Raw genomic sequence first — 72,089 nt, 5'->3', positions numbered from 1 at the left:
CTCCAGCCCTTCCCGAGCTAGCGCAGCCCAAGCTTCTCTACGTTCCTTTGCCATAGCCTCAGCCAGGTCCGCTTCCGCCCCTGGAGTTGGCTCCGACAGAAACGGATTAGTAGGGCTGCTTGATATGTCCTTGGGAGCAAACTCGCTCTCGGGGGCTGAGGGTACAGAAGGAGGAGGTTTAAATCCATCAGTAGAAGGAGGAGGCGATGGAGGCAAGTATACGGTAGACACACTTGGGGGTAAGGGGGCATCTCGCGGCCAGTCAATCCCGTACGTCTTATTCTTTTCATGAGCAGCAGATGCCTGTTCAGCCGCCCTCTGTTCTGCCTGATATCGTAATAACTCGTTATGTACAGCCCTCCATGGTTTTCCAAATTTCTTGGCTGACTTATCCCCATCAATTGCAGCCTCCCATAACCTATCACCCAATTTACGCCACTCAGATAATTCGTGAACAGTATGCGGGTTCTGAAAACAGCCCTGGGAGTGCCCATAAGCTAACAACCCAGGAAGATCCTTTTGTAAATCGATCTCCCTAATTTGTCTCTTTTGTAAGAGACATGTACATAAATCATATGCTGCTTGCCTCTGCATACCTGAATATCGTCAGCGCGCGCTGTTGCAGCTCTCCAAGGTCTCGGCAGCACGTTTCAGCCGGGTACGCCGATGCGAACGCCCGGGGCTCGACACAGTTTTCTTCGCTGTGTTTTAGCCGTCCTCGCTGCAAAGGACCTGACCACTCGTTGCTCCGTCGTGGATCACGTCGGGGTCACCATTTGTCGGAGAACAACGGGAGACAAGCACATCCGATGATGATCAACAAGTCTCAGTTTATTCAGAATTATCTTATGACTTATATAACAGAGTTAATTAGCTCATACATATTGCAAAAGCCAAGCTCCTTATAGGTGGCTACAGTAGAAGGCATTGTTATCTATTAAATGGATACAGTAGAAGGCTATGCATCTTTTCCCAAGACACTAGTAGCAAGTCATGTACCTTTCCCAGGACACTAGTAGCGAGTCATGTACCTTTCCCAAGACACTAGTAGCAAGTCATGTACTTTTCTCAAGACACTGGTATCTACATTATTTTCTAGTTTCTAAACCAAGGTCCTGCATTCCGTGTCTAGCTACATTTAAGCAGGTCTTGTGATCTTGTTGTCATGCCCCTTGTCACGGAGCCAGTATTCAATAATATCTTCCACATTTCCCCCGTCTTCTTTTAATAAAAACAAATTATTTTGTGTTTTATGGACCATGCGTGTAACTATATTCTGTAGATAGGCTACAAAACAGGGTAAAAACAATATAATCAACAAAACCATCAATCCTATACCTATTGCATACATAATCATGGTCTTAAGCCAGGGACCAATACCGAGAGATGATAGCCAGGTATCAAGCGGGTTAGTTACAACAGTAATATCCTTAGTGTGATTCTTAAGCCATTGCAATTGCTTGTGAATTGATTCTGAATTAGAGGAGAGATTAAAACAACACATGCCCTCAAAATCTTTACAACCATGCCCATGAGCCAATAATAAAAAATCAATAGCAGCTCTATTTTCAAGTATCTGATGTCTGAGATTTTCCATGTCCTGTGCTAGTTCACTCAATACCTGTGTTGTTACGTTTGATTGCTTAACCATCCAGCATGCTAGTGTATTTATAGTACGAAGCGCATGAGCAGCACCTACCCCTGGAACAATTGACGCAAAAAAGTTAGCCGTGGGTCCCCAGAGTTCTACTTGATCACTACAGTCGGGTGTGAGGGTTGCTACAGCTCGCTTATCACGATGTGTCTTATTAAAAAGGAATTGTGATATTACAGTAACATTTGGTGCGAAAAGAGTCAATTTTCCCAGATAACATGGACCACCACGAGCATGCCTAGGTATTCCTTGCCATGCTCGATCACCGCAAATCAAATAGGTGTTGCCAGGCAATGCCTTTGCACTGTCATTAGCCCAAATCTTTGTGTCATTTTTCCCCCCAACCATAGGTTCTATAATCGCCACACATATATGTTTCGTTCCAAAAGGGATAGCTCCTGGGTGTAAGCCATAATGCAGGATCATTGACATTTTGCTTATAATCACCCAGTTCAACACATCCTGATTCATTTGCTGAACTATTCAACATTCTGCTACCTAAAAAGCCCGATTTCTTGAGGATCCCAGGGTAATGTTTTGTTTAATGCAGCTAATAATTTGGCTGTCCATTTACTGCTGTCATCTAACCTATTGCATGTGGCAGTGGATAGCTTTGAAAAATCAGTTGTATTATATCCGGGTATTCCAACCAAACATGTACGAAAAGGATCAGTAGCAGAAGCCAATGCTAAGCAAAAGGAAGTAGTATGTGTTTTGTTAGCCCATGTTACCCATAAGTTTGGTGGAGAATTGAGATACATAGCAAAAACGGTATTATACACAAATAAGATGCAGTAGATCCAGGACCACACGATCGCAGTAATATTGGATCAGCTCTTCTTCAATCACCGTGCCTTTCTGTTGACTCCGTGGAACTTTGGGGATCAAGTACAGGTCTTGCCCATCTTGCAGGTATCCAAAGAGGTCCTGTAGGGGCAGAAACACAAAGATAGCCCCTCCCCCAAAATAAGACCTTTGCAGGTGTTTGCCGTACTCCTGTCTTAGGGTCCTTATTCCGTACCCATATGGTACTAGTATCTTGACATTCAGATGAAGAGCTAGTATGTACAACTACGGGTGGATACTTTGCATCTCCAAAAACACACAAATGGTTAATTACGAATAAGGTTTTCAACAATCTTGAATGCGGATCAGCGATCTCTGCATGATGTGCCAAATGCTGTTTTAGGGTACCATGTGCCCGTTCCACTATAGCTTGTCCTGTGGGGGAGTGAGGAATTCCCGTGACATGTCTTACTCCCCATGTCTTCAAAAATCTATCCATCCTGTGGCTAGTATAAGCGGGACCATTGTCCGTCTTTAACTGCTTTGGGACTCCCATGACAGCAAAACAACTAAGCACATGTCTTTCGACATGCAATACTTTCTCTCCAGCTTGTGCCGTTGCCCAAATAAATTTACTATATGTATCAATAGATACATGCACATATTTTAAACGTCCAAAAGAAGAGACATGAGTAACATCCATCTGCCAAAGGTCATTTGAGACAAGCCCTCTGGGATTAACTCCCACTCCTAATCCGCAACCTCCATTATGGTTACTACAGATTGGGCAAGCTCCAACAATACTACACGCCTCCGCCATGGAGATCCCAAATTCGACATGCAGGCCTTTGGCATTTTGGTGGAAAACCGAATGGGCCTCTCTGGCTAAAACAGTTTTTGCAATGGGAACAGCAGTGAAAACAGAGACCAGCCTATCCGCCCTATCATTACCCTCTCCAAGTCCAATATTCCATTTGTGACTTCGTATGTGGATTATAGAATAGGGATTTTTCTCTAAGCTTCACTGCCTTTCTGAGTTGGATAAAAAGCTCATGTAACCTCTTATTTTGGACGTCTTTGATAAATGCATCCTCGATTTGCTCAACAATGCCCGTTACATAAAGTGAATCAGTTACAATATTTAGAGGCCCCATCAAGTTCATCATGGCCCATACGACGGCAGTCAGTTCCATGGTCTGTAAAGTATCCTCCTGTCTTGCGTGTAACAATTCCTGTTTCCATGAACCGTTGTCTTGCCATGTAACGGCAGCCCGTTGCGATTTACGTCCTGCATCAGTATATGCTGTTACCGCGTCTTTTATAGGGTTCTTTTCTCTTTTCGGGCATGTCATCCAGTTCCATTGCCCGATCCATCGTAATAATGGGGACTCAAAGCTATTAGTCTCAATCACACAACCAGCACCAAGCAACGCCTCTTGCAAATGTTCACTATTCTGTAGATACCATTGTAAAGAGTCTTTTCTTTGCATGGGTAAATATATTGTGGAAGGCTGGCAGCCTTGAACTTGTAAAATTCTTTCCCGTCCTCGTTTTATCAAATCCGCCAAATTTTCCACTTGTTGTACCAAGGTTTTAGCCTGCTGTAAAGCAGGGGATACCCATTCAAGAATACCCAATTCCCCGGTTTTCTTTAATTGCATGAGAGCTCCAATCAGGTACCGATGCCCTAACCACACAGCAAGATCAATCGGAACAGTAGCATCGAGTCGATGTACATGTCCTGTAATAGCGCGTTCTACAATTTGCTGTATGAGAGTTTTCTGATAAGGGGTAACTCTAAGTTCTTTCGTAGGGTCCGTACCTAGCAATTCATTTGGTATACCCACTATGGGCCGTAGCCACTGCAAGTCTCCTAAAAATCTTTGTGCATCATTAAGAGTCCGTAGTCGCGACTGTAACTGTAATTTCTGAGGGGACACAGTTTTGTCAGTAAGCACCCATCCTAAATATTTCCATGGTGACGACTGTTGAACCTTATCTGAAGAAATTACCAGATTAGAACATTGTAACACTCGTTGGATGTGTTCAATCTGCTTGTCAGAAAAGGGGCGCAGCTTGAGCTATATCAGATTGAGATATATCAATCATGTAGATTGAGATATATCATCCATGTAATGATAAATTATAACATGTTTCCATTGTTCTCGTAAGGGCTGTAGTGCAGCAGCTACATATAATTGACACAAGGTGGGGCTATTACGCATACCCTGTGGTAATACTGTCCATTCAAATCGTTGATCTGGGCCCTCTCTGTTAAGGGAGGGTAAGGTAAAAGCAAACCGGTTTTGATCCTGAGGATGTAAATCAATTGTAAAAAAGCAATCCTTTAAATCAATAATTAGCAGAGACCAACACTCCGGAATCATGGCTGGATTAGGTAGCCCTGGCTGTAAAGCACCCGTCGGTTCCATCTGATTATTAATCTCTCTCAGATCATGTAACAATCGATATTTACCTGACTTCTTTTTTATGACAAATATTGGAGAATTCCATGGACTAGTGGACAAACGTAAATGACCTTGTTGAAATTGCTCTTTGACCAATTGATGAGCATGAAACAGACTTTCCCGTTTTAATGGCCATTGCTTAACCCATACCGGTGTGTTGGTAGTTCAGGTAATGGGAATTGGGAAAGTCCAAGCAATGGCTAATAGGCCAAAGGGTGCTCATTCGTAAGTACAACCGCCAACTGTGAGAGTATATCCCTTCCAATTAGACACTGGTGGTAGTTGGTGGTAGTTGTACCACAGAAAACACAGCAGAAACTTGACGACCCTCCAGCTTTACTTTTAACGTAGGTGTTCTCTGAGCAAATGTCATACCCCCAACTCCAGAAACCGTAGTACCTGATGGAAACAGGGGCCATCCTTGGGGCCACTGTGATGGAGTAATTATACTAGAATCTGCCCCAGTGTCCAAAAGGGCCATAAGGATCAGTTCTTGATTGTCATAACCAATCTCAACCTTGTGTCTAGGTCGATCATTTAATGTCAAGGTTAAAAGAGTCAGTCCCCCTGAAGAGCCGAATCCTTCATCACCTCGATCCTTATCAGTTAACGACGGCATTCCCTTTGTAAGTTGTTCCAATGGGATCAACTGAGCGATACGTTGTCCATTGGTTATCCGTACGGGAGGAAAAGGGGTATATAACATTATCATTATTTCTCCGGTGTAGTCAGCGTCAATAACGCCAGGTAAAACAAAGAGTCCCAGCATTGATGCCGATGACCTGCCGAGTAATAATGCCCCCACAAACTTATTTTGAATCACCACAGGACCATACACTCCAGTGGGAATTCGATGTGGCTGAGTATTTAGGAGACTAATGTCTACAGCGGATGCCAGGGGATCGAGTCCGAGACTCCCTCTTGTTGCTAGTCGGAGGCGGGAGACGCTACCTGCTGTGCAGCAGCTACTTGTGTCTGCACGCGGCTGCTCCGATTTGCGCTCCCAACGGAGTTTCCCGAACGGCGATGACAGGCTCCCGTTTTATGATTATCCGAACGACACTTGACACACCACACACCGGAGGCAGTACACTCTTTGCGAACGAACGTGGCCCAGAAGGCCACACCGAAAGCACCTTGCTCGGCCAGTCCCCGGGGACGTCTTCTGTCGAGTAACGACCGACGCTTGGAGGGGTGCAAGAGCTGCTAACACTTGAGTCTGAGATGCCTTAGCTTGTTCTTGTAACCCAACCCCCAACTGCTTTATAGCCTCTACTACTAAAGCTTGAGGTCCAGTGGGCACCTGAGCCATCCTTTCTAATGCTTCCTCTATTGTCCAATTGGCACCAAGAGTGCTCAAAATATTACGAGTAGTAGTATGACAATTTTGTAAGGCACACTGTTTTAACAAGGTTCCTCGCATATGTTCAGGAACCCCAGCTCTCTCTGTAGCTGCAGCAGCCTTGTCTATGAATGCCCCAAACGTTTCGTCCCTGCCTTGTCTTATACCCATATAAACTGGAACGCCCCCCGGTTCTTTCACTCGATCAATAGCTCTCCTTACTAGTTGCATTGCCTCTCTCAACTTATCTGGACCTATCATTGCTTGTGCTTCAGTGCGTAAAAACGGTCCAAGTCCCATAAGTTCCTCTACAGTCACTCCCTGCAACGGATCCCCAGGCTGTCTCTGAATTGCAACGGATTCATGCACTAAACTCTGCCAATGGGCATTAAACAACAATTGCTGATGCTGGGTAAATATCAATCGAATTATCCCTCGGCAGTCAGCAGGTAATAAAATTTGTGTACTCCAGATATAATCTAACATTTGTTTCGCTGGCTCGCTATGGACTCCAAATTGACTGACCGTGGCGCGCAATTGGGACAATAATTTCCAATCCAAGGCTGAAACTGTCGCTTGCACACCGCCTCCCGGAATTGCTGGAATGTGACAGGACAGGCTAGCTGTGCAGCCACTTGCAATACCTCTCCATCCCCCCGCTCCAGCCCTTCCCGAGCTAGCGCAGCCCAAGCTTCTCTACGTTCCTTTGCCATAGCCTCAGCCAGGTCCGCTTCCGCCCCTGGAGTTGGCTCCGACAGAAACGGATTAGTAGGGCTGCTTGATATGTCCTTGGGAGCAAACTCGCTCTCGGGGGCTGAGGGTACAGAAGGAGGAGGTTTAAATCCATCAGTAGAAGGAGGAGGCGATGGAGGCAAGTATACGGTAGACACACTTGGGGGTAAGGGGGCATCTCGCGGCCAGTCAATCCCGTACGTCTTATTCTTTTCATGAGCAGCAGATGCCTGTTCAGCCGCCCTCTGTTCTGCCTGATATCGTAATAACTCGTTATGTACAGCCCTCCATGGTTTTCCAAATTTCTTGGCTGACTTATCCCCATCAATTGCAGCCTCCCATAACCTATCACCCAATTTACGCCACTCAGATAATTCGTGAACAGTATGCGGGTTCTGAAAACAGCCCTGGGAGTGCCCATAAGCTAACAACCCAGGAAGATCCTTTTGTAAATCGATCTCCCTAATTTGTCTCTTTTGTAAGAGACATGTACATAAATCATATGCTGCTTGCCTCTGCATACCTGAATATCGTCAGCGCGCGCTGTTGCAGCTCTCCAAGGTCTCGGCAGCACGTTTCAGCCGGGTACGCCGATGCGAACGCCCGGGGCTCGACACAGTTTTCTTCGCTGTGTTTTAGCCGTCCTCGCTGCAAAGGACCTGACCACTCGTTGCTCCGTCGTGGATCACGTCGGGGTCACCATTTGTCGGAGAACAACGGGAGACAAGCACATCCGATGATGATCAACAAGTCTCAGTTTATTCAGAATTATCTTATGACTTATATAACAGAGTTAATTAGCTCATACATATTGCAAAAGCCAAGCTCCTTATAGGTGGCTACAGTAGAAGGCATTGTTATCTATTAAATGGATACAGTAGAAGGCTATGCATCTTTTCCCAAGACACTAGTAGCAAGTCATGTACCTTTCCCAGGACACTAGTAGCGAGTCATGTACCTTTCCCAAGACACTAGTAGCAAGTCATGTACTTTTCTCAAGACACTGGTATCTACATTATTTTCTAGTTTCTAAACCAAGGTCCTGCATTCCGTGTCTAGCTACATTTAAGCAGGTCTTGTGATCTTGTTGTCATGCCCCTTGTCACGGAGCCAGTATTCAATAATATCTTCCACATTTCCCCCGTCTTCTTTTAATAAAAACAAATTATTTTGTGTTTTATGGACCATGCGTGTAACTATATTCTGTAGATAGGCTACAAAACAGGGTAAAAACAATATAATCAACAAAACCATCAATCCTATACCTATTGCATACATAATCATGGTCTTAAGCCAGGGACCAATACCGAGAGATGATAGCCAGGTATCAAGCGGGTTAGTTACAACAGTAATATCCTTAGTGTGATTCTTAAGCCATTGCAATTGCTTGTGAATTGATTCTGAATTAGAGGAGAGATTAAAACAACACATGCCCTCAAAATCTTTACAACCATGCCCATGAGCCAATAATAAAAAATCAATAGCAGCTCTATTTTCAAGTATCTGATGTCTGAGATTTTCCATGTCCTGTGCTAGTTCACTCAATACCTGTGTTGTTACGTTTGATTGCTTAACCATCCAGCATGCTAGTGTATTTATAGTACGAAGCGCATGAGCAGCACCTACCCCTGGAACAATTGACGCAAAAAAGTTAGCCGTGGGTCCCCAGAGTTCTACTTGATCACTACAGTCGGGTGTGAGGGTTGCTACAGCTCGCTTATCACGATGTGTCTTATTAAAAAGGAATTGTGATATTACAGTAACATTTGGTGCGAAAAGAGTCAATTTTCCCAGATAACATGGACCACCACGAGCATGCCTAGGTATTCCTTGCCATGCTCGATCACCGCAAATCAAATAGGTGTTGCCAGGCAATGCCTTTGCACTGTCATTAGCCCAAATCTTTGTGTCATTTTTCCCCCCAACCATAGGTTCTATAATCGCCACACATATATGTTTCGTTCCAAAAGGGATAGCTCCTGGGTGTAAGCCATAATGCAGGATCATTGACATTTTGCTTATAATCACCCAGTTCAACACATCCTGATTCATTTGCTGAACTATTCAACATTCTGCTACCTAAAAAGCCCGATTTCTTGAGGATCCCAGGGTAATGTTTTGTTTAATGCAGCTAATAATTTGGCTGTCCATTTACTGCTGTCATCTAACCTATTGCATGTGGCAGTGGATAGCTTTGAAAAATCAGTTGTATTATATCCGGGTATTCCAACCAAACATGTACGAAAAGGATCAGTAGCAGAAGCCAATGCTAAGCAAAAGGAAGTAGTATGCGTTTTGTTAGCCCATGTTACCCATAAGTTTGGTGGAGAATTGAGATACATAGCAAAAACGGTATTATACACAAATAAGATGCAGTAGATCCAGGACCACACGATCGCAGTAATATTGGATCAGCTCTTCTTCAATCACCGTGCCTTTCTGTTGACTCCGTGGAACTTTGGGGATCAAGTACAGGTCTTGCCCATCTTGCAGGTATCCAAAGAGGTCCTGTAGGGGCAGAAACACAAAGATAGCCCCTCCCCCAAAATAAGACCTTTGCAGGTGTTTGCCGTACTCCTGTCTTAGGGTCCTTATTCCGTACCCATATGGTACTAGTATCTTGACATTCAGATGAAGAGCTAGTATGTACAACTACGGGTGGATACTTTGCATCTCCAAAAACACACAAATGGTTAATTACGAATAAGGTTTTCAACAATCTTGAATGCGGATCAGCGATCTCTGCATGATGTGCCAAATGCTGTTTTAGGGTACCATGTGCCCGTTCCACTATAGCTTGTCCTGTGGGGGAGTGAGGAATTCCCGTGACATGTCTTACTCCCCATGTCTTCAAAAATCTATCCATCCTGTGGCTAGTATAAGCGGGACCATTGTCCGTCTTTAACTGCTTTGGGACTCCCATGACAGCAAAACAACTAAGCACATGTCTTTCGACATGCAATACTTTCTCTCCAGCTTGTGCCGTTGCCCAAATAAATTTACTATATGTATCAATAGATACATGCACATATTTTAAACGTCCAAAAGAAGAGACATGAGTAACATCCATCTGCCAAAGGTCATTTGAGACAAGCCCTCTGGGATTAACTCCCACTCCTAATCCGCAACCTCCATTATGGTTACTACAGATTGGGCAAGCTCCAACAATACTACACGCCTCCGCCATGGAGATCCCAAATTCGACATGCAGGCCTTTGGCATTTTGGTGGAAAACCGAATGGGCCTCTCTGGCTAAAACAGTTTTTGCAATGGGAACAGCAGTGAAAACAGAGACCAGCCTATCCGCCCTATCATTACCCTCTCCAAGTCCAATATTCCATTTGTGACTTCGTATGTGGATTATAGAATAGGGATTTTTCTCTAAGCTTCACTGCCTTTCTGAGTTGGATAAAAAGCTCATGTAACCTCTTATTTTGGACGTCTTTGATAAATGCATCCTCGATTTGCTCAACAATGCCCGTTACATAAAGTGAATCAGTTACAATATTTAGAGGCCCCATCAAGTTCATCATGGCCCATACGACGGCAGTCAGTTCCATGGTCTGTAAAGTATCCTCCTGTCTTGCGTGTAACAATTCCTGTTTCCATGAACCGTTGTCTTGCCATGTAACGGCAGCCCGTTGCGATTTACGTCCTGCATCAGTATATGCTGTTACCGCGTCTTTTATAGGGTTCTTTTCTCTTTTCGGGCATGTCATCCAGTTCCATTGCCCGATCCATCGTAATAATGGGGACTCAAAGCTATTAGTCTCAATCACACAACCAGCACCAAGCAACGCCTCTTGCAAATGTTCACTATTCTGTAGATACCATTGTAAAGAGTCTTTTCTTTGCATGGGTAAATATATTGTGGAAGGCTGGCAGCCTTGAACTTGTAAAATTCTTTCCCGTCCTCGTTTTATCAAATCCGCCAAAATTTCCACTTGTTGTACCAAGGTTTTAGCCTGCTGTAAAGCAGGGGATACCCATTCAAGAATACCCAATTCCCCGGTTTTCTTTAATTGCATGAGAGCTCCAATCAGGTACCGATGCCCTAACCACACAGCAAGATCAATCGGAACAGTAGCATCGAGTCGATGTACATGTCCTGTAATAGCGCGTTCTACAATTTGCTGTATGAGAGTTTTCTGATAAGGGGTAACTCTAAGTTCTTTCGTAGGGTCCGTACCTAGCAATTCATTTGGTATACCCACTATGGGCCGTAGCCACTGCAAGTCTCCTAAAAATCTTTGTGCATCATTAAGAGTCCGTAGTCGCGACTGCAACTGTAATTTCTGAGGGGACACAGTTTTGTCAGTAAGCACCCATCCTAAATATTTCCATGGTGACGACTGTTGAACCTTATCTGAAGAAATTACCAGATTAGAACATTGTAACACTCGTTGGATGTGTTCAATCTGCTTGTCAGAAAAGGGGCGCAGCTTGAGCTATATCAGATTGAGATATATCAATCATGTAGATTGAGATATATCATCCATGTAATGATAAATTATAACATGTTTCCATTGTTCTCGTAAGGGCTGTAGTGCAGCAGCTACATATAATTGACACAAGGTGGGGCTATTACGCATACCCTGTGGTAATACTGTCCATTCAAATCGTTGATCTGGGCCCTCTCTGTTAAGGGAGGGTAAGGTAAAAGCAAACCGGTTTTGATCCTGAGGATGTAAATCAATTGTAAAAAAGCAATCCTTTAAATCAATAATTAGCAGAGACCAACACTCTGGAATCATGGCTGGATTAGGTAGCCCTGGCTGTAAAGCACCCGTCGGTTCCATCTGATTATTAATCTCTCTCAGATCATGTAACAATCGATATTTACCTGACTTCTTTTTTATGACAAATATTGGAGAATTCCATGGACTAGTGGACAAACGTAAATGACCTTGTTGAAATTGCTCTTTGACCAATTGATGAGCATGAAACAGACTTTCCCGTTTTAATGGCCATTGCTTAACCCATACCGGTGTGTTGGTAGTTCAGGTAATGGGAATTGGGAAAGTCCAAGCAATGGCTAATAGGCCAAAGGGTGCTCATTCGTAAGTACAACCGCCAACTGTGAGAGTATATCCCTTCCAATTAGACACTGGTGGTAGTTGGTGGTAGTTGTACCACAGAAAACACAGCAGAAACTTGACGACCCTCCAGTTTTACTTTTAACGTAGGTGTTCTCTGAGCAAATGTCATACCCCCAACTCCAGAAACCGTAGTACCTGATGGAAACAGGGGCCATCCTTGGGGCCACTGTGATGGAGTAATTATACTAGAATCTGCCCCAGTGTCCAAAAGGGCCATAAGGATCAGTTCTTGATTGTCATAACCAATCTCAACCTTGTGTCTAGGTCGATCATTTAATGTCAAGGTTAAAAGAGTCAGTCCCCCTGAAGAGCCGAATCCTTCATCACCTCGATCCTTATCAGTTAACGACGGCATTCCCTTTGTAAGTTGTTCCAATGGGATCAACTGAGCGATACGTTGTCCATTGGTTATCCGTATGGGAGGAAAAGGGGTATATAACATTATCATTATTTCTCCGGTGTAGTCAGCGTCAATAACGCCAGGTAAAACAAAGAGTCCCAGCATTGATGCCGATGACCTGCCGAGTAATAATGCCCCCACAAACTTATTTTGAATCACCACAGGACCATACACTCCAGTGGGAATTCGATGTGGCTGAGTATTTAGGAGACTAATGTCTACAGCGGATGCCAGGTCAAGTCCGAGACTCCCTCTTGTTGCTAGTCGGAGGCGGGAGACGCTACCTGCTGTGCAGCAGCTACTTGTGTCTGCACGCGGCTGCTCCGATTTGCGCTCCCAACGGAGTTTCCCGAACGGCGATGACAGGCTCCCGTTTTATGATTATCCGAACGACACTTGACACACCACACACCGGAGGCAGTACACTCTTTGCGAACGAACGTGGCCCAGAAGGCCACACCGAAAGCACCTTGCTCGGCCAGTCCCCGGGGACGTCTTCTGTCGAGTAACGACCGACGCTTGGAGGGGTGCAAGAGCTGCTAACACTTGAGTCTGAGATGCCTTAGCTTGTTCTTGTAACCCAACCCCCAACTGCTTTATAGCCTCTACTACTAAAGCTTGAGGTCCAGTGGGCACCTGAGCCATCCTTTCTAATGCTTCCTCTATTGTCCAATTGGCACCAAGAGTGCTCAAAATATTACGAGTAGTAGTATGACAATTTTGTAAGGCACACTGTTTTAACAAGGTTCCTCGCATATGTTCAGGAACCCCAGCTCTCTCTGTAGCTGCAGCAGCCTTGTCTATGAATGCCCCAAACGTTTCGTCCCTGCCTTGTCTTATACCCATATAAACTGGAACGCCCCCCGGTTCTTTCACTCGATCAATAGCTCTCCTTACTAGTTGCATTGCCTCTCTCAACTTATCTGGACCTATCATTGCTTGTGCTTCAGTGCGTAAAAACGGTCCAAGTCCCATAAGTTCCTCTACAGTCACTCCCTGCAACGGATCCCCAGGCTGTCTCTGAATTGCAACGGATTCATGCACTAAACTCTGCCAATGGGCATTAAACAACAATTGCTGATGCTGGGTAAATATCAATCGAATTATCCCTCGGCAGTCAGCAGGTAATAAAATTTGTGTACTCCAGATATAATCTAACATTTGTTTCGCTGGCTCGCTATGGACTCCAAATTGACTGACCGTGGCGCGCAATTGGGACAATAATTTCCAATCCAAGGCTGAAACTGTCACTTGAACACCGCCTCCCGGAATTGCTGGAATGTGACAGGACAGGCTAGCTGTGCAGCCACTTGCAATACCTCTCCATCCCCCCGCTCCAGCCCTTCCTGAGCTAGCGCAGCCCAAGCTTCTCTACGTTCCTTTGCCATAGCCTCAGCCAGGTCCGCTTCCGCCCCTGGAGTTGGCTCCGACAGAAACGGATTAGTAGGGCTGCTTGATATGTCCTTGGGAGCAAACTCGCTCTCGGGGGCTGAGGGTACAGAAGGAGGAGGTTTAAATCCATCAGTAGAAGGAGGAGGCGATGGAGGCAAGTATACGGTAGACACACTTGGGGGTAAGGGGGCATCTCGCGGCCAGTCAATCCCGTACGTCTTATTCTTTTCATGAGCAGCAGATGCCTGTTCAGCCGCCCTCTGTTCTGCCTGATATCGTAATAACTCGTTATGTACAGCCCTCCATGGTTTTCCAAATTTCTTGGCTGACTTATCCCCATCAATTGCAGCCTCCCATAACCTATCACCCAATTTACGCCACTCAGATAATTCGTGAACAGTATGCGGGTTCTGAAAACAGCCCTGGGAGTGCCCATAAGCTAACAACCCAGGAAGATCCTTTTGTAAATCGATCTCCCTAATTTGTCTCTTTTGTAAGAGACATGTACATAAATCATATGCTGCTTGCCTCTGCATACCTGAATATCGTCAGCGCGCGCTGTTGCAGCTCTCCAAGGTCTCGGCAGCACGTTTCAGCCGGGTACGCCGATGCGAACGCCCGGGGCTCGACACAGTTTTCTTCGCTGTGTTTTAGCCGTCCTCGCTGCAAAGGACCTGACCACTCGTTGCTCCGTCGTGGATCACGTCGGGGTCACCATTTGTCGGAGAACAACGGGAGACAAGCACATCCGATGATGATCAACAAGTCTCAGTTTATTCAGAATTATCTTATGACTTATATAACAGAGTTAATAAGCTCATACATATTGCAAAAGCCAAGCTCCTTATAGGTGGCTACAGTAGAAGGCATTGTTATCTATTAAATGGATACAGTAGAAGGCTATGCATCTTTTCCCAAGACACTAGTAGCAAGTCATGTACCTTTCCCAGGACACTAGTAGCGAGTCATGTACCTTTCCCAAGACACTAGTAGCAAGTCATGTACTTTTCTCAAGACACTGGTATCTACATTATTTTCTAGTTTCTAAACCAAGGTCCTGCATTCCGTGTCTAGCTACATTTAAGCAGGTCTTGTGATCTTGTTGTCATGCCCCTTGTCACGGAGCCAGTATTCAATAATATCTTCCACATTTCCCCCGTCTTCTTTTAATAAAAACAAATTATTTTGTGTTTTATGGACCATGCGTGTAACTATATTCTGTAGATAGGCTACAAAACAGGGTAAAAACAATATAATCAACAAAACCATCAATCCTATACCTATTGCATACATAATCATGGTCTTAAGCCAGGGACCAATACCGAGAGATGATAGCCAGGTATCAAGCGGGTTAGTTACAACAGTAATATCCTTAGTGTGATTCTTAAGCCATTGCAATTGCTTGTGAATTGATTCTGAATTAGAGGAGAGATTAAAACAACACATGCCCTCAAAATCTTTACAACCATGCCCATGAGCCAATAATAAAAAATCAATAGCAGCTCTATTTTCAAGTATCTGATGTCTGAGATTTTCCATGTCCTGTGCTAGTTCACTCAATACCTGTGTTGTTACGTTTGATTGCTTAACCATCCAGCATGCTAGTGTATTTATAGTACGAAGCGCATGAGCAGCACCTACCCCTGGAACAATTGACGCAAAAAAGTTAGCCGTGGGTCCCCAGAGTTCTACTTGATCACTACAGTCGGGTGTGAGGGTTGCTACAGCTCGCTTATCACGATGTGTCTTATTAAAAAGGAATTGTGATATTACAGTAACATTTGGTGCGAAAAGAGTCAATTTTCCCAGATAACATGGACCACCACGAGCATGCCTAGGTATTCCTTGCCATGCTCGATCACCGCAAATCAAATAGGTGTTGCCAGGCAATGCCTTTGCACTGTCATTAGCCCAAATCTTTGTGTCATTTTTCCCCCCAACCATAGGTTCTATAATCGCCACACATATATGTTTCGTTCCAAAAGGGATAGCTCCTGGGTGTAAGCCATAATGCAGGATCATTGACATTTTGCTTATAATCACCCAGTTCAACACATCCTGATTCATTTGCTGAACTATTCAACATTCTGCTACCTAAAAAGCCCGATTTCTTGAGGATCCCAGGGTAATGTTTTGTTTAATGCAGCTAATAATTTGGCTGTCCATTTACTGCTGTCATCTAACCTATTGCATGTGGCAGTGGATAGCTTTGAAAAATCAGTTGTATTATATCCGGGTATTCCAACCAAACATGTACGAAAAGGATCAGTAGCAGAAGCCAATGCTAAGCAAAAGGAAGTAGTATGCGTTTTGTTAGCCCATGTTACCCATAAGTTTGGTGGAGAATTGAGATACATAGCAAAAACGGTATTATACACAAATAAGATGCAGTAGATCCAGGACCACACGATCGCAGTAATATTGGATCAGCTCTTCTTCAATCACCGTGCCTTTCTGTTGACTCCGTGGAACTTTGGGGATCAAGTACAGGTCTTGCCCATCTTGCAGGTATCCAAAGAGGTCCTGTAGGGGCAGAAACACAAAGATAGCCCCTCCCCCAAAATAAGACCTTTGCAGGTGTTTGCCGTACTCCTGTCTTAGGGTCCTTATTCCGTACCCATATGGTACTAGTATCTTGACATTCAGATGAAGAGCTAGTATGTACAACTACGGGTGGATACTTTGCATCTCCAAAAACACACAAATGGTTAATTACGAATAAGGTTTTCAACAATCTTGAATGCGGATCAGCGATCTCTGCATGATGTGCCAAATGCTGTTTTAGGGTACCATGTGCCCGTTCCACTATAGCTTGTCCTGTGGGGGAGTGAGGAATTCCCGTGACATGTCTTACTCCCCATGTCTTCAAAAATCTATCCATCCTGTGGCTAGTATAAGCGGGACCATTGTCCGTCTTTAACTGCTTTGGGACTCCCATGACAGCAAAACAACTAAGCACATGTCTTTTGACATGCAATACTTTCTCTCCAGCTTGTGCCGTTGCCCAAATAAATTTACTATATGTATCAATAGATACATGCACATATTTTAAACGTCCAAAAGAAGAGACATGAGTAACATCCATCTGCCAAAGGTCATTTGAGACAAGCCCTCTGGGATTAACTCCCACTCCTAATCCGCAACCTCCATTATGGTTACTACAGATTGGGCAAGCTCCAACAATACTACACGCCTCCGCCATGGAGATCCCAAATTCGACATGCAGGCCTTTGGCATTTTGGTGGAAAACCGAATGGGCCTCTCTGGCTAAAACAGTTTTTGCAATGGGAACAGCAGTGAAAACAGAGACCAGCCTATCCGCCCTATCATTACCCTCTCCAAGTCCAATATTCCATTTGTGACTTCGTATGTGGATTATAGAATAGGGATTTTTCTCTAAGCTTCACTGCCTTTCTGAGTTGGATAAAAAGCTCATGTAACCTCTTATTTTGGACGTCTTTGATAAATGCATCCTCGATTTGCTCAACAATGCCCGTTACATAAAGTGAATCAGTTACAATATTTAGAGGCCCCATCAAGTTCATCATGGCCCATACGACGGCAGTCAGTTCCATGGTCTGTAAAGTATCCTCCTGTCTTGCGTGTAACAATTCCTGTTTCCATGAACCGTTGTCTTGCCATGTAACGGCAGCCCGTTGCGATTTACGTCCTGCATCAGTATATGCTGTTACCGCGTCTTTTATAGGGTTCTTTTCTCTTTTCGGGCATGTCATCCAGTTCCATTGCCCGATCCATCGTAATAATGGGGACTCAAAGCTATTAGTCTCAATCACACAACCAGCACCAAGCAACGCCTCTTGCAAATGTTCACTATTCTGTAGATACCATTGTAAAGAGTCTTTTCTTTGCATGGGTAAATATATTGTGGAAGGCTGGCAGCCTTGAACTTGTAAAATTCTTTCCCGTCCTCGTTTTATCAAATCCGCCAAAATTTCCACTTGTTGTACCAAGGTTTTAGCCTGCTGTAAAGCAGGGGATACCCATTCAAGAATACCCAATTCCCCGGTTTTCTTTAATTGCATGAGAGCTCCAATCAGGTACCGATGCCCTAACCACACAGCAAGATCAATCGGAACAGTAGCATCGAGTCGATGTACATGTCCTGTAATAGCGCGTTCTACAATTTGCTGTATGAGAGTTTTCTGATAAGGGGTAACTCTAAGTTCTTTCGTAGGGTCCGTACCTAGCAATTCATTTGGTATACCCACTATGGGCCGTAGCCACTGCAAGTCTCCTAAAAATCTTTGTGCATCATTAAGAGTCCGTAGTCGCGACTGCAACTGTAATTTCTGAGGGGACACAGTTTTGTCAGTAAGCACCCATCCTAAATATTTCCATGGTGACGACTGTTGAACCTTATCTGAAGAAATTACCAGATTAGAACATTGTAACACTCGTTGGATGTGTTCAATCTGCTTGTCAGAAAAGGGGCGCAGCTTGAGCTATATCAGATTGAGATATATCAATCATGTAGATTGAGATATATCATCCATGTAATGATAAATTATAACATGTTTCCATTGTTCTCGTAAGGGCTGTAGTGCAGCAGCTACATATAATTGACACAAGGTGGGGCTATTACGCATACCCTGTGGTAATACTGTCCATTCAAATCGTTGATCTGGGCCCTCTCTGTTAAGGGAGGGTAAGGTAAAAGCAAACCGGTTTTGATCCTGAGGATGTAAATCAATTGTAAAAAAGCAATCCTTTAAATCAATAATTAGCAGAGACCAACACTCTGGAATCATGGCTGGATTAGGTAGCCCTGGCTGTAAAGCACCCGTCGGTTCCATCTGATTATTAATCTCTCTCAGATCATGTAACAATCGATATTTACCTGACTTCTTTTTTATGACAAATATTGGAGAATTCCATGGACTAGTGGACAAACGTAAATGACCTTGTTGAAATTGCTCTTTGACCAATTGATGAGCATGAAACAGACTTTCCCGTTTTAATGGCCATTGCTTAACCCATACCGGTGTGTTGGTAGTTCAGGTAATGGGAATTGGGAAAGTCCAAGCAATGGCTAATAGGCCAAAGGGTGCTCATTCGTAAGTACAACCGCCAACTGTGAGAGTATATCCCTTCCAATTAGACACTGGTGGTAGTTGGTGGTAGTTGTACCACAGAAAACACAGCAGAAACTTGACGACCCTCCAGTTTTACTTTTAACGTAGGTGTTCTCTGAGCAAATGTCATACCCCCAACTCCAGAAACCGTAGTACCTGATGGAAACAGGGGCCATCCTTGGGGCCACTGTGATGGAGTAATTATACTAGAATCTGCCCCAGTGTCCAAAAGGGCCATAAGGATCAGTTCTTGATTGTCATAACCAATCTCAACCTTGTGTCTAGGTCGATCATTTAATGTCAAGGTTAAAAGAGTCAGTCCCCCTGAAGAGCCGAATCCTTCATCACCTCGATCCTTATCAGTTAACGACGGCGTTCCCTTTGTAAGTTGTTCCAATGGGATCAACTGAGCGATACGTTGTCCATTGGTTATCCGTATGGGAGGAAAAGGGGTATATAACATTATCATTATTTCTCCGGTGTAGTCAGCGTCAATAACGCCAGGTAAAACAAAGAGTCCCAGCATTGATGCCGATGACCTGCCGAGTAATAATGCCCCCACAAACTTATTTTGAATCACCACAGGACCATACACTCCAGTGGGAATTCGATGTGGCTGAGTATTTAGGAGACTAATGTCTACAGCGGATGCCAGGTCAAGTCCGAGACTCCCTCTTGTTGCTAGTCGGAGGCGGGAGACGCTACCTGCTGTGCAGCAGCTACTTGTGTCTGCACGCGGCTGCTCCGATTTGCGCTCCCAACGGAGTTTCCCGAACGGCGATGACAGGCTCCCGTTTTATGATTATCCGAACGACACTTGACACACCACACACCGGAGGCAGTACACTCTTTGCGAACGAACGTGGCCCAGAAGGCCACACCGAAAGCACCTTGCTCGGCCAGTCCCCGGGGACGTCTTCTGTCGAGTAACGACCGACGCTTGGAGGGGTGCAAGAGCTGCTAACACTTGAGTCTGAGATGCCTTAGCTTGTTCTTGTAACCCAACCCCCAACTGCTTTATAGCCTCTACTACTAAAGCTTGAGGTCCAGTGGGCACCTGAGCCATCCTTTCTAATGCTTCCTCTATTGTCCAATTGGCACCAAGAGTGCTCAAAATATTACGAGTAGTAGTATTACAATTTTGTAAGGCACACTGTTTTAACAAGGTTCCTCGCATATGTTCAGGAACCCCAGCTCTCTCTGTAGCTGCAGCAGCCTTGTCTATGAATGCCCCAAACGTTTCGTCCCTGCCTTGTCTTATACCCATATAAACTGGAACGCCCCCCGGTTCTTTCACTCGATCAATAGCTCTCCTTACTAGTTGCATTGCCTCTCTCAACTTATCTGGACCTATCATTGCTTGTGCTTCAGTGCGTAAAAACGGTCCAAGTCCCATAAGTTCCTCTACAGTCACTCCCTGCAACGGATCCCCAGGCTGTCTCTGAATTGCAACGGATTCATGCACTAAACTCTGCCAATGGGCATTAAACAACAATTGCTGATGCTGGGTAAATATCAATCGAATTATCCCTCGGCAGTCAGCAGGTAATAAAATTTGTGTACTCCAGATATAATCTAACATTTGTTTCGCTGGCTCGCTATGGACTCCAAATTGACTGACCGTGGCGCGCAATTGGGACAATAATTTCCAATCCAAGGCTGAAACTGTCGCTTGCACACCGCCTCCCGGAATTGCTGGAATGTGACAGGACAGGCTAGCTGTGCAGCCACTTGCAATACCTCTCCATCCCCCCGCTCCAGCCCTTCCCGAGCTAGCGCAGCCCAAGCTTCTCTACGTTCCTTTGCCATAGCCTCAGCCAGGTCCGCTTCCGCCCCTGGAGTTGGCTCCGACAGAAACGGATTAGTAGGGCTGCTTGATATGTCCTTGGGAGCAAACTCGCTCTCGGGGGCTGAGGGTACAGAAGGAGGAGGTTTAAATCCATCAGTAGAAGGAGGAGGCGATGGAGGCAAGTATACGGTAGACACACTTGGGGGTAAGGGGGCATCTCGCGGCCAGTCAATCCCGTACGTCTTATTCTTTTCATGAGCAGCAGATGCCTGTTCAGCCGCCCTCTGTTCTGCCTGATATCGTAATAACTCGTTATGTACAGCCCTCCATGGTTTTCCAAATTTCTTGGCTGACTTATCCCCATCAATTGCAGCCTCCCATAACCTATCACCCAATTTACGCCACTCAGATAATTCGTGAACAGTATGCGGGTTCTGAAAACAGCCCTGGGAGTGCCCATAAGCTAACAACCCAGGAAGATCCTTTTGTAAATCGATCTCCCTAATTTGTCTCTTTTGTAAGAGACATGTACATAAATCATATGCTGCTTGCCTCTGCATACCTGAATATCGTCAGCGCGCGCTGTTGCAGCTCTCCAAGGTCTCGGCAGCACGTTTCAGCCGGGTACGCCGATGCGAACGCCCGGGGCTCGACACAGTTTTCTTCGCTGTGTTTTAGCCGTCCTCGCTGCAAAGGACCTGACCACTCGTTGCTCCGTCGTGGATCACGTCGGGGTCACCATTTGTCGGAGAACAACGGGAGACAAGCACATCCGATGATGATCAACAAGTCTCAGTTTATTCAGAATTATCTTATGACTTATATAACAGAGTTAATTAGCTCATACATATTGCAAAAGCCAAGCTCCTTATAGGTGGCTACAGTAGAAGGCATTGTTATCTATTAAATGGATACAGTAGAAGGCTATGCATCTTTTCCCAAGACACTAGTAGCAAGTCATGTACCTTTCCCAGGACACTAGTAGCGAGTCATGTACCTTTCCCAAGACACTAGTAGCAAGTCATGTACTTTTCTCAAGACACTGGTATCTACATTATTTTCTAGTTTCTAAACCAAGGTCCTGCATTCCGTGTCTAGCTACATTTAAGCAGGTCTTGTGATCTTGTTGTCATGCCCCTTGTCACGGAGCCAGTATTCAATAATATCTTCCACATTTCCCCCGTCTTCTTTTAATAAAAACAAATTATTTTGTGTTTTATGGACCATGCGTGTAACTATATTCTGTAGATAGGCTACAAAACAGGGTAAAAACAATATAATCAACAAAACCATCAATCCTATACCTATTGCATACATAATCATGGTCTTAAGCCAGGGACCAATACCGAGAGATGATAGCCAGGTATCAAGCGGGTTAGTTACAACAGTAATATCCTTAGTGTGATTCTTAAGCCATTGCAATTGCTTGTGAATTGATTCTGAATTAGAGGAGAGATTAAAACAACACATGCCCTCAAAATCTTTACAACCATGCCCATGAGCCAATAATAAAAAATCAATAGCAGCTCTATTTTCAAGTATCTGATGTCTGAGATTTTCCATGTCCTGTGCTAGTTCACTCAATATCTGTGTTGTTACGTTTGATTGCTTAACCATCCAGCATGCTAGTGTATTTATAGTACGAAGCGCATGAGCAGCACCTACCCCTGGAACAATTGACGCAAAAAAGTTAGCCGTGGGTCCCCAGAGTTCTACTTGATCACTACAGTCGGGTGTGAGGGTTGCTACAGCTCGCTTATCACGATGTGTCTTATTAAAAAGGAATTGTGATATTACAGTAACATTTGGTGCGAAAAGAGTCAATTTTCCCAGATAACATGGACCACCACGAGCATGCCTAGGTATTCCTTGCCATGCTCGATCACCGCAAATCAAATAGGTGTTGCCAGGCAATGCCTTTGCACTGTCATTAGCCCAAATCTTTGTGTCATTTTTCCCCCCAACCATAGGTTCTATAATCGCCACACATATATGTTTCGTTCCAAAAGGGATAGCTCCTGGGTGTAAGCCATAATGCAGGATCATTGACATTTTGCTTATAATCACCCAGTTCAACACATCCTGATTCATTTGCTGAACTATTCAACATTCTGCTACCTAAAAAGCCCGATTTCTTGAGGATCCCAGGGTAATGTTTTGTTTAATGCAGCTAATAATTTGGCTGTCCATTTACTGCTGTCATCTAACCTATTGCATGTGGCAGTGGATAGCTTTGAAAAATCAGTTGTATTATATCCGGGTATTCCAACCAAACATGTACGAAAAGGATCAGTAGCAGAAGCCAATGCTAAGCAAAAGGAAGTAGTATGTGTTTTGTTAGCCCATGTTACCCATAAGTTTGGTGGAGAATTGAGATACATAGCAAAAACGGTATTATACACAAATAAGATGCAGTAGATCCAGGACCACACGATCGCAGTAATATTGGATCAGCTCTTCTTCAATCACCGTGCCTTTCTGTTGACTCCGTGGAACTTTGGGGATCAAGTACAGGTCTTGCCCATCTTGCAGGTATCCAAAGAGGTCCTGTAGGGGCAGAAACACAAAGATAGCCCCTCCCCCAAAATAAGACCTTTGCAGGTGTTTGCCGTACTCCTGTCTTAGGGTCCTTATTCCGTACCCATATGGTACTAGTATCTTGACATTCAGATGAAGAGCTAGTATGTACAACTACGGGTGGATACTTTGCATCTCCAAAAACACACAAATGGTTAATTACGAATAAGGTTTTCAACAATCTTGAATGCGGATCAGCGATCTCTGCATGATGTGCCAAATGCTGTTTTAGGGTACCATGTGCCCGTTCCACTATAGCTTGTCCTGTGGGGGAGTGAGGAATTCCCGTGACATGTCTTACTCCCCATGTCTTCAAAAATCTATCCATCCTGTGGCTAGTATAAGCGGGACCATTGTCCGTCTTTAACTGCTTTGGGACTCCCATGACAGCAAAACAACTAAGCACATGTCTTTCGACATGCAATACTTTCTCTCCAGCTTGTGCCGTTGCCCAAATAAATTTACTATATGTATCAATAGATACATGCACATATTTTAAACGTCCAAAAGAAGAGACATGAGTAACATCCATCTGCCAAAGGTCATTTGAGACAAGCCCTCTGGGATTAACTCCCACTCCTAATCCGCAACCTCCATTATGGTTACTACAGATTGGGCAAGCTCCAACAATACTACACGCCTCCGCCATGGAGATCCCAAATTCGACATGCAGGCCTTTGGCATTTTGGTGGAAAACCGAATGGGCCTCTCTGGCTAAAACAGTTTTTGCAATGGGAACAGCAGTGAAAACAGAGACCAGCCTATCCGCCCTATCATTACCCTCTCCAAGTCCAATATTCCATTTGTGACTTCGTATGTGGATTATAGAATAGGGATTTTTCTCTAAGCTTCACTGCCTTTCTGAGTTGGATAAAAAGCTCATGTAACCTCTTATTTTGGATGTCTTTGATAAATGCATCCTCGATTTGCTCAACAATGCCCGTTACATAAAGTGAATCAGTTACAATATTTAGAGGCCCCATCAAGTTCATCATGGCCCATACGACGGCAGTCAGTTCCATGGTCTGTAAAGTATCCTCCTGTCTTGCGTGTAACAATTCCTGTTTCCATGAACCGTTGTCTTGCCATGTAACGGCAGCCCGTTGCGATTTACGTCCTGCATCAGTATATGCTGTTACCGCGTCTTTTATAGGGTTCTTTTCTCTTTTCGGGCATGTCATCCAGTTCCATTGCCCGATCCATCGTAATAATGGGGACTCAAAGCTATTAGTCTCAATCACACAACCAGCACCAAGCAACGCCTCTTGCAAATGTTCACTATTCTGTAGATACCATTGTAAAGAGTCTTTTCTTTGCATGGGTAAATATATTGTGGAAGGCTGGCAGCCTTGAACTTGTAAAATTCTTTCCCGTCCTCGTTTTATCAAATCCGCCAAAATTTCCACTTGTTGTACCAAGGTTTTAGCCTGCTGTAAAGCAGGGGATACCCATTCAAGAATACCCAATTCCCCGGTTTTCTTTAATTGCATGAGAGCTCCAATCAGGTACCGATGCCCTAACCACACAGCAAGATCAATCGGAACAGTAGCATCGAGTCGATGTACATGTCCTGTAATAGCGCGTTCTACAATTTGCTGTATGAGAGTTTTCTGATAAGGGGTAACTCTAAGTTCTTTCGTAGGGTCCGTACCTAGCAATTCATTTGGTATACCCACTATGGGCCGTAGCCACTGCAAGTCTCCTAAAAATCTTTGTGCATCATTAAGAGTCCGTAGTCGCGACTGTAACTGTAATTTCTGAGGGGACACAGTTTTGTCAGTAAGCACCCATCCTAAATATTTCCATGGTGACGACTGTTGAACCTTATCTGAAGAAATTACCAGATTAGAACATTGTAACACTCGTTGGATGTGTTCAATCTGCTTGTCAGAAAAGGGGCGCAGCTTGAGCTATATCAGATTGAGATATATCAATCATGTAGATTGAGATATATCATCCATGTAATGATAAATTATAACATGTTTCCATTGTTCTCGTAAGGGCTGTAGTGCAGCAGCTACATATAATTGACACAAGGTGGGGCTATTACGCATACCCTGTGGTAATACTGTCCATTCAAATCGTTGATCTGGGCCCTCTCTGTTAAGGGAGGGTAAGGTAAAAGCAAACCGGTTTTGATCCTGAGGATGTAAATCAATTGTAAAAAAGCAATCCTTTAAATCAATAATTAGCAGAGACCAACACTCTGGAATCATGGCTGGATTAGGTAGCCCTGGCTGTAAAGCACCCGTCGGTTCCATCTGATTATTAATCTCTCTCAGATCATGTAACAATCGATATTTACCTGACTTCTTTTTTATGACAAATATTGGAGAATTCCATGGACTAGTGGACAAACGTAAATGACCTTGTTGAAATTGCTCTTTGACCAATTGATGAGCATGAAACAGACTTTCCCGTTTTAATGGCCATTGCTTAACCCATACCGGTGTGTTGGTAGTTCAGGTAATGGGAATTGGGAAAGTCCAAGCAATGGCTAATAGGCCAAAGGGTGCTCATTCGTAAGTACAACCGCCAACTGTGAGAGTATATCCCTTCCAATTAGACACTGGTGGTAGTTGGTGGTAGTTGTACCACAGAAAACACAGCAGAAACTTGACGACCCTCCAGCTTTACTTTTAACGTAGGTGTTCTCTGAGCAAATGTCATACCCCCAACTCCAGAAACCGTAGTACCTGATGGAAACAGGGGCCATCCTTGGGGCCACTGTGATGGAGTAATTATACTAGAATCTGCCCCAGTGTCCAAAAGGGCCATAAGGATCAGTTCTTGATTGTCATAACCAATCTCAACCTTGTGTCTAGGTCGATCATTTAATGTCAAGGTTAAAAGAGTCAGTCCCCCTGAAGAGCCGAATCCTTCATCACCTCGATCCTTATCAGTTAACGACGGCATTCCCTTTGTAAGTTGTTCCAATGGGATCAACTGAGCGATACGTTGTCCATTGGTTATCCGTACGGGAGGAAAAGGGGTATATAACATTATCATTATTTCTCCGGTGTAGTCAGCGTCAATAACGCCAGGTAAAACAAAGAGTCCCAGCATTGATGCCGATGACCTGCCGAGTAATAATGCCCCCACAAACTTATTTTGAATCACCACAGGACCATACACTCCAGTGGGAATTCGATGTGGCTGAGTATTTAGGAGACTAATGTCTACAGCGGATGCCAGGTCAAGTCCGAGACTCCCTCTTGTTGCTAGTCGGAGGCGGGAGACGCTACCTGCTGTGCAGCAGCTACTTGTGTCTGCACGCGGCTGCTCCGATTTGCGCTCCCAACGGAGTTTCCCGAACGGCGATGACAGGCTCCCGTTTTATGATTATCCGAACGACACTTGACACACCACACACCGGAGGCAGTACACTCTTTGCGAACGAACGTGGCCCAGAAGGCCACACCGAAAGCACCTTGCTCGGCCAGTCCCCGGGGACGTCTTCTGTCGAGTAACGACCGACGCTTGGAGGGGTGCAAGAGCTGCTAACACTTGAGTCTGAGATGCCTTAGCTTGTTCTTGTAACCCAACCCCCAACTGCTTTATAGCCTCTACTACTAAAGCTTGAGGTCCAGTGGGCACCTGAGCCATCCTTTCTAATGCTTCCTCTATTGTCCAATTGGCACCAAGAGTGCTCAAAATATTACGAGTAGTAGTATTACAATTTTGTAAGGCACACTGTTTTAACAAGGTTCCTCGCATATGTTCAGGAACCCCAGCTCTCTCTGTAGCTGCAGCAGCCTTGTCTATGAATGCCCCAAACGTTTCGTCCCTGCCTTGTCTTATACCCATATAAACTGGAACGCCCCCCGGTTCTTTCACTCGATCAATAGCTCTCCTTACTAGTTGCATTGCCTCTCTCAACTTATCTGGACCTATCATTGCTTGTGCTTCAGTGCGTAAAAACGGTCCAAGTCCCATAAGTTCCTCTACAGTCACTCCCTGCAACGGATCCCCAGGCTGTCTCTGAATTGCAACGGATTCATGCACTAAACTCTGCCAATGGGCATTAAACAACAATTGCTGATGCTGGGTAAATATCAATCGAATTATCCCTCGGCAGTCAGCAGGTAATAAAATTTGTGTACTCCAGATATAATCTAACATTTGTTTCGCTGGCTCGCTATGGACTCCAAATTGACTGACCGTGGCGCGCAATTGGGACAATAATTTCCAATCCAAGGCTGAAACTGTCGCTTGCACACCGCCTCCCGGAATTGCTGGAATGTGACAGGACAGGCTAGCTGTGCAGCCACTTGCAATACCTCTCCATCCCCCCGCTCCAGCCCTTCCCGAGCTAGCGCAGCCCAAGCTTCTCTACGTTCCTTTGCCATAGCCTCAGCCAGGTCCGCTTCCGCCCCTGGAGTTGGCTCCGACAGAAACGGATTAGTAGGGCTGCTTGATATGTCCTTGGGAGCAAACTCGCTCTCGGGGGCTGAGGGTACAGAAGGAGGAGGTTTAAATCCATCAGTAGAAGGAGGAGGCGATGGAGGCAAGTATACGGTAGACACACTTGGGGGTAAGGGGGCATCTCGCGGCCAGTCAATCCCGTACGTCTTATTCTTTTCATGAGCAGCAGATGCCTGTTCAGCCACCCTCTGTTCTGCCTGATATCGTAATAACTCGTTATGTACAGCCCTCCATGGTTTTCCAAATTTCTTGGCTGACTTATCCCCATCAATTGCAGCCTCCCATAACCTATCACCCAATTTACGCCACTCAGATAATTCGTGAACAGTATGCGGGTTCTGAAAACAGCCCTGGGAGTGCCCATAAGCTAACAACCCAGGAAGATCCTTTTGTAAATCGATCTCCCTAATTTGTCTCTTTTGTAAGAGACATGTACATAAATCATATGCTGCTTGCCTCTGCATACCTGAATATCGTCAGCGCGCGCTGTTGCAGCTCTCCAAGGTCTCGGCAGCACGTTTCAGCCGGGTACGCCGATGCGAACGCCCGGGGCTCGACACAGTTTTCTTCGCTGTGTTTTAGCCGTCCTCGCTGCAAAGGACCTGACCACTCGTTGCTCCGTCGTGGATCACGTCGGGGTCACCATTTGTCGGAGAACAACGGGAGACAAGCACATCCGATGATGATCAACAAGTCTCAGTTTATTCAGAATTATCTTATGACTTATATAACAGAGTTAATTAGCTCATACATATTGCAAAAGCCAAGCTCCTTATAGGTGGCTACAGTAGAAGGCATTGTTATCTATTAAATGGATACAGTAGAAGGCTATGCATCTTTTCCCAAGACACTAGTAGCAAGTCATGTACCTTTCCCAGGACACTAGTAGCGAGTCATGTACCTTTCCCAAGACACTAGTAGCAAGTCATGTACTTTTCTCAAGACACTGGTATCTACATTATTTTCTAGTTTCTAAACCAAGGTCCTGCATTCCGTGTCTAGCTACATTTAAGCAGGTCTTGTGATCTTGTTGTCATGCCCCTTGTCACGGAGCCAGTATTCAATAATATCTTCCACATTTCCCCCGTCTTCTTTTAATAAAAACAAATTATTTTGTGTTTTATGGACCATGCGTGTAACTATATTCTGTAGATAGGCTACAAAACAGGGTAAAAACAATATAATCAACAAAACCATCAATCCTATACCTATTGCATACATAATCATGGTCTTAAGCCAGGGACCAATACCGAGAGATGATAGCCAGGTATCAAGCGGGTTAGTTACAACAGTAATATCCTTAGTGTGATTCTTAAGCCATTGCAATTGCTTGTGAATTGATTCTGAATTAGAGGAGAGATTAAAACAACACATGCCCTCAAAATCTTTACAACCATGCCCATGAGCCAATAATAAAAAATCAATAGCAGCTCTATTTTCAAGTATCTGATGTCTGAGATTTTCCATGTCCTGTGCTAGTTCACTCAATACCTGTGTTGTTACGTTTGATTGCTTAACCATCCAGCATGCTAGTGTATTTATAGTACGAAGCGCATGAGCAGCACCTACCCCTGGAACAATTGACGCAAAAAAGTTAGCCGTGGGTCCCCAGAGTTCTACTTGATCACTACAGTCGGGTGTGAGGGTTGCTACAGCTCGCTTATCACGATGTGTCTTATTAAAAAGGAATTGTGATATTACAGTAACATTTGGTGCGAAAAGAGTCAATTTTCCCAGATAACATGGACCACCACGAGCATGCCTAGGTATTCCTTGCCATGCTCGATCACCGCAAATCAAATAGGTGTTGCCAGGCAATGCCTTTGCACTGTCATTAGCCCAAATCTTTGTGTCATTTTTCCCCCCAACCATAGGTTCTATAATCGCCACACATATATGTTTCGTTCCAAAAGGGATAGCTCCTGGGTGTAAGCCATAATGCAGGATCATTGACATTTTGCTTATAATCACCCAGTTCAACACATCCTGATTCATTTGCTGAACTATTCAACATTCTGCTACCTAAAAAGCCCGATTTCTTGAGGATCCCAGGGTAATGTTTTGTTTAATGCAGCTAATAATTTGGCTGTCCATTTACTGCTGTCATCTAACCTATTGCATGTGGCAGTGGATAGCTTTGAAAAATCAGTTGTATTATATCCGGGTATTCCAACCAAACATGTACGAAAAGGATCAGTAGCAGAAGCCAATGCTAAGCAAAAGGAAGTAGTATGTGTTTTGTTAGCCCATGTTACCCATAAGTTTGGTGGAGAATTGAGATACATAGCAAAAACGGTATTATACACAAATAAGATGCAGTAGATCCAGGACCACACGATCGCAGTAATATTGGATCAGCTCTTCTTCAATCACCGTGCCTTTCTGTTGACTCCGTGGAACTTTGGGGATCAAGTACAGGTCTTGCCCATCTTGCAGGTATCCAAAGAGGTCCTGTAGGGGCAGAAACACAAAGATAGCCCCTCCCCCAAAATAAGACCTTTGCAGGTGTTTGCCGTACTCCTGTCTTAGGGTCCTTATACCGTACCCCTATGGTACTAGTATCTTGACATTCAGATGAAGAGCTAGTATGTACAACTACGGGTGGATACTTTGCATCTCCAAAAACACACAAATGGTTAATTACGAATAAGGTTTTCAACAATCTTGAATGCGGATCAGCGATCTCTGCATGATGTGCCAAATGCTGTTTTAGGGTACCATGTGCCCGTTCCACTATAGCTTGTCCTGTGGGGGAGTGAGGAATTCCCGTGACATGTCTTACTCCCCATGTCTTCAAAAATCTATCCATCCTGTGGCTAGTATAAGCGGGACCATTGTCCGTCTTTAACTGCTTTGGGACTCCCATGACAGCAAAACAACTAAGCACATGTCTTTCGACATGCAATACTTTCTCTCCAGCTTGTGCCGTTGCCCAAATAAATTTACTATATGTATCAATAGATACATGCACATATTTTAAACGTCCAAAAGAAGAGACATGAGTAACATCCATCTGCCAAAGGTCATTTGAGACAAGCCCTCTGGGATTAACTCCCACTCCTAATCCGCAACCTCCATTATGGTTACTACAGATTGGGCAAGCTCCAACAATACTACACGCCTCCGCCATGGAGATCCCAAATTCGACATGCAGGCCTTTGGCATTTTGGTGGAAAACCGAATGGGCCTCTCTGGCTAAAACAGTTTTTGCAATGGGAACAGCAGTGAAAACAGAGACCAGCCTATCCGCCCTATCATTACCCTCTCCAAGTCCAATATTCCATTTGTGACTTCGTATGTGGATTATAGAATAGGGATTTTTCTCTAAGCTTCACTGCCTTTCTGAGTTGGATAAAAAGCTCATGTAACCTCTTATTTTGGATGTCTTTGATAAATGCATCCTCGATTTGCTCAACAATGCCCGTTACATAAAGTGAATCAGTTACAATATTTAGAGGCCCCATCAAGTTCATCATGGCCCATACGACGGCAGTCAGTTCCATGGTCTGTAAAGTATCCTCCTGTCTTGCGTGTAACAATTCCTGTTTCCATGAACCGTTGTCTTGCCATGTAACGGCAGCCCGTTGCGATTTACGTCCTGCATCAGTATATGCTGTTACCGCGTCTTTTATAGGGTTCTTTTCTCTTTTCGGGCATGTCATCCAGTTCCATTGCCCGATCCATCGTAATAATGGGGACTCAAAGCTATTAGTCTCAATCACACAACCAGCACCAAGCAACGCCTCTTGCAAATGTTCACTATTCTGTAGATACCATTGTAAAGAGTCTTTTCTTTGCATGGGTAAATATATTGTGGAAGGCTGGCAGCCTTGAACTTGTAAAATTCTTTCCCGTCCTCGTTTTATCAAATCCGCCAAAATTTCCACTTGTTGTACCAAGGTTTTAGCCTGCTGTAAAGCAGGGGATACCCATTCAAGAATACCCAATTCCCCGGTTTTCTTTAATTGCATGAGAGCTCCAATCAGGTACCGATGCCCTAACCACACAGCAAGATCAATCGGAACAGTAGCATCGAGTCGATGTACATGTCCTGTAATAGCGCGTTCTACAATTTGCTGTATGAGAGTTTTCTGATAAGGGGTAACTCTAAGTTCTTTCGTAGGGTCCGTACCTAGCAATTCATTTGGTATACCCACTATGGGCCGTAGCCACTGCAAGTCTCCTAAAAATCTTTGTGCATCATTAAGAGTCCGTAGTCGCGACTGTAACTGTAATTTCTGAGGGGACACAGTTTTGTCAGTAAGCACCCATCCTAAATATTTCCATGGTGACGACTGTTGAACCTTATCTGAAGAAATTACCAGATTAGAACATTGTAACACTCGTTGGATGTGTTCAATCTGCTTGTCAGAAAAGGGGCGCAGCTTGAGCTATATCAGATTGAGATATATCAATCATGTAGATTGAGATATATCATCCATGTAATGATAAATTATAACATGTTTCCATTGTTCTCGTAAGGGCTGTAGTGCAGCAGCTACATATAATTGACACAAGGTGGGGCTATTACGCATACCCTGTGGTAATACTGTCCATTCAAATCGTTGATCTGGGCCCTCTCTGTTAAGGGAGGGTAAGGTAAAAGCAAACCGGTTTTGATCCTGAGGATGTAAATCAATTGTAAAAAAGCAATCCTTTAAATCAATAATTAGCAGAGACCAACACTCTGGAATCATGGCTGGATTAGGTAGCCCTGGCTGTAAAGCACCCGTCGGTTCCATCTGATTATTAATCTCTCTCAGATCATGTAACAATCGATATTTACCTGACTTCTTTTTTATGACAAATATTGGAGAATTCCATGGACTAGTGGACAAACGTAAATGACCTTGTTGAAATTGCTCTTTGACCAATTGATGAGCATGAAACAGACTTTCCCGTTTTAATGGCCATTGCTTAACCCATACCGGTGTGTTGGTAGTTCAGGTAATGGGAATTGGGAAAGTCCAAGCAATGGCTAATAGGCCAAAGGGTGCTCATTCGTAAGTACAACCGCCAACTGTGAGAGTATATCCCTTCCAATTAGACACTGGTGGTAGTTGGTGGTAGTTGTACCACAGAAAACACAGCAGAAACTTGACGACCCTCCAGCTTTACTTTTAACGTAGGTGTTCTCTGAGCAAATGTCATACCCCCAACTCCAGAAACCGTAGTACCTGATGGAAACAGGGGCCATCCTTGGGGCCACTGTGATGGAGTAATTATACTAGAATCTGCCCCAGTGTCCAAAAGGGCCATAAGGATCAGTTCTTGATTGTCATAACCAATCTCAACCTTGTGTCTAGGTCGATCATTTAATGTCAAGGTTAAAAGAGTCAGTCCCCCTGAAGAGCCGAATCCTTCATCACCTCGATCCTTATCAGTTAACGACGGCATTCCCTTTGTAAGTTGTTCCAATGGGATCAACTGAGCGATACGTTGTCCATTGGTTATCCGTACGGGAGGAAAAGGGGTATATAACATTATCATTATTTCTCCGGTGTAGTCAGCGTCAATAACGCCAGGTAAAACAAAGAGTCCCAGCATTGATGCCGATGACCTGCCGAGTAATAATGCCCCCACAAACTTATTTTGAATCACCACAGGACCATACACTCCAGTGGGAATTCGATGTGGCTGAGTATTTAGGAGACTAATGTCTACAGCGGATGCCAGGTCAAGTCCGAGACTCCCTCTTGTTGCTAGTCGGAGGCGGGAGACGCTACCTGCTGTGCAGCAGCTACTTGTGTCTGCACGCGGCTGCTCCGATTTGCGCTCCCAACGGAGTTTCCCGAACGGCGATGACAGGCTCCCGTTTTATGATTATCCGAACGACACTTGACACACCACACACCGGAGGCAGTACACTCTTTGCGAACGAACGTGGCCCAGAAGGCCACACCGAAAGCACCTTGCTCGGCCAGTCCCCGGGGACGTCTTCTGTCGAGTAACGACCGACGCTTGGAGGGGTGCAAGAGCTGCTAACACTTGAGTCTGAGATGCCTTAGCTTGTTCTTGTAACCCAACCCCCAACTGCTTTATAGCCTCTACTACTAAAGCTTGAGGTCCAGTGGGCACCTGAGCCATCCTTTCTAATGCTTCCTCTATTGTCCAATTGGCACCAAGAGTGCTCAAAATATTACGAGTAGTAGTATTACAATTTTGTAAGGCACACTGTTTTAACAAGGTTCCTCGCATATGTTCAGGAACCCCAGCTCTCTCTGTAGCTGCAGCAGCCTTGTCTATGAATGCCCCAAACGTTTCGTCCCTGCCTTGTCTTATACCCATATAAACTGGAACGCCCCCCGGTTCTTTCACTCGATCAATAGCTCTCCTTACTAGTTGCATTGCCTCTCTCAACTTATCTGGACCTATCATTGCTTGTGCTTCAGTGCGTAAAAACGGTCCAAGTCCCATAAGTTCCTCTACAGTCACTCCCTGCAACGGATCCCCAGGCTGTCTCTGAATTGCAACGGATTCATGCACTAAACTCTGCCAATGGGCATTAAACAACAATTGCTGATGCTGGGTAAATATCAATCGAATTATCCCTCGGCAGTCAGCAGGTAATAAAATTTGTGTACTCCAGATATAATCTAACATTTGTTTCGCTGGCTCGCTATGGACTCCAAATTGACTGACCGTGGCGCGCAATTGGGACAATAATTTCCAATCCAAGGCTGAAACTGTCGCTTGCACACCGCCTCCCGGAATTGCTGGAATGTGACAGGACAGGCTAGCTGTGCAGCCACTTGCAATACCTCTCCATCCCCCCGCTCCAGCCCTTCCCGAGCTAGCGCAGCCCAAGCTTCTCTACGTTCCTTTGCCATAGCCTCAGCCAGGTCCGCTTCCGCCCCTGGAGTTGGCTCCGACAGAAACGGATTAGTAGGGCTGCTTGATATGTCCTTGGGAGCAAACTCGCTCTCGGGGGCTGAGGGTACAGAAGGAGGAGGTTTAAATCCATCAGTAGAAGGAGGAGGCGATGGAGGCAAGTATACGGTAGACACACTTGGGGGTAAGGGGGCATCTCGCGGCCAGTCAATCCCGTACGTCTTATTCTTTTCATGAGCAGCAGATGCCTGTTCAGCCGCCCTCTGTTCTGCCTGATATCGTAATAACTCGTTATGTACAGCCCTCCATGGTTTTCCAAATTTCTTGGCTGACTTATCCCCATCAATTGCAGCCTCCCATAACCTATCACCCAATTTACGCCACTCAGATAATTCGTGAACAGTATGCGGGTTCTGAAAACAGCCCTGGGAGTGCCCATAAGCTAACAACCCAGGAAGATCCTTTTGTAAATCGATCTCCCTAATTTGTCTCTTTTGTAAGAGACATGTACATAAATCATATGCTGCTTGCCTCTGCATACCTGAATATCGTCAGCGCGCGCTGTTGCAGCTCTCCAAGGTCTCGGCAGCACGTTTCAGCCGGGTACGCCGATGCGAACGCCCGGGGCTCGACACAGTTTTCTTCGCTGTGTTTTAGCCGTCCTCGCTGCAAAGGACCTGACCACTCGTTGCTCCGTCGTGGATCACGTCGGGGTCACCATTTGTCGGAGAACAACGGGAGACAAGCACATCCGATGATGATCAACAAGTCTCAGTTTATTCAGAATTATCTTATGACTTATATAACAGAGTTAATTAGCTCATACATATTGCAAAAGCCAAGCTCCTTATAGGTGGCTACAGTAGAAGGCATTGTTATCTATTAAATGGATACAGTAGAAGGCTATGCATCTTTTCCCAAGACACTAGTAGCAAGTCATGTACCTTTCCCAGGACACTAGTAGCGAGTCATGTACCTTTCCCAAGACACTAGTAGCAAGTCATGTACTTTTCTCAAGACACTGGTATCTACATTATTTTCTAGTTTCTAAACCAAGGTCCTGCATTCCGTGTCTAGCTACATTTAAGCAGGTCTTGTGATCTTGTTGTCATGCCCCTTGTCACGGAGCCAGTATTCAATAATATCTTCCACATTTCCCCCGTCTTCTTTTAATAAAAACAAATTATTTTGTGTTTTATGGACCATGCGTGTAACTATATTCTGTAGATAGGCTACAAAACAGGGTAAAAACAATATAATCAACAAAACCATCAATCCTATACCTATTGCATACATAATCATGGTCTTAAGCCAGGGACCAATACCGAGAGATGATAGCCAGGTATCAAGCGGGTTAGTTACAACAGTAATATCCTTAGTGTGATTCTTAAGCCATTGCAATTGCTTGTGAATTGATTCTGAATTAGAGGAGAGATTAAAACAACACATGCCCTCAAAATCTTTACAACCATGCCCATGAGCCAATAATAAAAAATCAATAGCAGCTCTATTTTCAAGTATCTGATGTCTGAGATTTTCCATGTCCTGTGCTAGTTCACTCAATACCTGTGTTGTTACGTTTGATTGCTTAACCATCCAGCATGCTAGTGTATTTATAGTACGAAGCGCATGAGCAGCACCTACCCCTGGAACAATTGACGCAAAAAAGTTAGCCGTGGGTCCCCAGAGTTCTACTTGATCACTACAGTCGGGTGTGAGGGTTGCTACAGCTCGCTTATCACGATGTGTCTTATTAAAAAGGAATTGTGATATTACAGTAACATTTGGTGCGAAAAGAGTCAATTTTCCCAGATAACATGGACCACCACGAGCATGCCTAGGTATTCCTTGCCATGCTCGATCACCGCAAATCAAATAGGTGTTGCCAGGCAATGCCTTTGCACTGTCATTAGCCCAAATCTTTGTGTCATTTTTCCCCCCAACCATAGGTTCTATAATCGCCACACATATATGTTTCGTTCCAAAAGGGATAGCTCCTGGGTGTAAGCCATAATGCAGGATCATTGACATTTTGCTTATAATCACCCAGTTCAACACATCCTGATTCATTTGCTGAACTATTCAACATTCTGCTACCTAAAAAGCCCGATTTCTTGAGGATCCCAGGGTAATGTTTTGTTTAATGCAGCTAATAATTTGGCTGTCCATTTACTGCTGTCATCTAACCTATTGCATGTGGCAGTGGATAGCTTTGAAAAATCAGTTGTATTATATCCGGGTATTCCAACCAAACATGTACGAAAAGGATCAGTAGCAGAAGCCAATGCTAAGCAAAAGGAAGTAGTATGTGTTTTGTTAGCCCATGTTACCCATAAGTTTGGTGGAGAATTGAGATACATAGCAAAAACGGTATTATACACAAATAAGATGCAGTAGATCCAGGACCACACGATCGCAGTAATATTGGATCAGCTCTTCTTCAATCACCGTGCCTTTCTGTTGACTCCGTGGAACTTTGGGGATCAAGTACAGGTCTTGCCCATCTTGCAGGTATCCAAAGAGGTCCTGTAGGGGCAGAAACACAAAGATAGCCCCTCCCCCAAAATAAGACCTTTGCAGGTGTTTGCCGTACTCCTGTCTTAGGGTCCTTATACCGTACCCCTATGGTACTAGTATCTTGACATTCAGATGAAGAGCTAGTATGTACAACTACGGGTGGATACTTTGCATCTCCAAAAACACACAAATGGTTAATTACGAATAAGGTTTTCAACAATCTTGAATGCGGATCAGCGATCTCTGCATGATGTGCCAAATGCTGTTTTAGGGTACCATGTGCCCGTTCCACTATAGCTTGTCCTGTGGGGGAGTGAGGAATTCCCGTGACATGTCTTACTCCCCATGTCTTCAAAAATCTATCCATCCTGTGGCTAGTATAAGCGGGACCATTGTCCGTCTTTAACTGCTTTGGGACTCCCATGACAGCAAAACAACTAAGCACATGTCTTTCGACATGCAATACTTTCTCTCCAGCTTGTGCCGTTGCCCAAATAAATTTACTATATGTATCAATAGATACATGCACATATTTTAAACGTCCAAAAGAAGAGACATGAGTAACATCCATCTGCCAAAGGTCATTTGAGACAAGCCCTCTGGGATTAACTCCCACTCCTAATCCGCAACCTCCATTATGGTTACTACAGATTGGGCAAGCTCCAACAATACTACACGCCTCTGCCATGGAGATCCCAAATTCGACATGCAGGCCTTTGGCATTTTGGTGGAAAACCGAATGGGCCTCTCTGGCTAAAACAGTTTTTGCAATGGGAACAGCAGTGAAAACAGAGACCAGCCTATCCGCCCTATCATTACCCTCTCCAAGTCCAATATTCCATTTGTGACTTCGTATGTGGATTATAGAATAGGGATTTTTCTCTAAGCTTCACTGCCTTTCTGAGTTGGATAAAAAGCTCATGTAACCTCTTATTTTGGATGTCTTTGATAAATGCATCCTCGATTTGCTCAACAATGCCCGTTACATAAAGTGAATCAGTTACAATATTTAGAGGCCCCATCAAGTTCATCATGGCCCATACGACGGCAGTCAGTTCCATGGTCTGTAAAGTATCCTCCTGTCTTGCGTGTAACAATTCCTGTTTCCATGAACCGTTGTCTTGCCATGTAACGGCAGCCCGTTGCGATTTACGTCCTGCATCAGTATATGCTGTTACCGCGTCTTTTATAGGGTTCTTTTCTCTTTTCGGGCATGTCATCCAGTTCCATTGCCCGATCCATCGTAATAATGGGGACTCAAAGCTATTAGTCTCAATCACACAACCAGCACCAAGCAACGCCTCTTGCAAATGTTCACTATTCTGTAGATACCATTGTAAAGAGTCTTTTCTTTGCATGGGTAAATATATTGTGGAAGGCTGGCAGCCTTGAACTTGTAAAATTCTTTCCCGTCCTCGTTTTATCAAATCCGCCAAAATTTCCACTTGTTGTACCAAGGTTTTAGCCTGCTGTAAAGCAGGGGATACCCATTCAAGAATACCCAATTCCCCGGTTTTCTTTAATTGCATGAGAGCTCCAATCAGGTACCGATGCCCTAACCACACAGCAAGATCAATCGGAACAGTAGCATCGAGTCGATGTACATGTCCTGTAATAGCGCGTTCTACAATTTGCTGTATGAGAGTTTTCTGATAAGGGGTAACTCTAAGTTCTTTCGTAGGGTCCGTACCTAGCAATTCATTTGGTATACCCACTATGGGCCGTAGCCACTGCAAGTCTCCTAAAAATCTTTGTGCATCATTAAGAGTCCGTAGTCGCGACTGTAACTGTAATTTCTGAGGGGACACAGTTTTGTCAGTAAGCACCCATCCTAAATATTTCCATGGTGACGACTGTTGAACCTTATCTGAAGAAATTACCAGATTAGAACATTGTAACACTCGTTGGATGTGTTCAATCTGCTTGTCAGAAAAGGGGCGCAGCTTGAGCTATATCAGATTGAGATATATCAATCATGTAGATTGAGATATATCATCCATGTAATGATAAATTATAACATGTTTCCATTGTTCTCGTAAGGGCTGTAGTGCAGCAGCTACATATAATTGACACAAGGTGGGGCTATTACGCATACCCTGTGGTAATACTGTCCATTCAAATCGTTGATCTGGGCCCTCTCTGTTAAGGGAGGGTAAGGTAAAAGCAAACCGGTTTTGATCCTGAGGATGTAAATCAATTGTAAAAAAGCAATCCTTTAAATCAATAATTAGCAGAGACCAACACTCTGGAATCATGGCTGGATTAGGTAGCCCTGGCTGTAAAGCACCCGTCGGTTCCATCTGATTATTAATCTCTCTCAGATCATGTAACAATCGATATTTACCTGACTTCTTTTTTATGACAAATATTGGAGAATTCCATGGACTAGTGGACAAACGTAAATGACCTTGTTGAAATTGCTCTTTGACCAATTGATGAGCATGAAACAGACTTTCCCGTTTTAATGGCCATTGCTTAACCCATACCGGTGTGTTGGTAGTTCAGGTAATGGGAATTGGGAAAGTCCAAGCAATGGCTAATAGGCCAAAGGGTGCTCATTCGTAAGTACAACCGCCAACTGTGAGAGTATATCCCTTCCAATTAGACACTGGTGGTAGTTGGTGGTAGTTGTACCACAGAAAACACAGCAGAAACTTGACGACCCTCCAGCTTTACTTTTAACGTAGGTGTTCTCTGAGCAAATGTCATACCCCCAACTCCAGAAACCGTAGTACCTGATGGAAACAGGGGCCATCCTTGGGGCCACTGTGATGGAGTAATTATACTAGAATCTGCCCCAGTGTCCAAAAGGGCCATAAGGATCAGTTCTTGATTGTCATAACCAATCTCAACCTTGTGTCTAGGTCGATCATTTAATGTCAAGGTTAAAAGAGTCAGTCCCCCTGAAGAGCCGAATCCTTCATCACCTCGATCCTTATCAGTTAACGACGGCATTCCCTTTGTAAGTTGTTCCAATGGGATCAACTGAGCGATACGTTGTCCATTGGTTATCCGTACGGGAGGAAAAGGGGTATATAACATTATCATTATTTCTCCGGTGTAGTCAGCGTCAATAACGCCAGGTAAAACAAAGAGTCCCAGCATTGATGCCGATGACCTGCCGAGTAATAATGCCCCCACAAACTTATTTTGAATCACCACAGGACCATACACTCCAGTGGGAATTCGATGTGGCTGAGTATTTAGGAGACTAATGTCTACAGCGGATGCCAGGTCAAGTCCGAGACTCCCTCTTGTTGCTAGTCGGAGGCGGGAGACGCTACCTGCTGTGCAGCAGCTACTTGTGTCTGCACGCGGCTGCTCCGATTTGCGCTCCCAACGGAGTTTCCCGAACGGCGATGACAGGCTCCCGTTTTATGATTATCCGAACGACACTTGACACACCACACACCGGAGGCAGTACACTCTTTGCGAACGAACGTGGCCCAGAAGGCCACACCGAAAGCACCTTGCTCGGCCAGTCCCCGGGGACGTCTTCTGTCGAGTAACGACCGACGCTTGGAGGGGTGCAAGAGCTGCTAACACTTGAGTCTGAGATGCCTTAGCTTGTTCTTGTAACCCAACCCCCAACTGCTTTATAGCCTCTACTACTAAAGCTTGAGGTCCAGTGGGCACCTGAGCCATCCTTTCTAATGCTTCCTCTATTGTCCAATTGGCACCAAGAGTGCTCAAAATATTACGAGTAGTAGTATTACAATTTTGTAAGGCACACTGTTTTAACAAGGTTCCTCGCATATGTTCAGGAACCCCAGCTCTCTCTGTAGCTGCAGCAGCCTTGTCTATGAATGCCCCAAACGTTTCGTCCCTGCCTTGTCTTATACCCATATAAACTGGAACGCCCCCCGGTTCTTTCACTCGATCAATAGCTCTCCTTACTAGTTGCATTGCCTCTCTCAACTTATCTGGACCTATCATTGCTTGTGCTTCAGTGCGTAAAAACGGTCCAAGTCCCATAAGTTCCTCTACAGTCACTCCCTGCAACGGATCCCCAGGCTGTCTCTGAATTGCAACGGATTCATGCACTAAACTCTGCCAATGGGCATTAAACAACAATTGCTGATGCTGGGTAAATATCAATCGAATTATCCCTCGGCAGTCAGCAGGTAATAAAATTTGTGTACTCCAGATATAATCTAACATTTGTTTCGCTGGCTCGCTATGGACTCCAAATTGACTGACCGTGGCGCGCAATTGGGACAATAATTTCCAATCCAAGGCTGAAACTGTCGCTTGCACACCGCCTCCCGGAATTGCTGGAATGTGACAGGACAGGCTAGCTGTGCAGCCACTTGCAATACCTCTCCATCCCCCCGCTCCAGCCCTTCCCGAGCTAGCGCAGCCCAAGCTTCTCTACGTTCCTTTGCCATAGCCTCAGCCAGGTCCGCTTCCGCCCCTGGAGTTGGCTCCGACAGAAACGGATTAGTAGGGCTGCTTGATATGTCCTTGGGAGCAAACTCGCTCTCGGGGGCTGAGGGTACAGAAGGAGGAGGTTTAAATCCATCAGTAGAAGGAGGAGGCGATGGAGGCAAGTATACGGTAGACACACTTGGGGGTAAGGGGGCATCTCGCGGCCAGTCAATCCCGTACGTCTTATTCTTTTCATGAGCAGCAGATGCCTGTTCAGCCGCCCTCTGTTCTGCCTGATATCGTAATAACTCGTTATGTACAGCCCTCCATGGTTTTCCAAATTTCTTGGCTGACTTATCCCCATCAATTGCAGCCTCCCATAACCTATCACCCAATTTACGCCACTCAGATAATTCGTGAACAGTATGCGGGTTCTGAAAACAGCCCTGGGAGTGCCCATAAGCTAACAACCCAGGAAGATCCTTTTGTAAATCGATCTCCCTAATTTGTCTCTTTTGTAAGAGACATGTACATAAATCATATGCTGCTTGCCTCTGCATACCTGAATATCGTCAGCGCGCGCTGTTGCAGCTCTCCAAGGTCTCGGCAGCACGTTTCAGCCGGGTACGCCGATGCGAACGCCCGGGGCTCGACACAGTTTTCTTCGCTGTGTTTTAGCCGTCCTCGCTGCAAAGGACCTGACCACTCGTTGCTCCGTCGTGGATCACGTCGGGGTCACCATTTGTCGGAGAACAACGGGAGACAAGCACATCCGATGATGATCAACAAGTCTCAGTTTATTCAGAATTATCTTATGACTTATATAACAGAGTTAATTAGCTCATACATATTGCAAAAGCCAAGCTCCTTATAGGTGGCTACAGTAGAAGGCATTGTTATCTATTAAATGGATACAGTAGAAGGCTATGCATCTTTTCCCAAGACACTAGTAGCAAGTCATGTACCTTTCCCAGGACACTAGTAGCGAGTCATGTACCTTTCCCAAGACACTAGTAGCAAGTCATGTACTTTTCTCAAGACACTGGTATCTACATTATTTTCTAGTTTCTAAACCAAGGTCCTGCATTCCGTGTCTAGCTACATTTAAGCAGGTCTTGTGATCTTGTTGTCATGCCCCTTGTCACGGAGCCAGTATTCAATAATATCTTCCACATTTCCCCCGTCTTCTTTTAATAAAAACAAATTATTTTGTGTTTTATGGACCATGCGTGTAACTATATTCTGTAGATAGGCTACAAAACAGGGTAAAAACAATATAATCAACAAAACCATCAATCCTATACCTATTGCATACATAATCATGGTCTTAAGCCAGGGACCAATACCGAGAGATGATAGCCAGGTATCAAGCGGGTTAGTTACAACAGTAATATCCTTAGTGTGATTCTTAAGCCATTGCAATTGCTTGTGAATTGATTCTGAATTAGAGGAGAGATTAAAACAACACATGCCCTCAAAATCTTTACAACCATGCCCATGAGCCAATAATAAAAAATCAATAGCAGCTCTATTTTCAAGTATCTGATGTCTGAGATTTTCCATGTCCTGTGCTAGTTCACTCAATACCTGTGTTGTTACGTTTGATTGCTTAACCATCCAGCATGCTAGTGTATTTATAGTACGAAGCGCATGAGCAGCACCTACCCCTGGAACAATTGACGCAAAAAAGTTAGCCGTGGGTCCCCAGAGTTCTACTTGATCACTACAGTCGGGTGTGAGGGTTGCTACAGCTCGCTTATCACGATGTGTCTTATTAAAAAGGAATTGTGATATTACAGTAACATTTGGTGCGAAAAGAGTCAATTTTCCCAGATAACATGGACCACCACGAGCATGCCTAGGTATTCCTTGCCATGCTCGATCACCGCAAATCAAATAGGTGTTGCCAGGCAATGCCTTTGCACTGTCATTAGCCCAAATCTTTGTGTCATTTTTCCCCCCAACCATAGGTTCTATAATCGCCACACATATATGTTTCGTTCCAAAAGGGATAGCTCCTGGGTGTAAGCCATAATGCAGGATCATTGACATTTTGCTTATAATCACCCAGTTCAACACATCCTGATTCATTTGCTGAACTATTCAACATTCTGCTACCTAAAAAGCCCGATTTCTTGAGGATCCCAGGGTAATGTTTTGTTTAATGCAGCTAATAATTTGGCTGTCCATTTACTGCTGTCATCTAACCTATTGCATGTGGCAGTGGATAGCTTTGAAAAATCAGTTGTATTATATCCGGGTATTCCAACCAAACATGTACGAAAAGGATCAGTAGCAGAAGCCAATGCTAAGCAAAAGGAAGTAGTATGCATTTTGTTAGCCCATGTTACCCATAAGTTTGGTGGAGAATTGAGATACATAGCAAAAACGGTATTATACACAAATAAGATGCAGTAGATCCAGGACCACACGATCGCAGTAATATTGGATCAGCTCTTCTTCAATCACCGTGCCTTTCTGTTGACTCCGTGGAACTTTGGGGATCAAGTACAGGTCTTGCCCATCTTGCAGGTATCCAAAGAGGTCCTGTAGGGGCAGAAACACAAAGATAGCCCCTCCCCCAAAATAAGACCTTTGCAGGTGTTTGCCGTACTCCTGTCTTAGGGTCCTTATTCCGTACCCATATGGTACTAGTATCTTGACATTCAGATGAAGAGCTAGTATGTACAACTACGGGTGGATACTTTGCATCTCCAAAAACACACAAATGGTTAATTACGAATAAGGTTTTCAACAATCTTGAATGCGGATCAGCGATCTCTGCATGATGTGCCAAATGCTGTTTTAGGGTACCATGTGCCCGTTCCACTATAGCTTGTCCTGTGGGGGAGTGAGGAATTCCCGTGACATGTCTTACTCCCCATGTCTTCAAAAATCTATCCATCCTGTGGCTAGTATAAGCGGGACCATTGTCCGTCTTTAACTGCTTTGGGACTCCCATGACAGCAAAACAACTAAGCACATGTCTTTCGACATGCAATACTTTCTCTCCAGCTTGTGCCGTTGCCCAAATAAATTTACTATATGTATCAATAGATACATGCACATATTTTAAACGTCCAAAAGAAGAGACATGAGTAACATCCATCTGCCAAAGGTCATTTGAGACAAGCCCTCTGGGATTAACTCCCACTCCTAATCCGCAACCTCCATTATGGTTACTACAGATTGGGCAAGCTCCAACAATACTACACGCCTCCGCCATGGAGATCCCAAATTCGACATGCAGGCCTTTGGCATTTTGGTGGAAAACCAAATGGGCCTCTCTGGCTAAAACAGTTTTTGCAATGGGAACAGCAGTGAAAACAGAGACCAGCCTATCCACCCTATCATTACCCTCTCCAAGTCCAATATTCCATTTGTGACTTCGTTTGTGGATTATAGAATAGGGATTTTTCTCTAAGCTTCACTGCCTTTCTGAGTTGGATAAAAAGCTCATGTAACCTCTTATTTTGGACGTCTTTGATAAATGCATCCTCGATTTGCTCAACAATGCCCGTTACATAAAGTGAATCAGTTACAATATTTAGAGGCCCCATCAAGTTCATCATGGCCCATACGACGGCAGTCAGTTCCATGGTCTGTAAAGTATCCTCCTGTCTTGCGTGTAACAATTCCTGTTTCCATGAACCGTTGTCTTGCCATGTAACGGCAGCCCGTTGCGATTTACGTCCTGCATCAGTATATGCTGTTACCGCGTCTTTTATAGGGTTCTTTTCTCTTTTCGGGCATGTCATCCAGTTCCATTGCCCGATCCATCGTAATAATGGGGACTCAAAGCTATTAGTCTCAATCACACAACCAGCACCAAGCAACGCCTCTTGCAAATGTTCACTGTTCTGTAGATACCATTGTAAAGAGTCTTTTCTTTGCATGGGTAAATATATTGTGGAAGGCTGGCAGCCTTGAACTTGTAAAATTCTTTCCCGTCCTCGTTTTATCAAATCCGCCAAAATTTCCACTTGTTGTACCAAGGTTTTAGCCTGCTGTAAAGCAGGGGATACCCATTCAAGAATACCCAATTCCCCGGTTTTCTTTAATTGCATGAGAGCTCCAATCAGGTACCGATGCCCTAACCACACAGCAAGATCAATCGGAACAGTAGCATCGAGTCGATGTACATGTCCTGTAATAGCGCGTTCTACAATTTGCTGTATGAGAGTTTTCTGATAAGGGGTAACTCTAAGTTCTTTCGTAGGGTCCGTACCTAGCAATTCATTTGGTATACCCACTATGGGCCGTAGCCACTGCAAGTCTCCTAAAAATCTTTGTGCATCATTAAGAGTCCGTAGTCGCGACTGTAACTGTAATTTCTGAGGGGACACAGTTTTGTCAGTAAGCACCCATCCTAAATATTTCCATGGTGACGACTGTTGAACCTTATCTGAAGAAATTACCAGATTAGAACATTGTAACACTCGTTGGATGTGTTCAATCTGCTTGTCAGAAAAGGGGCGCAGCTTGAGCTATATCAGATTGAGATATATCAATCATGTAGATTGAGATATATCATCCATGTAATGATAAATTATAACATGTTTCCATTGTTCTCGTAAGGGCTGTAGTGCAGCAGCTACATATAATTGACACAAGGTGGGGCTATTACGCATACCCTGTGGTAATACTGTCCATTCAAATCGTTGATCTGGGCCCTCTCTGTTAAGGGAGGGTAAGGTAAAAGCAAACCGGTTTTGATCCTGAGGATGTAAATCAATTGTAAAAAAGCAATCCTTTAAATCAATAATTAGCAGAGACCAACACTCCGGAATCATGGCTGGATTAGGTAGCCCTGGCTGTAAAGCACCCGTCGGTTCCATCTGATTATTAATCTCTCTCAGATCATGTAACAATCGATATTTACCTGACTTCTTTTTTATGACAAATATTGGAGAATTCCATGGACTAGTGGACAAACGTAAATGACCTTGTTGAAATTGCTCTTTGACCAATTGATGAGCATGAAACAGACTTTCCCGTTTTAATGGCCATTGCTTAACCCATACCGGTGTGTTGGTAGTTCAGGTAATGGGAATTGGGAAAGTCCAAGCAATGGCTAATAGGCCAAAGGGTGCTCATTCGTAAGTACAACCGCCAACTGTGAGAGTATATCCCTTCCAATTAGACACTGGTGGTAGTTGGTGGTAGTTGTACCACAGAAAACACAGCAGAAACTTGACGACCCTCCAGCTTTACTTTTAACGTAGGTGTTCTCTGAGCAAATGTCATACCCCCAACTCCAGAAACCGTAGTACCTGATGGAAACAGGGGCCATCCTTGGGGCCACTGTGATGGAGTAATTATACTAGAATCTGCCCCAGTGTCCAAAAGGGCCATAAGGATCAGTTCTTGATTGTCATAACCAATCTCAACCTTGTGTCTAGGTCGATCATTTAATGTCAAGGTTAAAAGAGTCAGTCCCCCTGAAGAGCCGAATCCTTCATCACCTCGATCCTTATCAGTTAACGACGGCATTCCCTTTGTAAGTTGTTCCAATGGGATCAACTGAGCGATACGTTGTCCATTGGTTATCCGTACGGGAGGAAAAGGGGTATATAACATTATCATTATTTCTCCGGTGTAGTCAGCGTCAATAACGCCAGGTAAAACAAAGAGTCCCAGCATTGATGCCGATGACCTGCCGAGTAATAATGCCCCCACAAACTTATTTTGAATCACCACAGGACCATACACTCCAGTGGGAATTCGATGTGGCTGAGTATTTAGGAGACTAATGTCTACAGCGGATGCCAGGTCAAGTCCGAGACTCCCTCTTGTTGCTAGTCGGAGGCGGGAGACGCTACCTGCTGTGCAGCAGCTACTTGTGTCTGCACGCGGCTGCTCCGATTTGCGCTCCCAACGGAGTTTCCCGAACGGCGATGACAGGCTCCCGTTTTATGATTATCCGAACGACACTTGACACACCACACACCGGAGGCAGTACACTCTTTGCGAACGAACGTGGCCCAGAAGGCCACACCGAAAGCACCTTGCTCGGCCAGTCCCCGGGGACGTCTTCTGTCGAGTAACGACCGACGCTTGGAGGGGTGCAAGAGCTGCTAACACTTGAGTCTGAGATGCCTTAGCTTGTTCTTGTAACCCAACCCCCAACTGCTTTATAGCCTCTACTACTAAAGCTTGAGGTCCAGTGGGCACCTGAGCCATCCTTTCTAATGCTTCCTCTATTGTCCAATTGGCACCAAGAGTGCTCAAAATATTACGAGTAGTAGTATTACAATTTTGTAAGGCACACTGTTTTAACAAGGTTCCTCGCATATGTTCAGGAACCCCAGCTCTCTCTGTAGCTGCAGCAGCCTTGTCTATGAATGCCCCAAACGTTTCGTCCCTGCCTTGTCTTATACCCATATAAACTGGAACGCCCCCCGGTTCTTTCACTCGATCAATAGCTCTCCTTACTAGTTGCATTGCCTCTCTCAACTTATCTGGACCTATCATTGCTTGTGCTTCAGTGCGTAAAAACGGTCCAAGTCCCATAAGTTCCTCTACAGTCACTCCCTGCAACGGATCCCCAGGCTGTCTCTGAATTGCAACGGATTCATGCACTAAACTCTGCCAATGGGCATTAAACAACAATTGCTGATGCTGGGTAAATATCAATCGAATTATCCCTCGGCAGTCAGCAGGTAATAAAATTTGTGTACTCCAGATATAATCTAACATTTGTTTCGCTGGCTCGCTATGGACTCCAAATTGACTGACCGTGGCGCGCAATTGGGACAATAATTTCCAATCCAAGGCTGAAACTGTCGCTTGCACACCGCCTCCCGGAATTGCTGGAATGTGACAGGACAGGCTAGCTGTGCAGCCACTTGCAATACCTCTCCATCCCCCCGCTCCAGCCCTTCCCGAGCTAGCGCAGCCCAAGCTTCTCTACGTTCCTTTGCCATAGCCTCAGCCAGGTCCGCTTCCGCCCCTGGAGTTGGCTCCGACAGAAACGGATTAGTAGGGCTGCTTGATATGTCCTTGGGAGCAAACTCGCTCTCGGGGGCTGAGGGTACAGAAGGAGGAGGTTTAAATCCATCAGTAGAAGGAGGAGGCGATGGAGGCAAGTATACGGTAGACACACTTGGGGGTAAGGGGGCATCTCGCGGCCAGTCAATCCCGTACGTCTTATTCTTTTCATGAGCAGCAGATGCCTGTTCAGCCGCCCTCTGTTCTGCCTGATATCGTAATAACTCGTTATGTACAGCCCTCCATGGTTTTCCAAATTTCTTGGCTGACTTATCCCCATCAATTGCAGCCTCCCATAACCTATCACCCAATTTACGCCACTCAGATAATTCGTGAACAGTATGCGGGTTCTGAAAACAGCCCTGGGAGTGCCCATAAGCTAACAACCCAGGAAGATCCTTTTGTAAATCGATCTCCCTAATTTGTCTCTTTTGTAAGAGACATGTACATAAATCATATGCTGCTTGCCTCTGCATACCTGAATATCGTCAGCGCGCGCTGTTGCAGCTCTCCAAGGTCTCGGCAGCACGTTTCAGCCGGGTACGCCGATGCGAACGCCCGGGGCTCGACACAGTTTTCTTCGCTGTGTTTTAGCCGTCCTCGCTGCAAAGGACCTGACCACTCGTTGCTCCGTCGTGGATCACGTCGGGGTCACCATTTGTCGGAGAACAACGGGAGACAAGCACATCCGATGATGATCAACAAGTCTCAGTTTATTCAGAATTATCTTATGACTTATATAACAGAGTTAATTAGCTCATACATATTGCAAAAGCCAAGCTCCTTATAGGTGGCTACAGTAGAAGGCATTGTTATCTATTAAATGGATACAGTAGAAGGCTATGCATCTTTTCCCAAGACACTAGTAGCAAGTCATGTACCTTTCCCAGGACACTAGTAGCGAGTCATGTACCTTTCCCAAGACACTAGTAGCAAGTCATGTACTTTTCTCAAGACACTGGTATCTACATTATTTTCTAGTTTCTAAACCAAGGTCCTGCATTCCGTGTCTAGCTACATTTAAGCAGGTCTTGTGATCTTGTTGTCATGCCCCTTGTCACGGAGCCAGTATTCAATAATATCTTCCACATTTCCCCCGTCTTCTTTTAATAAAAACAAATTATTTTGTGTTTTATGGACCATGCGTGTAACTATATTCTGTAGATAGGCTACAAAACAGGGTAAAAACAATATAATCAACAAAACCATCAATCCTATACCTATTGCATACATAATCATGGTCTTAAGCCAGGGACCAATACCGAGAGATGATAGCCAGGTATCAAGCGGGTTAGTTACAACAGTAATATCCTTAGTGTGATTCTTAAGCCATTGCAATTGCTTGTGAATTGATTCTGAATTAGAGGAGAGATTAAAACAACACATGCCCTCAAAATCTTTACAACCATGCCCATGAGCCAATAATAAAAAATCAATAGCAGCTCTATTTTCAAGTATCTGATGTCTGAGATTTTCCATGTCCTGTGCTAGTTCACTCAATACCTGTGTTGTTACGTTTGATTGCTTAACCATCCAGCATGCTAGTGTATTTATAGTACGAAGCGCATGAGCAGCACCTACCCCTGGAACAATTGACGCAAAAAAGTTAGCCGTGGGTCCCCAGAGTTCTACTTGATCACTACAGTCGGGTGTGAGGGTTGCTACAGCTCGCTTATCACGATGTGTCTTATTAAAAAGGAATTGTGATATTACAGTAACATTTGGTGCGAAAAGAGTCAATTTTCCCAGATAACATGGACCACCACGAGCATGCCTAGGTATTCCTTGCCATGCTCGATCACCGCAAATCAAATAGGTGTTGCCAGGCAATGCCTTTGCACTGTCATTAGCCCAAATCTTTGTGTCATTTTTCCCCCCAACCATAGGTTCTATAATCGCCACACATATATGTTTCGTTCCAAAAGGGATAGCTCCTGGGTGTAAGCCATAATGCAGGATCATTGACATTTTGCTTATAATCACCCAGTTCAACACATCCTGATTCATTTGCTGAACTATTCAACATTCTGCTACCTAAAAAGCCCGATTTCTTGAGGATCCCAGGGTAATGTTTTGTTTAATGCAGCTAATAATTTGGCTGTCCATTTACTGCTGTCATCTAACCTATTGCATGTGGCAGTGGATAGCTTTGAAAAATCAGTTGTATTATATCCGGGTATTCCAACCAAACATGTACGAAAAGGATCAGTAGCAGAAGCCAATGCTAAGCAAAAGGAAGTAGTATGTGTTTTGTTAGCCCATGTTACCCATAAGTTTGGTGGAGAATTGAGATACATAGCAAAAACGGTATTATACACAAATAAGATGCAGTAGATCCAGGACCACACGATCGCAGTAATATTGGATCAGCTCTTCTTCAATCACCGTGCCTTTCTGTTGACTCCGTGGAACTTTGGGGATCAAGTACAGGTCTTGCCCATCTTGCAGGTATCCAAAGAGGTCCTGTAGGGGCAGAAACACAAAGATAGCCCCTCCCCCAAAATAAGACCTTTGCAGGTGTTTGCCGTACTCCTGTCTTAGGGTCCTTATTCCGTACCCATATGGTACTAGTATCTTGACATTCAGATGAAGAGCTAGTATGTACAACTACGGGTGGATACTTTGCATCTCCAAAAACACACAAATGGTTAATTACGAATAAGGTTTTCAACAATCTTGAATGCGGATCAGCGATCTCTGCATGATGTGCCAAATGCTGTTTTAGGGTACCATGTGCCCGTTCCACTATAGCTTGTCCTGTGGGGGAGTGAGGAATTCCCGTGACATGTCTTACTCCCCATGTCTTCAAAAATCTATCCATCCTGTGGCTAGTATAAGCGGGACCATTGTCCGTCTTTAACTGCTTTGGGACTCCCATGACAGCAAAACAACTAAGCACATGTCTTTCGACATGCAATACTTTCTCTCCAGCTTGTGCCGTTGCCCAAATAAATTTACTATATGTATCAATAGATACATGCACATATTTTAAACGTCCAAAAGAAGAGACATGAGTAACATCCATCTGCCAAAGGTCATTTGAGACAAGCCCTCTGGGATTAACTCCCACTCCTAATCCGCAACCTCCATTATGGTTACTACAGATTGGGCAAGCTCCAACAATACTACACGCCTCCGCCATGGAGATCCCAAATTCGACATGCAGGCCTTTGGCATTTTGGTGGAAAACCGAATGGGCCTCTCTGGCTAAAACAGTTTTTGCAATGGGAACAGCAGTGAAAACAGAGACCAGCCTATCCGCCCTATCATTACCCTCTCCAAGTCCAATATTCCATTTGTGACTTCGTATGTGGATTATAGAATAGGGATTTTTCTCTAAGCTTCACTGCCTTTCTGAGTTGGATAAAAAGCTCATGTAACCTCTTATTTTGGACGTCTTTGATAAATGCATCCTCGATTTGCTCAACAATGCCCGTTACATAAAGTGAATCAGTTACAATATTTAGAGGCCCCATCAAGTTCATCATGGCCCATACGACGGCAGTCAGTTCCATGGTCTGTAAAGTATCCTCCTGTCTTGCGTGTAACAATTCCTGTTTCCATGAACCGTTGTCTTGCCATGTAACGGCAGCCCGTTGCGATTTACGTCCTGCATCAGTATATGCTGTTACCGCGTCTTTTATAGGGTTCTTTTCTCTTTTCGGGCATGTCATCCAGTTCCATTGCCCGATCCATCGTAATAATGGGGACTCAAAGCTATTAGTCTCAATCACACAACCAGCACCAAGCAACGCCTCTTGCAAATGTTCACTGTTCTGTAGATACCATTGTAAAGAGTCTTTTCTTTGCATGGGTAAATATATTGTGGAAGGCTGGCAGCCTTGAACTTGTAAAATTCTTTCCCGTCCTCGTTTTATCAAATCCGCCAAAATTTCCACTTGTTGTACCAAGGTTTTAGCCTGCTGTAAAGCAGGGGATACCCATTCAAGAATACCCAATTCCCCGGTTTTCTTTAATTGCATGAGAGCTCCAATCAGGTACCGATGCCCTAACCACACAGCAAGATCAATCGGAACAGTAGCATCGAGTCGATGTACATGTCCTGTAATAGCGCGTTCTACAATTTGCTGTATGAGAGTTTTCTGATAAGGGGTAACTCTAAGTTCTTTCGTAGGGTCCGTACCTAGCAATTCATTTGGTATACCCACTATGGGCCGTAGCCACTGCAAGTCTCCTAAAAATCTTTGTGCATCATTAAGAGTCCGTAGTTGCGACTGTAACTGTAATTTCTGAGGGGACACAGTTTTGTCAGTAAGCACCCATCCTAAATATTTCCATGGTGACGACTGTTGAACCTTATCTGAAGAAATTACCAGATTAGAACATTGTAACACTCGTTGGATGTGTTCAATCTGCTTGTCAGAAAAGGGGCGCAGCTTGAGCTATATCAGATTGAGATATATCAATCATGTAGATTGAGATATATCATCCATGTAATGATAAATTATAACATGTTTCCATTGTTCTCGTAAGGGCTGTAGTGCAGCAGCTACATATAATTGACACAAGGTGGGGCTATTACGCATACCCTGTGGTAATACTGTCCATTCAAATCGTTGATCTGGGCCCTCTCTGTTAAGGGAGGGTAAGGTAAAAGCAAACCGGTTTTGATCCTGAGGATGTAAATCAATTGTAAAAAAGCAATCCTTTAAATCAATAATTAGCAGAGACCAACACTCTGGAATCATGGCTGGATTAGGTAGCCCTGGCTGTAAAGCACCCGTCGGTTCCATCTGATTATTAATCTCTCTCAGATCATGTAACAATCGATATTTACCTGACTTCTTTTTTATGACAAATATTGGAGAATTCCATGGACTAGTGGACAAACGTAAATGACCTTGTTGAAATTGCTCTTTGACCAATTGATGAGCATGAAACAGACTTTCCCGTTTTAATGGCCATTGCTTAACCCATACCGGTGTGTTGGTAGTTCAGGTAATGGGAATTGGGAAAGTCCAAGCAATGGCTAATAGGCCAAAGGGTGCTCATTCGTAAGTACAACCGCCAACTGTGAGAGTATATCCCTTCCAATTAGACACTGGTGGTAGTTGGTGGTAGTTGTACCACAGAAAACACAGCAGAAACTTGACGACCCTCCAGTTTTACTTTTAACGTAGGTGTTCTCTGAGCAAATGTCATACCCCCAACTCCAGAAACCGTAGTACCTGATGGAAACAGGGGCCATCCTTGGGGCCACTGTGATGGAGTAATTATACTAGAATCTGCCCCAGTGTCCAAAAGGGCCATAAGGATCAGTTCTTGATTGTCATAACCAATCTCAACCTTGTGTCTAGGTCGATCATTTAATGTCAAGGTTAAAAGAGTCAGTCCCCCTGAAGAGCCGAATCCTTCATCACCTCGATCCTTATCAGTTAACGACGGCGTTCCCTTTGTAAGTTGTTCCAATGGGATCAACTGAGCGATACGTTGTCCATTGGTTATCCGTATGGGAGGAAAAGGGGTATATAACATTATCATTATTTCTCCGGTGTAGTCAGCGTCAATAACGCCAGGTAAAACAAAGAGTCCCAGCATTGATGCCGATGACCTGCCGAGTAATAATGCCCCCACAAACTTATTTTGAATCACCACAGGACCATACACTCCAGTGGGAATTCGATGTGGCTGAGTATTTAGGAGACTAATGTCTACAGCGGATGCCAGGTCAAGTCCGAGACTCCCTCTTGTTGCTAGTCGGAGGCGGGAGACGCTACCTGCTGTGCAGCAGCTACTTGTGTCTGCACGCGGCTGCTCCGATTTGCGCTCCCAACGGAGTTTCCCGAACGGCGATGACAGGCTCCCGTTTTATGATTATCCGAACGACACTTGACACACCACACACCGGAGGCAGTACACTCTTTGCGAACGAACGTGGCCCAGAAGGCCACACCGAAAGCACCTTGCTCGGCCAGTCCCCGGGGACGTCTTCTGTCGAGTAACGACCGACGCTTGGAGGGGTGCAAGAGCTGCTAACACTTGAGTCTGAGATGCCTTAGCTTGTTCTTGTAACCCAACCCCCAACTGCTTTATAGCCTCTACTACTAAAGCTTGAGGTCCAGTGGGCACCTGAGCCATCCTTTCTAATGCTTCCTCTATTGTCCAATTGGCACCAAGAGTGCTCAAAATATTACGAGTAGTAGTATGACAATTTTGTAAGGCACACTGTTTTAACAAGGTTCCTCGCATATGTTCAGGAACCCCAGCTCTCTCTGTAGCTGCAGCAGCCTTGTCTATGAATGCCCCAAACGTTTCGTCCCTGCCTTGTCTTATACCCATATAAACTGGAACGCCCCCCGGTTCTTTCACTCGATCAATAGCTCTCCTTACTAGTTGCATTGCCTCTCTCAACTTATCTGGACCTATCATTGCTTGTGCTTCAGTGCGTAAAAACGGTCCAAGTCCCATAAGTTCCTCTACAGTCACTCCCTGCAACGGATCCCCAGGCTGTCTCTGAATTGCAACGGATTCATGCACTAAACTCTGCCAATGGGCATTAAACAACAATTGCTGATGCTGGGTAAATATCAATCGAATTATCCCTCGGCAGTCAGCAGGTAATAAAATTTGTGTACTCCAGATATAATCTAACATTTGTTTCGCTGGCTCGCTATGGACTCCAAATTGACTGACCGTGGCGCGCAATTGGGACAATAATTTCCAATCCAAGGCTGAAACTGTCGCTTGCACACCGCCTCCCGGAATTGCTGGAATGTGACAGGACAGGCTAGCTGTGCAGCCACTTGCAATACCTCTCCATCCCCCCGCTCCAGCCCTTCCCGAGCTAGCGCAGCCCAAGCTTCTCTACGTTCCTTTGCCATAGCCTCAGCCAGGTCCGCTTCCGCCCCTGGAGTTGGCTCCGACAGAAACGGATTAGTAGGGCTGCTTGATGTGTCCTTGGGAGCAAACTCGCTCTCGGGGGCTGAGGGTACAGAAGGAGGAGGTTTAAATCCATCAGTAGAAGGAGGAGGCGATGGAGGCAAGTATACGGTAGACACACTTGGGGGTAAGGGGGCATCTCGCGGCCAGTCAATCCCGTACGTCTTATTCTTTTCATGAGCAGCAGATGCCTGTTCAGCCGCCCTCTGTTCTGCCTGATATCGTAATAACTCGTTATGTACAGCCCTCCATGGTTTTCCAAATTTCTTGGCTGACTTATCCCCATCAATTGCAGCCTCCCATAACCTATCACCCAATTTACGCCACTCAGATAATTCGTGAACAGTATGCGGGTTCTGAAAACAGCCCTGGGAGTGCCCATAAGCTAACAACCCAGGAAGATCCTTTTGTAAATCGATCTCCCTAATTTGTCTCTTTTGTAAGAGACATGTACATAAATCATATGCTGCTTGCCTCTGCATACCTGAATATCGTCAGCGCGCGCTGTTGCAGCTCTCCAAGGTCTCGGCAGCACGTTTCAGCCGGGTACGCCGATGCGAACGCCCGGGGCTCGACACAGTTTTCTTCGCTGTGTTTTAGCCGTCCTCGCTGCAAAGGACCTGACCACTCGTTGCTCCGTCGTGGATCACGTCGGGGTCACCATTTGTCGGAGAACAACGGGAGACAAGCACATCCGATGATGATCAACAAGTCTCAGTTTATTCAGAATTATCTTATGACTTATATAACAGAGTTAATTAGCTCATACATATTGCAAAAGCCAAGCTCCTTATAGGTGGCTACAGTAGAAGGCATTGTTATCTATTAAATGGATACAGTAGAAGGCTATGCATCTTTTCCCAAGACACTAGTAGCAAGTCATGTACCTTTCCCAGGACACTAGTAGCGAGTCATGTACCTTTCCCAAGACACTAGTAGCAAGTCATGTACTTTTCTCAAGACACTGGTATCTACATTATTTTCTAGTTTCTAAACCAAGGTCCTGCATTCCGTGTCTAGCTACATTTAAGCAGGTCTTGTGATCTTGTTGTCATGCCCCTTGTCACGGAGCCAGTATTCAATAATATCTTCCACATTTCCCCCGTCTTCTTTTAATAAAAACAAATTATTTTGTGTTTTATGGACCATGCGTGTAACTATATTCTGTAGATAGGCTACAAAACAGGGTAAAAACAATATAATCAACAAAACCATCAATCCTATACCTATTGCATACATAATCATGGTCTTAAGCCAGGGACCAATACCGAGAGATGATAGCCAGGTATCAAGCGGGTTAGTTACAACAGTAATATCCTTAGTGTGATTCTTAAGCCATTGCAATTGCTTGTGAATTGATTCTGAATTAGAGGAGAGATTAAAACAACACATGCCCTCAAAATCTTTACAACCATGCCCATGAGCCAATAATAAAAAATCAATAGCAGCTCTATTTTCAAGTATCTGATGTCTGAGATTTTCCATGTCCTGTGCTAGTTCACTCAATACCTGTGTTGTTACGTTTGATTGCTTAACCATCCAGCATGCTAGTGTATTTATAGTACGAAGCGCATGAGCAGCACCTACCCCTGGAACAATTGACGCAAAAAAGTTAGCCGTGGGTCCCCAGAGTTCTACTTGATCACTACAGTCGGGTGTGAGGGTTGCTACAGCTCGCTTATCACGATGTGTCTTATTAAAAAGGAATTGTGATATTACAGTAACATTTGGTGCGAAAAGAGTCAATTTTCCCAGATAACATGGACCACCACGAGCATGCCTAGGTATTCCTTGCCATGCTCGATCACCGCAAATCAAATAGGTGTTGCCAGGCAATGCCTTTGCACTGTCATTAGCCCAAATCTTTGTGTCATTTTTCCCCCCAACCATAGGTTCTATAATCGCCACACATATATGTTTCGTTCCAAAAGGGATAGCTCCTGGGTGTAAGCCATAATGCAGGATCATTGACATTTTGCTTATAATCACCCAGCTCAACACATCCTGATTCATTTGCTGAACTATTCAACATTCTGCTACCTAAAAAGCCCGATTTCTTGAGGATCCCAGGGTAATGTTTTGTTTAATGCAGCTAATAATTTGGCTGTCCATTTACTGCTGTCATCTAACCTATTGCATGTGGCAGTGGATAGCTTTGAAAAATCAGTTGTATTATATCCGGGTATTCCAACCAAACATGTACGAAAAGGATCAGTAGCAGAAGCCAATGCTAAGCAAAAGGAAGTAGTATGTGTTTTGTTAGCCCATGTTACCCATAAGTTTGGTGGAGAATTGAGATACATAGCAAAAACGGTATTATACACAAATAAGATGCAGTAGATCCAGGACCACACGATCGCAGTAATATTGGATCAGCTCTTCTTCAATCACCGTGCCTTTCTGTTGACTCCGTGGAACTTTGGGGATCAAGTACAGGTCTTGCCCATCTTGCAGGTATCCAAAGAGGTCCTGTAGGGGCAGAAACACAAAGATAGCCCCTCCCCCAAAATAAGACCTTTGCAGGTGTTTGCCGTACTCCTGTCTTAGGGTCCTTATTCCGTACCCATATGGTACTAGTATCTTGACATTCAGATGAAGAGCTAGTATGTACAACTACGGGTGGATACTTTGCATCTCCAAAAACACACAAATGGTTAATTACGAATAAGGTTTTCAACAATCTTGAATGCGGATCAGCGATCTCTGCATGATGTGCCAAATGCTGTTTTAGGGTACCATGTGCCCGTTCCACTATAGCTTGTCCTGTGGGGGAGTGAGGAATTCCCGTGACATGTCTTACTCCCCATGTCTTCAAAAATCTATCCATCCTGTGGCTAGTATAAGCGGGACCATTGTCCGTCTTTAACTGCTTTGGGACTCCCATGACAGCAAAACAACTAAGCACATGTCTTTCGACATGCAATACTTTCTCTCCAGCTTGTGCCGTTGCCCAAATAAATTTACTATATGTATCAATAGATACATGCACATATTTTAAACGTCCAAAAGAAGAGACATGAGTAACATCCATCTGCCAAAGGTCATTTGAGACAAGCCCTCTGGGATTAACTCCCACTCCTAATCCGCAACCTCCATTATGGTTACTACAGATTGGGCAAGCTCCAACAATACTACACGCCTCCGCCATGGAGATCCCAAATTCGACATGCAGGCCTTTGGCATTTTGGTGGAAAACCAAATGGGCCTCTCTGGCTAAAACAGTTTTTGCAATGGGAACAGCAGTGAAAACAGAGACCAGCCTATCCACCCTATCATTACCCTCTCCAAGTCCAATATTCCATTTATGACTTCGTATGTGGATTATAGAATAGGGATTTTTCTCTAAGCTTCACTGCCTTTCTGAGTTGGATAAAAAGCTCATGTAACCTCTTATTTTGGACGTCTTTGATAAATGCATCCTCGATTTGCTCAACAATGCCCGTTACATAAAGTGAATCAGTTACAATATTTAGAGGCCCCATCAAGTTCATCATGGCCCATACGACGGCAGTCAGTTCCATGGTCTGTAAAGTATCCTCCTGTCTTGCGTGTAACAATTCCTGTTTCCATGAACCGTTGTCTTGCCATGTAACGGCAGCCCGTTGCGATTTACGTCCTGAATCAGTATATGCTGTTACCGCGTCTTTTATAGGGTTCTTTTCTCTTTTCGGGCATGTCATCCAGTTCCATTGCCCGATCCATCGTAATAATGGGGACTCAAAGCTATTAGTCTCAATCACACAACCAGCACCAAGCAACGCCTCTTGCAAATGTTCACTGTTCTGTAGATACCATTGTAAAGAGTCTTTTCTTTGCATGGGTAAATATATTGTGGAAGGCTGGCAGCCTTGAACTTGTAAAATTCTTTCCCGTCCTCGTTTTATCAAATCCGCCAAAATTTCCACTTGTTGTACCAAGGTTTTAGCCTGCTGTAAAGCAGGGGATACCCATTCAAGAATACCCAATTCCCCGGTTTTCTTTAATTGCATGAGAGCTCCAATCAGGTACCGATGCCCTAACCACACAGCAAGATCAATCGGAACAGTAGCATCGAGTCGATGTACATGTCCTGTAATAGCGCGTTCTACAATTTGCTGTATGAGAGTTTTCTGATAAGGGGTAACTCTAAGTTCTTTCGTAGGGTCCGTACCTAGCAATTCATTTGGTATACCCACTATGGGCCGTAGCCACTGCAAGTCTCCTAAAAATCTTTGTGCATCATTAAGAGTCCGTAGTCGCGACTGCAACTGTAATTTCTGAGGGGACACAGTTTTGTCAGTAAGCACCCATCCTAAATATTTCCATGGTGACGACTGTTGAACCTTATCTGAAGAAATTACCAGATTAGAACATTGTAACACTTGTTGGATGTGTTCAATCTGCTTGTCAGAAAAGGGGCGCAGCTTGAGCTATATCAGATTGAGATATATCAATCATGTAGATTGAGATATATCATCCATGTAATGATAAATTATAACATGTTTCCATTGTTCTCGTAAGGGCTGTAGTGCAGCAGCTACATATAATTGACACAAGGTGGGGCTATTACGCATACCCTGTGGTAATACTGTCCATTCAAATCGTTGATCTGGGCCCTCTCTGTTAAGGGAGGGTAAGGTAAAAGCAAACCGGTTTTGATCCTGAGGATGTAAATCAATTGTAAAAAAGCAATCCTTTAAATCAATAATTAGCAGAGACCAACACTCTGGAATCATGGCTGGATTAGGTAGCCCTGGCTGTAAAGCACCCGTCGGTTCCATCTGATTATTAATCTCTCTCAGATCATGTAACAATCGATATTTACCTGACTTCTTTTTTATGACAAATATTGGAGAATTCCATGGACTAGTGGACAAACGTAAATGACCTTGTTGAAATTGCTCTTTGACCAATTGATGAGCATGAAACAGACTTTCCCGTTTTAATGGCCATTGCTTAACCCATACCGGTGTGTTGGTAGTTCAGGTAATGGGAATTGGGAAAGTCCAAGCAATGGCTAATAGGCCAAAGGGTGCTCATTCGTAAGTACAACCGCCAACTGTGAGAGTATATCCCTTCCAATTAGACACTGGTGGTAGTTGGTGGTAGTTGTACCACAGAAAACACAGCAGAAACTTGACGACCCTCCAGCTTTACTTTTAACGTAGGTGTTCTCTGAGCAAATGTCATACCCCCAACTCCAGAAACCGTAGTACCTGATGGAAACAGGGGCCATCCTTGGGGCCACTGTGATGGAGTAATTATACTAGAATCTGCCCCAGTGTCCAAAAGGGCCATAAGGATCAGTTCTTGATTGTCATAACCAATCTCAACCTTGTGTCTAGGTCGATCATTTAATGTCAAGGTTAAAAGAGTCAGTCCCCCTGAAGAGCCGAATCCTTCATCACCTCGATCCTTATCAGTTAACGACGGCATTCCCTTTGTAAGTTGTTCCAATGGGATCAACTGAGCGATACGTTGTCCATTGGTTATCCGTATGGGAGGAAAAGGGGTATATAACATTATCATTATTTCTCCGGTGTAGTCAGCGTCAATAACGCCAGGTAAAACAAAGAGTCCCAGCATTGATGCCGATGACCTGCCGAGTAATAATGCCCCCACAAACTTATTTTGAATCACCACAGGACCATACACTCCAGTGGGAATTCGATGTGGCTGAGTATTTAGGAGACTAATGTCTACAGCGGATGCCAGGTCAAGTCCGAGACTCCCTCTTGTTGCTAGTCGGAGGCGGGAGACGCTACCTGCTGTGCAGCAGCTACTTGTGTCTGCACGCGGCTGCTCCGATTTGCGCTCCCAACGGAGTTTCCCGAACGGCGATGACAGGCTCCCGTTTTATGATTATCCGAACGACACTTGACACACCACACACCGGAGGCAGTACACTCTTTGCGAACGAACGTGGCCCAGAAGGCCACACCGAAAGCACCTTGCTCGGCCAGTCCCCGGGGACGTCTTCTGTCGAGTAACGACCGACGCTTGGAGGGGTGCAAGAGCTGCTAACACTTGAGTCTGAGATGCCTTAGCTTGTTCTTGTAACCCAACCCCCAACTGCTTTATAGCCTCTACTACTAAAGCTTGAGGTCCAGTGGGCACCTGAGCCATCCTTTCTAATGCTTCCTCTATTGTCCAATTGGCACCAAGAGTGCTCAAAATATTACGAGTAGTAGTATGACAATTTTGTAAGGCACACTGTTTTAACAAGGTTCCTCGCATATGTTCAGGAACCCCAGCTCTCTCTGTAGCTGCAGCAGCCTTGTCTATGAATGCCCCAAACGTTTCGTCCCTGCCTTGTCTTATACCCATATAAACTGGAACGCCCCCCGGTTCTTTCACTCGATCAATAGCTCTCCTTACTAGTTGCATTGCCTCTCTCAACTTATCTGGACCTATCATTGCTTGTGCTTCAGTGCGTAAAAACGGTCCAAGTCCCATAAGTTCCTCTACAGTCACTCCCTGCAACGGATCCCCAGGCTGTCTCTGAATTGCAACGGATTCATGCACTAAACTCTGCCAATGGGCATTAAACAACAATTGCTGATGCTGGGTAAATATCAATCGAATTATCCCTCGGCAGTCAGCAGGTAATAAAATTTGTGTACTCCAGATATAATCTAACATTTGTTTCGCTGGCTCGCTATGGACTCCAAATTGACTGACCGTGGTGCGCAATTGGGACAATAATTTCCAATCCAAGGCTGAAACTGTCGCTTGCACACCGCCTCCCGGAATTGCTGGAATGTGACAGGACAGGCTAGCTGTGCAGCCACTTGCAATACCTCTCCATCCCCCCGCTCCAGCCCTTCCCGAGCTAGCGCAGCCCAAGCTTCTCTACGTTCCTTTGCCATAGCCTCAGCCAGGTCCGCTTCCGCCCCTGGAGTTGGCTCCGACAGAAACGGATTAGTAGGGCTGCTTGATATGTCCTTGGGAGCAAACTCGCTCTCGGGGGCTGAGGGTACAGAAGGAGGAGGTTTAAATCCATCAGTAGAAGGAGGAGGCGATGGAGGCAAGTATACGGTAGACACACTTGGGGGTAAGGGGGCATCTCGCGGCCAGTCAATCCCGTACGTCTTATTCTTTTCATGAGCAGCAGATGCCTGTTCAGCCGCCCTCTGTTCTGCCTGATATCGTAATAACTCGTTATGTACAGCCCTCCATGGTTTTCCAAATTTCTTGGCTGACTTATCCCCATCAATTGCAGCCTCCCATAACCTATCACCCAATTTACGCCACTCAGATAATTCGTGAACAGTATGCGGGTTCTGAAAACAGCCCTGGGAGTGCCCATAAGCTAACAACCCAGGAAGATCCTTTTGTAAATCGATCTCCCTAATTTGTCTCTTTTGTAAGAGACATGTACATAAATCATATGCTGCTTGCCTCTGCATACCTGAATATCGTCAGCGCGCGCTGTTGCAGCTCTCCAAGGTCTCGGCAGCACGTTTCAGCCGGGTACGCCGATGCGAACGCCCGGGGCTCGACACAGTTTTCTTCGCTGTGTTTTAGCCGTCCTCGCTGCAAAGGACCTGACCACTCGTTGCTCCGTCGTGGATCACGTCGGGGTCACCATTTGTCGGAGAACAACGGGAGACAAGCACATCCGATGATGATCAACAAGTCTCAGTTTATTCAGAATTATCTTATGACTTATATAACAGAGTTAATAAGCTCATACATATTGCAAAAGCCAAGCTCCTTATAGGTGGCTACAGTAGAAGGCATTGTTATCTATTAAATGGATACAGTAGAAGGCTATGCATCTTTTCCCAAGACACTAGTAGCAAGTCATGTACCTTTCCCAGGACACTAGTAGCGAGTCATGTACCTTTCCCAAGACACTAGTAGCAAGTCATGTACTTTTCTCAAGACACTGGTATCTACATTATTTTCTAGTTTCTAAACCAAGGTCCTGCATTCCGTGTCTAGCTACATTTAAGCAGGTCTTGTGATCTTGTTGTCATGCCCCTTGTCACGGAGCCAGTATTCAATAATATCTTCCACATTTCCCCCGTCTTCTTTTAATAAAAACAAATTATTTTGTGTTTTATGGACCATGCGTGTAACTATATTCTGTAGATAGGCTACAAAACAGGGTAAAAACAATATAATCAACAAAACCATCAATCCTATACCTATTGCATACATAATCATGGTCTTAAGCCAGGGACCAATACCGAGAGATGATAGCCAGGTATCAAGCGGGTTAGTTGCAACAGTAATATCCTTAGTGTGATTCTTAAGCCATTGCAATTGCTTGTGAATTGATTCTGAATTAGAGGAGAGATTAAAACAACACATGCCCTCAAAATCTTTACAACCATGCCCATGAGCCAATAATAAAAAATCAATAGCAGCTCTATTTTCAAGTATCTGATGTCTGAGATTTTCCATGTCCTGTGCTAGTTCACTCAATACCTGTGTTGTTACGTTTGATTGCTTAACCATCCAGCATGCTAGTGTATTTATAGTACGAAGCGCATGAGCAGCACCTACCCCTGGAACAATTGACGCAAAAAAGTTAGCCGTGGGTCCCCAGAGTTCTACTTGATCACTACAGTCGGGTGTGAGGGTTGCTACAGCTCGCTTATCACGATGTGTCTTATTAAAAAGGAATTGTGATATTACAGTAACATTTGGTGCGAAAAGAGTCAATTTTCCCAGATAACATGGACCACCACGAGCATGCCTAGGTATTCCTTGCCATGCTCGATCACCGCAAATCAAATAGGTGTTGCCAGGCAATGCCTTTGCACTGTCATTAGCCCAAATCTTTGTGTCATTTTTCCCCCCAACCATAGGTTCTATAATCGCCACACATATATGTTTCGTTCCAAAAGGGATAGCTCCTGGGTGTAAGCCATAATGCAGGATCATTGACATTTTGCTTATAATCACCCAGTTCAACACATCCTGATTCATTTGCTGAACTATTCAACATTCTGCTACCTAAAAAGCCCGATTTCTTGAGGATCCCAGGGTAATGTTTTGTTTAATGCAGCTAATAATTTGGCTGTCCATTTACTGCTGTCATCTAACCTATTGCATGTGGCAGTGGATAGCTTTGAAAAATCAGTTGTATTATATCCGGGTATTCCAACCAAACATGTACGAAAAGGATCAGTAGCAGAAGCCAATGCTAAGCAAAAGGAAGTAGTATGTGTTTTGTTAGCCCATGTTACCCATAAGTTTGGTGGAGAATTGAGATACATAGCAAAAACGGTATTATACACAAATAAGATGCAGTAGATCCAGGACCACACGATCGCAGTAATATTGGATCAGCTCTTCTTCAATCACCGTGCCTTTCTGTTGACTCCGTGGAACTTTGGGGATCAAGTACAGGTCTTGCCCATCTTGCAGGTATCCAAAGAGGTCCTGTAGGGGCAGAAACACAAAGATAGCCCCTCCCCCAAAATAAGACCTTTGCAGGTGTTTGCCGTACTCCTGTCTTAGGGTCCTTATTCCGTACCCATATGGTACTAGTATCTTGACATTCAGATGAAGAGCTAGTATGTACAACTACGGGTGGATACTTTGCATCTCCAAAAACACACAAATGGTTAATTACGAATAAGGTTTTCAACAATCTTGAATGCGGATCAGCGATCTCTGCATGATGTGCCAAATGCTGTTTTAGGGTACCATGTGCCCGTTCCACTATAGCTTGTCCTGTGGGGGAGTGAGGAATTCCCGTGACATGTCTTACTCCCCATGTCTTCAAAAATCTATCCATCCTGTGGCTAGTATAAGCGGGACCATTGTCCGTCTTTAACTGCTTTGGGACTCCCATGACAGCAAAACAACTAAGCACATGTCTTTCGACATGCAATACTTTCTCTCCAGCTTGTGCCGTTGCCCAAATAAATTTACTATATGTATCAATAGATACATGCACATATTTTAAACGTCCAAAAGAAGAGACATGAGTAACATCCATCTGCCAAAGGTCATTTGAGACAAGCCCTCTGGGATTAACTCCCACTCCTAATCCGCAACCTCCATTATGGTTACTACAGATTGGGCAAGCTCCAACAATACTACACGCCTCCGCCATGGAGATCCCAAATTCGACATGCAGGCCTTTGGCATTTTGGTGGAAAACCAAATGGGCCTCTCTGGCTAAAACAGTTTTTGCAATGGGAACAGCAGTGAAAACAGAGACCAGCCTATCCACCCTATCATTACCCTCTCCAAGTCCAATATTCCATTTGTGACTTCGTTTGTGGATTATAGAATAGGGATTTTTCTCTAAGCTTCACTGCCTTTCTGAGTTGGATAAAAAGCTCATGTAACCTCTTATTTTGGACGTCTTTGATAAATGCATCCTCGATTTGCTCAACAATGCCCGTTACATAAAGTGAATCAGTTACAATATTTAGAGGCCCCATCAAGTTCATCATGGCCCATACGACGGCAGTCAGTTCCATGGTCTGTAAAGTATCCTCCTGTCTTGCGTGTAACAATTCCTGTTTCCATGAACCGTTGTCTTGCCATGTAACGGCAGCCCGTTGCGATTTACGTCCTGCATCAGTATATGCTGTTACCGCGTCTTTTATAGGGTTCTTTTCTCTTTTCGGGCATGTCATCCAGTTCCATTGCCCGATCCATCGTAATAATGGGGACTCAAAGCTATTAGTCTCAATCACACAACCAGCACCAAGCAACGCCTCTTGCAAATGTTCACTATTCTGTAGATACCATTGTAAAGAGTCTTTTCTTTGCATGGGTAAATATATTGTGGAAGGCTGGCAGCCTTGAACTTGTAAAATTCTTTCCCGTCCTCGTTTTATCAAATCCGCCAAAATTTCCACTTGTTGTACCAAGGTTTTAGCCTGCTGTAAAGCAGGGGATACCCATTCAAGAATACCCAATTCCCCGGTTTTCTTTAATTGCATGAGAGCTCCAATCAGGTACCGATGCCCTAACCACACAGCAAGATCAATCGGAACAGTAGCATCGAGTCGATGTACATGTCCTGTAATAGCGCGTTCTACAATTTGCTGTATGAGAGTTTTCTGATAAGGGGTAACTCTAAGTTCTTTCGTAGGGTCCGTACCTAGCAATTCATTTGGTATACCCACTATGGGCCGTAGCCACTGCAAGTCTCCTAAAAATCTTTGTGCATCATTAAGAGTCCGTAGTCGCGACTGCAACTGTAATTTCTGAGGGGACACAGTTTTGTCAGTAAGCACCCATCCTAAATATTTCCATGGTGACGACTGTTGAACCTTATCTGAAGAAATTACCAGATTAGAACATTGTAACACTCGTTGGATGTGTTCAATCTGCTTGTCAGAAAAGGGGCGCAGCTTGAGCTATATCAGATTGAGATATATCAATCATGTAGATTGAGATATATCATCCATGTAATGATAAATTATAACATGTTTCCATTGTTCTCGTAAGGGCTGTAGTGCAGCAGCTACATATAATTGACACAAGGTGGGGCTATTACGCATACCCTGTGGTAATACTGTCCATTCAAATCGTTGATCTGGGCCCTCTCTGTTAAGGGAGGGTAAGGTAAAAGCAAACCGGTTTTGATCCTGAGGATGTAAATCAATTGTAAAAAAGCAATCCTTTAAATCAATAATTAGCAGAGACCAACACTCTGGAATCATGGCTGGATTAGGTAGCCCTGGCTGTAAAGCACCCGTCGGTTCCATCTGATTATTAATCTCTCTCAGATCATGTAACAATCGATATTTACCTGACTTCTTTTTTATGACAAATATTGGAGAATTCCATGGACTAGTGGACAAACGTAAATGACCTTGTTGAAATTGCTCTTTGACCAATTGATGAGCATGAAACAGACTTTCCCGTTTTAATGGCCATTGCTTAACCCATACCGGTGTGTTGGTAGTTCAGGTAATGGGAATTGGGAAAGTCCAAGCAATGGCTAATAGGCCAAAGGGTGCTCATTCGTAAGTACAACCGCCAACTGTGAGAGTATATCCCTTCCAATTAGACACTGGTGGTAGTTGGTGGTAGTTGTACCACAGAAAACACAGCAGAAACTTGACGACCCTCCAGTTTTACTTTTAACGTAGGTGTTCTCTGAGCAAATGTCATACCCCCAACTCCAGAAACCGTAGTACCTGATGGAAACAGGGGCCATCCTTGGGGCCACTGTGATGGAGTAATTATACTAGAATCTGCCCCAGTGTCCAAAAGGGCCATAAGGATCAGTTCTTGATTGTCATAACCAATCTCAACCTTGTGTCTAGGTCGATCATTTAATGTCAAGGTTAAAAGAGTCAGTCCCCCTGAAGAGCCGAATCCTTCATCACCTCGATCCTTATCAGTTAACGACGGCATTCCCTTTGTAAGTTGTTCCAATGGGATCAACTGAGCGATACGTTGTCCATTGGTTATCCGTACGGGAGGAAAAGGGGTATATAACATTATCATTATTTCTCCGGTGTAGTCAGCGTCAATAACGCCAGGTAAAACAAAGAGTCCCAGCATTGATGCCGATGACCTGCCGAGTAATAATGCCCCCACAAACTTATTTTGAATCACCACAGGACCATACACTCCAGTGGGAATTCGATGTGGCTGAGTATTTAGGAGACTAATGTCTACAGCGGATGCCAGGTCAAGTCCGAGACTCCCTCTTGTTGCTAGTCGGAGGCGGGAGACGCTACCTGCTGTGCAGCAGCTACTTGTGTCTGCACGCGGCTGCTCCGATTTGCGCTCCCAACGGAGTTTCCCGAACGGCGATGACAGGCTCCCGTTTTATGATTATCCGAACGACACTTGACACACCACACACCGGAGGCAGTACACTCTTTGCGAACGAACGTGGCCCAGAAGGCCACACCGAAAGCACCTTGCTCGGCCAGTCCCCGGGGACGTCTTCTGTCGAGTAACGACCGACGCTTGGAGGGGTGCAAGAGCTGCTAACACTTGAGTCTGAGATGCCTTAGCTTGTTCTTGTAACCCAACCCCCAACTGCTTTATAGCCTCTACTACTAAAGCTTGAGGTCCAGTGGGCACCTGAGCCATCCTTTCTAATGCTTCCTCTATTGTCCAATTGGCACCAAGAGTGCTCAAAATATTACGAGTAGTAGTATTACAATTTTGTAAGGCACACTGTTTTAACAAGGTTCCTCGCATATGTTCAGGAACCCCAGCTCTCTCTGTAGCTGCAGCAGCCTTGTCTATGAATGCCCCAAACGTTTCGTCCCTGCCTTGTCTTATACCCATATAAACTGGAACGCCCCCCGGTTCTTTCACTCGATCAATAGCTCTCCTTACTAGTTGCATTGCCTCTCTCAACTTATCTGGACCTATCATTGCTTGTGCTTCAGTGCGTAAAAACGGTCCAAGTCCCATAAGTTCCTCTACAGTCACTCCCTGCAACGGATCCCCAGGCTGTCTCTGAATTGCAACGGATTCATGCACTAAACTCTGCCAATGGGCATTAAACAACAATTGCTGATGCTGGGTAAATATCAATCGAATTATCCCTCGGCAGTCAGCAGGTAATAAAATTTGTGTACTCCAGATATAATCTAACATTTGTTTCGCTGGCTCGCTATGGACTCCAAATTGACTGACCGTGGCGCGCAATTGGGACAATAATTTCCAATCCAAGGCTGAAACTGTCGCTTGCACACCGCCTCCCGGAATTGCTGGAATGTGACAGGACAGGCTAGCTGTGCAGCCACTTGCAATACCTCTCCATCCCCCCGCTCCAGCCCTTCCCGAGCTAGCGCAGCCCAAGCTTCTCTACGTTCCTTTGCCATAGCCTCAGCCAGGTCCGCTTCCGCCCCTGGAGTTGGCTCCGACAGAAACGGATTAGTAGGGCTGCTTGATATGTCCTTGGGAGCAAACTCGCTCTCGGGGGCTGAGGGTACAGAAGGAGGAGGTTTAAATCCATCAGTAGAAGGAGGAGGCGATGGAGGCAAGTATACGGTAGACACACTTGGGGGTAAGGGGGCATCTCGCGGCCAGTCAATCCCGTACGTCTTATTCTTTTCATGAGCAGCAGATGCCTGTTCAGCCGCCCTCTGTTCTGCCTGATATCGTAGTAACTCGTTATGTACAGCCCTCCATGGTTTTCCAAATTTCTTGGCTGACTTATCCCCATCAATTGCAGCCTCCCATAACCTATCACCCAATTTACGCCACTCAGATAATTCGTGAACAGTATGCGGGTTCTGAAAACAGCCCTGGGAGTGCCCATAAGCTAACAACCCAGGAAGATCCTTTTGTAAATCGATCTCCCTAATTTGTCTCTTTTGTAAGAGACATGTACATAAATCATATGCTGCTTGCCTCTGCATACCTGAATATCGTCAGCGCGCGCTGTTGCAGCTCTCCAAGGTCTCGGCAGCACGTTTCAGCCGGGTACGCCGATGCGAACGCCCGGGGCTCGACACAGTTTTCTTCGCTGTGTTTTAGCCGTCCTCGCTGCAAAGGACCTGACCACTCGTTGCTCCGTCGTGGATCACGTCGGGGTCACCATTTGTCGGAGAACAACGGGAGACAAGCACATCCGATGATGATCAACAAGTCTCAGTTTATTCAGAATTATCTTATGACTTATATAACAGAGTTAATAAGCTCATACATATTGCAAAAGCCAAGCTCCTTATAGGTGGCTACAGTAGAAGGCATTGTTATCTATTAAATGGATACAGTAGAAGGCTATGCATCTTTTCCCAAGACACTAGTAGCAAGTCATGTACCTTTCCCAGGACACTAGTAGCGAGTCATGTACCTTTCCCAAGACACTAGTAGCAAGTCATGTACTTTTCTCAAGACACTGGTATCTACATTATTTTCTAGTTTCTAAACCAAGGTCCTGCATTCCGTGTCTAGCTACATTTAAGCAGGTCTTGTGATCTTGTTGTCATGCCCCTTGTCACGGAGCCAGTATTCAATAATATCTTCCACATTTCCCCCGTCTTCTTTTAATAAAAACAAATTATTTTGTGTTTTATGGACCATGCGTGTAACTATATTCTGTAGATAGGCTACAAAACAGGGTAAAAACAATATAATCAACAAAACCATCAATCCTATACCTATTGCATACATAATCATGGTCTTAAGCCAGGGACCAATACCGAGAGATGATAGCCAGGTATCAAGCGGGTTAGTTGCAACAGTAATATCCTTAGTGTGATTCTTAAGCCATTGCAATTGCTTGTGAATTGATTCTGAATTAGAGGAGAGATTAAAACAACACATGCCCTCAAAATCTTTACAACCATGCCCATGAGCCAATAATAAAAAATCAATAGCAGCTCTATTTTCAAGTATCTGATGTCTGAGATTTTCCATGTCCTGTGCTAGTTCACTCAATACCTGTGTTGTTACGTTTGATTGCTTAACCATCCAGCATGCTAGTGTATTTATAGTACGAAGCGCATGAGCAGCACCTACCCCTGGAACAATTGACGCAAAAAAGTTAGCCGTGGGTCCCCAGAGTTCTACTTGATCACTACAGTCGGGTGTGAGGGTTGCTACAGCTCGCTTATCACGATGTGTCTTATTAAAAAGGAATTGTGATATTACAGTAACATTTGGTGCGAAAAGAGTCAATTTTCCCAGATAACATGGACCACCATGAGCATGCCTAGGTATTCCTTGCCATGCTCGATCACCGCAAATCAAATAGGTGTTGCCAGGCAATGCCTTTGCACTGTCATTAGCCCAAATCTTTGTGTCATTTTTCCCCCCAACCATAGGTTCTATAATCGCCACACATATATGTTTCGTTCCAAAAGGGATAGCTCCTGGGTGTAAGCCATAATGCAGGATCATTGACATTTTGCTTATAATCACCCAGTTCAACACATCCTGATTCATTTGCTGAACTATTCAACATTCTGCTACCTAAAAAGCCCGATTTCTTGAGGATCCCAGGGTAATGTTTTGTTTAATGCAGCTAATAATTTGGCTGTCCATTTACTGCTGTCATCTAACCTATTGCATGTGGCAGTGGATAGCTTTGAAAAATCAGTTGTATTATATCCGGGTATTCCAACCAAACATGTACGAAAAGGATCAGTAGCAGAAGCCAATGCTAAGCAAAAGGAAGTAGTATGTGTTTTGTTAGCCCATGTTACCCATAAGTTTGGTGGAGAATTGAGATACATAGCAAAAACGGTATTATACACAAATAAGATGCAGTAGATCCAGGACCACACGATCGCAGTAATATTGGATCAGCTCTTCTTCAATCACCGTGCCTTTCTGTTGACTCCGTGGAACTTTGGGGATCAAGTACAGGTCTTGCCCATCTTGCAGGTATCCAAAGAGGTCCTGTAGGGGCAGAAACACAAAGATAGCCCCTCCCCCAAAATAAGACCTTTGCAGGTGTTTGCCGTACTCCTGTCTTAGGGTCCTTATTCCGTACCCATATGGTACTAGTATCTTGACATTCAGATGAAGAGCTAGTATGTACAACTACGGGTGGATACTTTGCATCTCCAAAAACACACAAATGGTTAATTACGAATAAGGTTTTCAACAATCTTGAATGCGGATCAGCGATCTCTGCATGATGTGCCAAATGCTGTTTTAGGGTACCATGTGCCCGTTCCACTATAGCTTGTCCTGTGGGGGAGTGAGGAATTCCCGTGACATGTCTTACTCCCCATGTCTTCAAAAATCTATCCATCCTGTGGCTAGTATAAGCGGGACCATTGTCCGTCTTTAACTGCTTTGGGACTCCCATGACAGCAAAACAACTAAGCACATGTCTTTC

Source organism: Struthio camelus, chromosome 13, assembly GCF_040807025.1.
Source record: "Struthio camelus isolate bStrCam1 chromosome 13, bStrCam1.hap1, whole genome shotgun sequence".
In the NCBI taxonomy this organism is placed as follows: Eukaryota; Metazoa; Chordata; class Aves; order Struthioniformes; family Struthionidae; genus Struthio; species Struthio camelus.
This window is presented reverse-complemented; position numbering follows the sequence as displayed.